Here is a 72,089-nt window from a genome sequence, read left to right as displayed (position 1 = left end):
AGCTGTCATCACGAGACCACACAGAGAGCAACACAGCTGTCATCATGAGAGAGAGCAACACAGCTGTCATCATGAGACCACACAGAGAGCAACACAGCTGTCATCACGAGACCACACAGAGAGCAACACAGCTGTCATCACGAGACCACACAGAGAGCAACACAGCTGTCATCATGAGACCACACAGAGAGCAACACAGCTGTCATCACGAGAGAGAGCAACACAGCTGTCATCACGAGACCACACAGAGAGCAACACATCTGTCATCACGAGACCACACAGAGAGAGTCATCACGAGATAACACAGAGAGCAACACATCTGTCATCACGAGACCACAAAGAGAGCAACACAGCAGTCATCATGAGACACAGAGAGCAACACAGCTGTCATCACGAGACCACACAGAGAGCAACACAGCTGTCATCATGAGACCACACAGAGAGCAACACAGCTGTCATCATGAGACCACACAGAGAGCAACACAGCTGTCATCATGAGACCACACAGAGAGCAACACAGCTGTCATCACAGACACACAGAGAGCAACACAGCTGTCATCACGAGACCACACAGAGAGCAACACATCTGTCATCACGAGACCACACAGAGAGCAACACAGCAGTCATCATGAGACAACACAGAGAGCAACACAGCTGTCATCATGAGACCACACAGAGAGCAACACAGCTGTCATCACGAGACCACACAGAGAGCAACACAGCTGTCATCACGAGACAACACAGAGAGCAACACAGCTGTCATCACGAGACCACACAGAGAGCAACACAGCTGTCATCATGAGACCACACAGAGAGCAACACAGCTGTCATCACGAGACCACACAGAGAGCAACACAGCTGTCATCACGAGACCACACAGAGAGCAACACAGCTGTCATCATGAGACCACACAGAGAGCAACACAGCTGTTATCACGAGACCACACAGAGAGCTGAGCACAGAGAGGCATCGAAACCAGGGAATTAAACCTCCCCACCGGTGGTAACATATAAAATGCAGAGGCGCTGTGTTGCATTTATGGATGAACTGAAAAAACATAAACTTACCTTTATTATTCTATGGACAAATAATGATAAACACTATAATACAATGTACCGTTTTGGTTTCATTGTGGTAAAAATAAGGACATTATAATAAGGGGGTAATGGCAATTGAACCATGTTCAAGTTACAGTAAATCATTTTTTTTTTTAAATCTGAAAGAAAAACAATTGTAAATAAGTGTCTTAAACATTCCTAAACTACTGACCTGACATTATTTTTGCAGATTGTGCAAGGCCTACTTTTTTCTTTTCTATTGCACACAGTAGAAATCCACAGGTCAATTGCAGCGTACCAGTGATTTAGTCCACATGAAGTGGACTACAATGCAGACTAGAAAATCCTGCATATCTGTACTAACTTAGTGTAAAAACTGGTGTATAAGTCACATCAGTGTGTAAGTCGCAATTTTAGGAAAAAGCTTATAGTCACACTGGTGTATAAGTCAGTCCCCCCTTTTTAGGACGCCTAAAAAACCTAGAAAATAGACTTATACAAACTTTTTTTTACAGTAATCGTGATTGCAGTGTTCCAAACAGATGATGCTGGTAATTGGTTTAACTCAGTGGTTCCCAACCTTTTTCAATGTAGGGACCACCTTGGTGTTTGGATTTTCCCATGGACCACTTGCCACGCATTTTTTCACAACAGCATTTTGAAACTAATTTGTATGTGTATACGTATAAGCAGGGGTGAAATTCAAACCTATTGTATGCAAATTCCCAATCTGAGCATTCCTTAAACTGGCTTTGGATGATGCTTCCAGAGTCTTTGCATTAACTCCGCTGAGAGCCTTTATTGTTTTCTTACCGCCTTTAATCTGAATTAGTTTTCTTTTTAAAAAAATCAAGCGGTTTCTCTCTTAGAGCACCGTTCTTTGTATGCAGGTGGCACTGTAGAAGGGAAGATTTTATGCAATGGTTTGAACTTGTTCACTTTTTTCCCCACTCCATGAGAATCCACATGCTAAATAGGCTGGATCGTATCTTCATGTAACCTTGCGTTTACATGTACTTGAAGTTGCAGGTTGAATGTCATAACTGCCACAGGCATCTTGGCTTTCTTCACTTAATCAGAGGTATTAGCATTAGCAGGCCAATCAGCGGCTTTTCATTGAGGTCTGATTCAGCAGATTTTTTAGTAGGCCGCTCCTCCGTTTCTGTATGTTTTCTCTTAAGTGTACCAAATTTTAACCACCTTTCCATTGTAGACAATTCCAGATAATATCTTCTGAATTCAACACGAACACCGACAAGTGCCAACGTACAAGACGTGAGAGTGCCTCAAAAATGGATTAGTTCCACTCGATATATGGGGGTGTCTGCTGTGTGAATACCCTTGCTCTGTGACTTTACTGTTATAGCAAACTGATCTTGCTCGTTTGGTTGTTAGTAGCTTATTGATCCCATATCTCATCAAGCAGCTTCTTGAAGGATCCCAGGGTGTCAGCTTCAACAACATTACTGGGGAGTTGATTCCAGACCCTCACATTCTCTGTGTAAATGTCTCCTATTTTCTGTTCTGAATGCCCCTTTTTCTAAATCCATTTGTGACCCCTGGTCCTTGTTTCTTTTTTCATTGAAAAAGTCCCTTGTCGACACTGTCATACGGAATTTTGAATGCTTGAATTAGGTCGCCACTTCTTCTTTGTTCAAGACTGAACAGATTCAATTCTTTTAGCCTTCTGCATATGACATGCCTTTTAAACCAGGAATAATTCTGGTCGCTCTTCTTTGCACTCTAGAGCAGCAATATCTTTTTTTATAGCGAGGTGCCAGAACTGCACACAATATTCAATATGAGGTCTTACAAGTGCATTGTACAGTTTTAACATTACTTCAGTTGATTTAAATTCAACACTTTTCACAATGTTTCTTGTTAGCCTTTTTTATAGCTTCCCCACATTGTCTAGATGAAGACATTTCTGAGTCAACAAAAACTCCTAGGTCTTTTTCATAGATTCCTTCTCCAATTTCAATATCTCCCATATGATAATTGTACATTTTTATTTCAAGTACCTTACACTTTTCTCTATTAATTAATGTCAGTTTGCCATGTCTTTCTGCAGTTCTGAATCTTGTCCAGATCATTTTGAATGACCTTTGCTGCTGCAACAGTGTTTGCCACTCCTCCTACTTTTGTGTCGTCTGCAAATTTAACAAGTTTGCTTACTATACCAGAATCTAAATCATTAATGTAGATTAGGAATAGCAGAGGACCTAATACTGATCCCTGTGGTAGCCTGGTTACCATACTCCATTCTGAGGTTTTTCCTCTAATCAGTACTTTCTGTTTTCTACATGTTAACCACTCCCTAATCCATGTACATGTGTTTCCTTGAATCCCAACTGCGTTCAGTTTGAGAATTAATCTTTTGTGCGGGACTTTGTCAAAAGCTTTCTGGAAATCTAAATAAACCATGTCATATGCTTTGCAATTATCCATTATCGATGTTGCATCCTCAAAAAAATCAAGCAAGTTAGTTAGACACGATCTCCCTTTCCTAAAACCATGTTGACTGTCTCCCAGGACCCTGTTACCATATAGGTAATTTTCCATTTTGGATCTTATTATAGTTTCCATAAGTTTGCATATAATAGAAGTCAGGCTTACTGGTCTGTAGTTACCTGGTTCAGTTTTGTTTCCCTTTTTGTGGATCGGTATTACGTTTGCAATTTTCCAGTCTGTCAATACACAAGAGACTGTTGCATGATCTTGGTTAGCGGTTTGTAAATTACTTCTTTCATTTCTTTGAGTACTACTGGGAGGATCTCATCCGGCCCAGGGGATTTGTTTATTTTAAGAGCTCCTAGTCCCTTTAACACTTCTGCCTCAGTTATGCTAAAGTTATTTAAAACTGGATAGGAACTGGATGATGTGGGGCATGTTGTCAGTATCTTCCTTTGTAAAAACTTGTGAAAAGTAATCATTTAACATATTTGCTATTTTTTTTCTTCCTCTACGATTTTGCCATTTGTATCTCTTAAACATTTAATCTCCTCTTTGAATGTTCTCTTGCTGTTAACTGAGATTTGTATATATGTTTGCATATTCAGGAACATTGTTTAGTCACATTAAATACATAGTAAATATTCACTTTGTTCTGATTATATGTTGCACACGGTTACAACCCCCTTTTTTTAAAATTGATTTGTCTATTACATTTCTGCGCAGGGCTATGTTTTATGTAATTATTTAAAAGGTGCAGAAGCTGCATATAAAGAAATTAACAAATTACTGAATGGGCACAAAATATAGATTAATTAATTAGTTTGGCATGTCTTTAGCAGGCTGATAGCGTACCACAAGTATTTTTTTCACGTACCACCAGTGATGCAAAACTTTTGGCCATATAGCTGTATAAACCCTTCTTGACTAATCCAATATGCGAAAGTCAGTGTCAGATAAATATATAAAGTAGGGGTGGGCACCAGTATCGATATTGTGATACCGATATTGATAATAATTTTCATATATATCGAAATCGTGGGATTAAAAAAAAAATCACGTACGCTCACAGAGACTTACTTTTTATTGCTAGAACTGCTAAAAATACAAACTACCTTGTTAGTCTTGTAGGCAAACACCACACATTCACATTTAACCATTTTATTCCACTGATTGGCGTTTTTCTTTTTCCTCAAACCCAATTTCACAAATATATTTCAAACATTCAATAGCTATAAATCAAGATACTTGTATTTCTTCAATAGCTATAAATCAAGATACTCTTCTATACTTGACCAAAAGTCAGGCAGGGTCTTTGGTCGGAAATTGTAGTCGAATCTGAAGTCATGTCTATGTACTGTTCTTCTTCAAGAGTATTAGTCATCATCATCAGGAGTCCTTGTTCTGAATGGGTTTCTAATATTTTCCAATGTCGGTGTCCAAAAAGTATTTCTGAAAGTGATTTCTCAATGATGAAAGTATTTCTGAAAGTGATTTCTCAATGATGAAAGTATTTCTGAAAGTGATTTCTCAATGATGAAAGTATTTCTGAAAGTGATTTTTCAATGATGAAAGTATTTCTGAAAGTGATTTTTCAATGATGAAAGTATTTCTGAAAGTGATTTTTCAATGATGAAAGTATTTCTGAAAGTGATTTCTCAATGATGAAAGTATTTCTGAAGGTGATTTCTCAATGATGAAAGGTGTTTTTTATGCACCGCAGTACCGAAATTCTGCGACTCGTTATTTTCGATGAATATTTTGGGATTCAGGAACGTGTCCATGTTATCCTCCACATTTCCAGTTTCCTAAAGAACAAATGTATCATATCTGCAAGCTGCAGAATGTGTGAGTGCCTTGTAACTGTGTGTTCAAAACATTCCGTTTATCAAAAAATATCACTTAGATACACCGATTTCATTACAAAGTCTTCATCATGGAATTGCTCTGCATGTGTGTGCTTTTCTTCTTCCAGAAAGATGCCTACCTCATCTCTGAGCTCAAATATGTGTGTCATAACTTTTTCACGTGATAGCCATCAAGAGTCACAATAAAACAACAGCGCTTTGTGATCTGCTCCCATTTCTTCACAAATAGCAGTAAAAAATCTGGGTTTAAGGTCTTGTTTTTATGTAGTTCACAATGATGATGACAGTTGACAGCACCCCATGTAGCTCAGAACTTAAATCCCTTGAAGCCAGCACCTATTATATATATATATATCTATGTGTGTAAGTCATTTGTGCACAGCAGTGTTTATGGTGAGGTGCTTACTACAAAGAGAAAAGCAATTGGAACTAATTGTGTCTGATACAGCAGGTAATAAGCTCTTATGTTTAGTAGTAGTAGGCGGTATAGCTGCACTCTCATGATCCAAATGATGACGAACAGTTAAAAAAAGGTGAAGAGACAGGTATCCCATCAAAGTTTATTCATTAACATAAAAATTGTATAGAACAACACGTCCGTCAGGTTACAAGTCAATTTTGATGTATAGATATGTGGCAGGCTGGTGAGTGGATAGAGTCCCAGAGACAGACTGCAGTTCAAAAAATCCTAATTTTATTATAAATAAACACAAAAATAAAGTGCACAAGGGCAAAATAAAGATCTTTAAACACAAATAGAAAGATAACAAAACTTACAAAAATAAGGTTTCCAGGCTGAGCAATGCCTTCACTGTATTTAACAAAATTTCAACCACAAAAACCCACCAACCAGCTTCCTCAGCTCCCTCCTCCAAATGAGAAGCAGAGGCTTCCTTTTATGTCAGGTGGCTGGGTGCTGATTGATCGTTAATTAACCTAATCAACTAATCAACCCCAGCCACCTGAACATAATAAACCCAGGCAGGTAGGGGAAATTAACCCCATCCCTGCCATATATAAAATATCTTTCTTTTTTAAAAAAAAAAAACATTTTCCCCTAACCTCTTTGCACCCCCATTTAGAAACCTTCCTAACAATACCTTATTTTTCTATATGGATATTGTGAAACAAAGCACCACAAAGTTAGTGAGGGGCGTTCCCAGCTGACCGTGGTGACAGTTTTTAAATGTATTTATTGTTTAAATTTTATTTACAATAGTCACAAATTCAAAACATGACAAGACAACAAAGGTGACCGTTCCGTGTCACTGGTGATGAGGTAAAGCCAAAGCGCTGTGCATATCACTTTTCTCGAAGTTAAAGGCCGGGGAAGGGACTCTGCTGGTGCCGAGTGCTGCCTACCAGTGCACAACACACATGACTATTAGGGGAAAGAAATTACATTACCAATACTGACAGCCAGGTGACCTGACAAGACTATTACACAAAAGCAAGGGGGACATGCTGGAGATTGTAAATGTGTTTAAGGTTAACAAATACAAGTAGTAGGGAGTACAGCAAGTAGCCAACACTGAAATGTAAGTTGTGGTGTAGCAGTTTCATAATCTACAAATAAAAAACAACCTACAGAAACAAACACAAACTATGCACAATAATTACAAAAAATATCTTAATGTTACGAAAAAAATGTAAGCAGAAATTTAAAAAACTCCACAAACTACACAAAACAGGCAATAACAGAGCCTACTACCCTGCTGTCTTCAAGCCAAAACTAAAAAGTTACTACTGTAGGCCCAGGGTTACAAACAAAATGGATAACTGCAACAAAACACAAGGCAAATGACATTTAATAGAGAAAAGTGTAAGGACTTGCCTCAGACAATACAAATGTGCATTATAAATATCATATAATGGTAGGTGACTTTTGACAGTGTCGGATCAGGCAAGGCTGGTTCAGGTAAGGGTTCTGACACAGGGATCGAGTGGGTTTACGCACCACAAATGCCCGTGGAGTCACTGCACGTGTACCGTACTGATGGCACCATTCCAAGGGTACATACACATGCGGGCAAGGAAGAAACCTGTTACCCGTTCTGAACAGGGATCGAGGTTTACGCACCGGTACCGGTACCGAAACTGAAGAAGGAATCTATGAAAAAGACCCAGTCCGTTCCCGACCTGTTACCCGTTCTGAACAGGGATCGAGGTTTACGCACCGGTACCGTACCGACCCGGTGCGAGTCACTGCACGTGTACCGTACTGAGGGCACCATTCCAAGGGTACCATACTGACCCGGTGCAAGTCACTGCACATGTACCGTACTGAGGGCACCATTCCAAGGGTACCGTACCGACCCGGTGCGAGTCACTGCACGTGTACCATATTGAGAGCACCGGACCAAGGGTACCGTATCGACCCGATGCAAGTCACTGTACGTGTACCGTACTGAGGGTACTGTACCAAGGGTATCGTACTGACCCGGTGCGAGTCACTGCACGTGTACCATACTGAGGGTACCGTACCAAGGGTATCGTACTGACCCGGTGCGAGTCACTGCACGTGTACCATACTGAGGGTACCGTACCAAGGGTATCGTACTGACCCGGTGCGAGTCACTGCTCGTGTACCATACTGAGGGTACTGTACCCCAGTGCGAGTCACTGCACATGTACCATACTGAGGGTACCGTACCAAGGGTATCGTACTGACCCGGTGCGAGTCACTGCTCGTGTACCATACTGAGGGTACTGTACCGAGCCGGTGCGAGTCACTGCACGTGTACCATACTGAGGGTACCGTACCAAGGGTATCGTACTGACCCGGTGCGAGTCACTGCACATGTACCGTACTGAGGGCACCGTACCAAGGGTACCGTATCGACCCGATGCAAGTCACTGTACGTGTACCGTACTGAGGGTACTGTACCAAGGGTATCGTACTGACCCGGCGCGAGTCACTGTACGTGTACCGTACTGAGGGTACTGTACCAAGGGTATCGTACTGACCCAGTGCGAGTCACTGCACGTGTACCATACTGAGGGTACCGTACCAAGGGTATCGTACTGACCTGGTGCTAGTCACTGCACGTGTACTGTACTGAGGATACCGTACCGTACCAACCAAATGCTAAGGCACCAAACCGAACCGGTACTGCCCGGTTCCATCTCGGTTCCATACCATTTCGCAAAATCACCAACCTGGTTCCCACCGTGGTACTATCCCTGGCCCGAATTGTGGCCCAGTACCAGAGGTCTTGTTTCGGGTCTTGACCCACCCTGTTATAGTTTTTACAGTACTGTTACATTACTGTACATAAGAACATAAGAAAGGTTACAAACGAGAGGAGGCCACTCGGCCCATCTTGCTCGTTTGGTTGCTAGTAGCTTATTGATCCCAGAATCTCATCAAGCAGTTTCTCAAAGGATCCCAGGGTGTCAGCTTCAACAACATTACTGGGAAGTTGGTTCCAGACCCCCACAATTCTCGGTGTAAAAAAGTACCTCATATTTTCTGTTTTGCCCCTTTATCTAATCTCCATTTGTGAACCCTGGTCCTTGTTTCTTTTTTCAGGTCGAAAAAGTTCTCTCGTCAACATTGTCAATACATAAGAACATAAGAACATAAGAAAGTTTACAAACGAGAGGAGGCCATTCGGCCCATCTTGCTCCTTTGGTTGTTAGTAGCTTATTGATCCCAGAATCTCATCAAGCAGTTTCTCGAAGGATCCCAGGGTGTCAGCTTCAACAACATTACTGGGGAGTTGATTCCAGACCCTCACAATTCTCTGTGTAAAAAAGTGCCTCCTATTTTCTGTTCTGAATGCCCCTTTGTCTAATCTCCATTTGTGACCCCTGGTCCTTGGTTTTTTTTTTCAGGCTTAAAAAGTCCCTTGGGTCGACACTGTCAATACCTTTTAGAATTTTGAATGCTTGAATTAGGTCGCCACGTAGTCTTCTTTGTTCAAGACTGAACAGATTCAATTCTTTTAGCCTGTCTGCATATGATATGCCTTTTAAGCCCGGAATAATTCTGGTCGCTCTTCTTTGCACTGTTTCTAGAACAGCAATATCTTTTTTATAGCGAGGTGACCAGAACTGCACACAATATTCAAGATGAGGTCTTACTAGTGCATTGTATAGTTTTAACATTACTTCCCTTGATTTAAATTCAACACTTTTCACAATGTATCCGAGCATCTTGTTAGCCTTTTTTATAGCTTCCCCACATTGTCTAGATGAAGACATTTCTGAGTCAACAAAAACTCCTAGGTCTTTTTCATAGATTCCTTCTCCAATTTCAGTATCTCCCATATGATATTTATAATGTACATTTTTATTTCCTGCATGCAGTACCTTACACTTTTCTCTATTAAATGTCATTTGCCATGTGTCTGCCCAGTTCTGAATCTTGTCTAGATCATTTTGGAATTTTGAATGCTTGAATGAGATCGCCATGTAGTCTTCTTTGTTCAAGACTGAATAGATTCAATTATTTGGTCCCTCTTCTGTTTTGTCTTTCCTATACAGTGTATACCCACTAATATTATATTCATCTCCATCACTCTTGGATAACCAATTTTCTGTAACACCTATCGCATTGTAGTTACTTGTTAGTGCCTTAGCTTCTAACATTTTGTTTTTGAGACTTGCATTTAGATAAATACATTTAATGGCTATCTTACCTGAGTTGTTGCCCTTGTTTTGATTTCCCTTCTGTTTTTTTTGTTGAGTTCTCCCCCTTTCCTTTCTAGTTTAAATGCTTCTGAACCTCCTCAAGGATTCTTTCTCTGAGTGATTGGTTCCCTTTTTATTTAAGTGCAGTCCGTCCCGCCTATATACAGTGGTTTGCAGAAGTATTCATCCCCTACCAATAATGTCACATTTTGTTGAATTACAAATAATTTATGCAGTTTTTCAAACTTTTTTAATTCAAAGCTGTAGTGGTTAAACTGAACACTGTTATATGAGGAGGTTAACCCTTTGCGGTCCATTTATTCAGCCCTTGTCAGGCGTGTCAGGTCCAATTTATTTTCACATGCACTGTTTATTTTATACGCACTGTTTCATTTTTTTTTTTTTTATAAAGTAAAACAATTTTAAAAGGCATTGATTTGCAAAAGGACACTCAAGGGACTTTAATTTTGGGATCAATAAGCTACAACAACCAAAGTTCGCTTTGTAAACTTTCTTATGTTCTTATGTTCTTAAAAGGACACCCAGTACTGTGTCTCCAGCCAAGCCCCACCCCTTGTTCGCTGTATTTTTAACATACCTCTTTATAGACGTGCATATTGATAAATCTCCTGTCAACCATTTTATCACCAAACTCCTCAATAATGCGATCCAAGTCATTATTTTATTACTGTAACATCTCAGAAAGCTCTGCAAATGTCCATGATATTCTTTGAGCGCTGGATGCGGAAGCGGCTAGCTTCATTCAGCTCCTATCAGTCACAGTTGGCCATTGAAAGGTTTTGTCTGCTTTTTCCAGAAAAAAAAAAAAAAAAAAAAAAACGACTAGAGACATGTGCTTTACGTCTTTTTGATGGACCTGGTCCGACATAGGACCGCAAAGGGTTAAATGTCAGCAAAACAAAGACATTTACAAAATGAAATGTACTGGTTGCATAAGTATTTAGCCCCTTAAGTCAGTACTTGGTAGAAGCATCTTTTGCAGCAATTACTGCTATGAGTTTTTTTGGATAGGTCTCTACTAGCTTTGCATAGTAGGATGGTGAAATTTTTGCCCATTCTTCACGGAAAAATTGCTCCAATTCTGATAAGTTTGTTGGGGATCGTTGATGGACTACAATCTTCAAGTCAGGACCTAATGGGCCACTCAAGAACATTAACCCTTTGCGGTACAGTTTTCCCTTTCCAGTCCGATGTTGGACTCTGTCCGTCATCATCAAAAAGACGTAAAGCACAGGTCTCTAGTCAATTTATTTATTTTTTCCAGAAAGGCAGAGAAAACTTTCAATGACCGTCTGTGCCGATAGGAGCCAAATGAAGCTAGCTGCTTCCGCATCCAGCACTCAAAGAATATTATGGTCATGTATAGAGCTTTTTGAGATGTTATAGTAATAAAATACTGACTCATGTTCTCAGTGATGTGCGTGACAAAGGCTCCTGGAAGGCAGCACACTGTTGTAGTATCTCCCAGTGGCTTTCAATCTGTTAGGGGTGCAAACTTCAGGGAATTGAGGGTGTGCCAGCTCCTCAAGATCCTGTTGCTGTCTTTTCCTGCAGCTCCATTACTCGTTGAAGCAAGTCCTGGATCGTGCAGCACTTTACACACACTTGGTTTAGCTCTGCTGGGTTTTCTCAGATTTCCCACATCATGCAGGTGTCACAGACTACTGGCTTGAAGGAGGCCATGTTATTATTATTATTATTATTATTATTATTATTATTATTATTATTATTACACTGTGTAACACAATTTTTGTTCCTGGGTAGTAAGTGTTATTTCCTAATTGCTTATGCCTCAAAAGTATAGAAAATGGCTATTATTCCCCACAGACTTTGCTTTTGTGACCAGGACAGTGATATTTTGAAATTTACCTATTTCCAATGAGAAAACGGGCAAATTTGTGTCTTTTCGTTCACATAAAGTCAGAAAGAAACAACATATGAATCCAAATTAACATGTATTTATACTAAAGTAATACAAAAATGACTACAAAAGATTTAGAAGTGAGTAGTTTTTCGAGATTTACGATTATACTGTAAAGAGTGGAGGGGGGGGTAGTCTGCCAGAGGTGGAGGAGCGGAGGGGCTGAGAGCTGGTGTAGGGAGATAGTCTGAAGATAGGGAGCAGAAAGGTCAAAAGAACGATAGGCGAGTACAAGAGTTTTGAATTGGATGCAAGCAGCGATAGGGAGCCAGTGCAGAGAACGGAGAAGTGGTGCAGCATGGGAGAAACGAGGAAGGGGAAAGACAAGGCAAGCAGCGATAGGGAGCCAGTGCAGAGAACGGAGAAGCGGTGCAGCATGGGAGAAACGAGGAAGGGGAAAGACAAGGCAAGCAGCGATAGGGAGCCAGTGCAGAGAACGGAGAAGCCGGAGAAGCAAGGTGCAGCATGTGAGAAACGAGGAAGGGGAAAGACAAGGCAAGCAGCGATAGGGAGCCAGTGCAGAGAACGGAGAAGTGGTGCAGCATGGGAGAAACGAGGAAGGGGAAAGACAAGGCAAGCAGCGAGAAACGAGGAAGGGGAAAGACAAGGCAAGCAGCGATAGGGAGCCAGTGCAGAGAACGGAGAAGTGGTGCAGCATGGGAGAAACGAGGAAGGGGAAAGACAAGGCAAGCAGCAGAATTTTGGATGAGCTGGAGCAGACGGGTAGCAGAGGCAGGAAGGCCGGCCAGGAGAGAGTTGCACTAGTCAAGGCGGGACAGTGGCAGGACCTGCCGTGAATAAACCATTGCTGTGGATACCCTTCTCATATATATATATAGTATTATTATTAAATCAGTTATAAATGGCTGTGTTAATCAAAGCACAATGGGAACTAACTTAAAAGGCTAACTTGGCTGGTCCAGGAAGTTAAACAGAGTATTAATTATTAAAACACATAATCAGAATTATAAGCAAGTAATCTATAAGATTAATTATTTTATTTTTAAATAATAAATTACTGTGCTGTTAACTTGCTGATCACACTCCTATGGTATTGTACTTATAAAAAATGCAAATACAAAATAGCAAAACGGGGACGATTTAACAATTTTATTGTTTCTGACTGGGACAAAAAATTAAGGCTGAAAACTGGGACAATCACAGTTTTCCTGGGGCATCTGATAACCTTACTCCTGCTTTGGTTTGTTTAATCGTTGACTCGGAGACTGACTATATTATCAGATATTGTGATTATTACATACAAATCTACACCATTAACCGTGTAAATTAATGACCGATTGTGGCATAGTGGTTAACAGTGTGCAGGTACAGGAATGCTGTGGTGATCAATAAACAGACAGACAACGATAATCCAGGTGCAATGGTGTTTTATTTTGTATTTTCCAGAAGTCTGATGACAAACTGCAGTAAATAATAACAATGAGAACAGGCAATACAGCGGCATGTATTGCTGTGTTTTAATCCATGGGTTGGTCCCGAAATAATAATAGTCCTGATCCTTAACACCCACATGTAAGACAAACACAAGTCCAGAGTGAGTGATTTAGTGCTCGTGGTGCATTTACAGTTTATCGTGAACAAAGGGTGGAGTGCAGTCTGGTTAAGTGCTGGCCCTTCGCGACAGCTCCAGATTGTGTTCAGCCGTCTAATAACAACAAACAGTATTTTTAGAGATGACAAAAACAAACAAAACACTCATGATAACCACACAGATTTTCCTTCCGGTTCAGCATAACCATACAAAGGAACAGATCACTTCGCTACGCACCCTTTTATACCGTCAATCAGGCCCCCTTGGTTAACTAGTGCAACCGCTCCTCCAATCTGTGGCTGCCATGTCGTTTCCCTTCCAGGTTGATGATTTAATGTTGTTGAAGCTGACACCCTGGGATCCTTCAAGAAGCTGCTTGATGAGATTTTGGGATCAATAAGCTACTAACAACCAAACGAGCAAGATGGGCCGAATGGCCTCCTCTCGTTTGTAAACTTTCTTATGTTCTTATGTTCTTATTTAGTGTACCATAGCTCCGCCCCCTTTCTAGATGACCGACTTCCATCAAACTGAATTGTCTGGCCGTCCAGTCTAGGGCACTGTTCCCTTTACACAGTGCCCTCACAGGTCAGGAGGGAGATTTATCACCGAATCATTCTGTCTCTGTCACACTGGTGTATAGATAAATTGTATGAATTCAGCAAAGCAGTAAACAAATGGCTTTATAGAGTTTTTGATTTTTTACCACATATTTGAAAGAGGTGTTAATCAGGTGCTAAGTATGCTAATTGTTTTTTTGTATGTTTTTCTTTAGCAGCATATTTACAAAATAACACAGTGCTATATCTAGATATGCTAAAACAAGTATATGCATTTCATACAAGTGCTGCAAATATTTAGCACATGGTTAAAATTGTATAAATCAGGTACAATTTCTTCAAATTATCTTTAGCATTATTTTTTCAGTTCCATGCCAAAAAAGTAGCCAAGTGCTATTTCCAAGTTGCACCATGCTAAAACACATATATGAATCTTATTAAAGTTTTATGCATCCAGCCTTGTGTGTCTGTCTCAGTGTCTCACTGCTCTCTCTTCCCACTCCAGGAGCATCTGGTGTGTCTCAATGTCTCACTGCTCTCTCCCCTCTCCAGGAGCATGTCTGGTGTGTGTGTGTCTCTCACTGCTATCTCCCCTCTCCAGGAGGATGTCTGGTCTGTGTGTGTGTCTCACTGTTCTATCTCCCCTCTCCAGGAGGATGTCTGGTGTGTGTGTATGTGTCTCACTGCTCTCTCTTCCCTCTGCAGGAGGACGTCCGGTGTGTGTATGTGTCTCACTACTCTCTCTCCCCTGTCAGTGTCTCACTACTCTCTCTCTCTCCCCTCTCCAGGGGGATGTCTGATGTGTGTGTCTCACTGGACTCTCCCCTTCTTACTGTCTCACTGGCCTCTCTCCCCTCTCCAGGAGGATGTCTGATGTGTGTGTTTCAGTGTCTTACTTCTCTCTCTCCCCTCTCCAGGAGGATATCTGATGTGTGTGTCTCAGTGTCTTACTGCTCTCTCTCCCCTCTCAAGAGGATGTCTGATGTGTGTTTGTTTCAGTGTCTGTCTGCTTTCTCCACTCTCCAGGAATGTATCTCACTGCTCTCCCCCTTCTCTCTCCTCTCCAGGAGCAGGCCTCCTGGGTTTGTCGCTGCAATGATGGGGTAGTGCAGAGGCTGGAGCAGGATTTCAAGCTCACCCTGCAGCAGCAGAACTCCCTGGAGCAATGGGCAGCCTGGCTGGACAGTGTTGTCACACAGGTCCTCAAGCCCTACCAGGGGAGCACAGCTTTCCCCAAGGCAGCTAAGCTTTTCCTGCTCAAGTGGTCCTTCTACAGGTCAGTAAAATATACAATACAATACACAACTATGCAGAAACATACACACTGAGCCATAACAATTACTGCTATGCAACACACACTGAGCCAAACCAAACCAGATAGAGACCATAGGAGGCACTTTCCCAAGGCAGATAATCTCATTCTGCTCAAGTGGTGCTTTCACGGGTCAGTGCAATATTATATATACTGGATAAACAACGTTAAGAGTTGAATTGGTAAAAAATAATTCACTGTTTTGAGTGCCATCAGGCACGAGAAACCTGATTATTTTCTTATTGATTCAACACTTTGAGTTGTTTATCCCGAATGTAAAAGCACCACTTGAGTAGTAAGAGATTAAGAACAGACCTCTACTCTGGTGTTTCTCAGTTGCTGGGCGCTGCCTGTGTGTTGATGGCTCTGGTGGTTCTCAGTTGCTGGATGCTGCCTGTGAGTCGATGGCCCTGGTGTCTCTCAGTTGATTTGCAATATGTCTCTCACATTGCAAATCTGTGTTATGTGTTCCTCTGAGTTTGACTTTGAAATCCCACTTAAACAGACAAGCGTGTATGTTGTAAGTGAAGATAGCAGCAAGGACTTTGTTTTAGATGTAGAACATGAAAGTGGCTTTATAACAATAAAAATGCAAAACTCAAAGGAATGTGAACCAGGAATTGAGAGTAAAGTTATGGTCGTTTTGCCGACTCTAAAACAGTGGGGGGTGTTTATGTGGAAATTAATTTGTAATTAAGAAAAGTTTTTTGTTAAGTTATGTTAATGTGTAATTGAGTTACTTTTAGCAAACAATATGAAATGCAAGCCCTTTTCGCCAGGTGACAGAACAGTCAGCTTTACAGTGGAATGATCTGCCTCGATTTGTAGGGGAGGCACCATCTCTTGCTGCTTTTAAATTGAGATTGTAAACACATTTTTATAATTTGGCATGTGTATTTTGAAGGAAAACATTTTATTTGATACTACTTTTTTATACAACTAGGTAATAATTAAAATGACTTTAACTACTTTCTGATTTTTGTGTCCGTGTCAGTGGGGGAAGTGGCGTGTGTGTCAGGGGAGGTGGGGGGTGTGAGGGCTGTGCTATGTGTGGTAGTGTGGGGGGGGAGTGAGGGCTGTGCTATGTGTGGTAGTGTGGGGGGGGTGTGAGGGCTGTGCTATGTGTGGTAGTGTGGGGGGGTGTGAGGGCTGTGCTATGTGTGGTAGTGTGGGTGGGGGAGAAGGGCTGTGCTATGTGTGGTAGTGTGGTGGGGGAGGAGGGCTGTGTATGTCTGGTAGTGTGGGGGGGTGTGTGAGGGCTGTGCTATGTGTGGTAGTGTGGGGGGGAGGGCTGTGCTAGGGCTGTGCTATGTGTGGTAGTGTGGGGGGGTGTGTGAGGGCTGTGCTATGTGTGGTAGTGTGGGGGGGGAGGAGGGCTGTGTATGTGTGGTAGTGTGGGGGGGGTGTGTGAGAGCTGTGCTATGTGTGGTAGTGTGGGGGGGGTGTGAGGGCTGTGCTATGTGTGGTAGTGTGGGGGGGGTGTGAGGGCTGTGCTATGTGTGGTAGTGTGGGGGGGTGTGTGAGGGCTGTGCTGTGTGTGGTAGTGTGGGGGGGGGTGTGTGAGGGCTGTGCTATGTGTGGTAGTGTGGGGGGGGGAGGAGGGCTGTGCTATGTGTGGTAGTGTGGGGGGGGTGTGAGGGCTGTGCTATGTGTGGTAGTGTGGGGGGGTGTGAAGGGCTGTGCTATGTGTGGTAGTGTGGGGGGGGAGGAGGGCTGTGTATGTGTGGTAGTGTGGAGGGGGTGTGAGGGCTGTGCTATGTGTGGTAGTGTGGGGGGGTGTGAGGGCTGTTCTATGTGTGGTAGTGTGGGGGGGGGGTGTGAAGGCTGTGCTATGTGTGGTAGTGTGGGGGGTGTACAGGACACTCGCATAGTGTAGAAATTATTAGGAAATTTAAATGGAAATCAAATGTTAGTGACCCAGCAAAATACCACCTTTGCTATCTCAAATATCTTCTTATGAACCAATTTAAATCTTGAATTGAGATTGACTGATTAAAATAGGCTACAATGAAACACTTCACAATGTTCAGCACACCAAGAACAGCCAGTTTCTACACTCGCGCCAGTGTCCTAGGACACCGCAGGCCACTCAGACACTTCCGGCTTTAGTCTCCCGGCACTCGGCACTCAAATTGTTTCAACCGCTACTGTTAAAGTTGCAATTTCAAACAGTCACTTCCAACTGCCTCTGCTTTTTTGAAAGTGAACAATTATAACCATATACTTTTTAGGATAACTACACTTGAACTTTTAGTTTATATTATGAGTTGTTGTATTTTTTAAATTATTATTATTATTATTATTATTATTTTTAACTGTAGTAGCTGGAAGAGGCTTACCTTTCACCTCTATTTTCTTCTTTCTTTTCTTTCTTCCTTTCCTTTTTCTTTCTTAATTTTCTTCTCTCTCCTATTCTTCTTTCCTCTCTCTCTTTGTTAATGTTTATTTCCTTAGCTCTGTGGATCCTGGGTGGGTTTGCTGTTTGTGTAAATTATTTTCATTTTCTATTTTAGTTCAATATGTGTTTCCATATCTTTGTGTTAATAATTTAGCATTCAGTTTCACTAAGAAATAGTAGAATTATAAATTCTCCAGGAGCACATCTTTTTGGTGACTGCTCACAGCACTCTCTGTCTCTCTGTGTCTCTTTTCAGCTCGATGGTGATTCGAGACCTCACCCTGCGCAGCGCAGCCAGTTTCGGATCCTTCCACCTCATCAGACTGCTCTACGACGAGTACATGTACTACCTGATAGAGCACAGAGTGGCACAGGCTAAAGGAGAGACTCCCATAGCTGTGATGGGAGAGGTGAGCCTAACAGTGCACCCTACACACTGCACCCTACACACTGCACAATATACCTTACACACCCTACAGACTGCACAATACACCCTACACCTGCACAATACACCCTACACACTGCACAATATACCCTACACACCCTTCAGACTGCACAATACACCCTACACACTGCACAATATACCCTACACACCCTTCAGACTGCACAATACACCCTACACACTGCACAATATACCCTACACACCCTTCAGACTGCACAATACACCCTACACTCTGCACAATATACCCTACACACCCTTCAGACTGCACAATACACCCTACACACCATACTCACTGCACAGTACATCCTACACACTGCACCATACACTATGCAATTAGTGCTGCTAACTACACAATGCACACTGCTACACTAAAACACTGCACCATACACACTACACCACACACTGCACCCTACACACTATATCATACACACCACCTACTTCACCCTACACACTGCGCAATATACCATACACACTGCACCCTACACAAACCACTCTGCACCCTACACACTATACCATACACACTGTTGCCTACCCACTGCACAATACACCAAACCCTGCACCCTACACAATACAGTGCGCACTCGAATATCTGTTACCCAGTACACGTCAGTCGCGTTTTACTGCCCTTGTATTAAAAATAAAATCAGTCCCTATTATATATATATGTAGGCTTGTTACTATTAGATTTTTATTTTTTTTGCCAAATCGACATTTTTTTTTTTTAAATGTATTGTTTTTTCAATCTTTATTTTTGTATTCAAGCAGAGCATGGGTGAAATCGACATTTATGCTTAAATAAAACCCCAGACTTTTTATGCCATTGAGAAATGTCTCATTTAGAGAAAGCCCTTTATCATATTCAACGTGTAACAAAATGTTACGTTATTATCATAACCCTGGTTACCTGAAATAGAAATGTAACCATTACCTCATGGGTCTTAATCCTTTGATACCGTCTAACCCGAATAGATATTCCAAATTTGCACGTAGTGCCAGTGACACAGTTGCGCCTCGACCCCAAGGGCATAAAAGAGACTGCTGACACTCGAAACGTCATAATTTTTCCCTCAAGTCTGCTGCAATTAGATGCAGCGACCTTGAAGCTTAATGGTTACATTTCGTACTTGAAAGAGAACGTTAGGTTATTATCATAATCCTGGTTTCCTGAAATAGAAATGTAACCATTACCTCATGGGTAGACATACCAAAGCTGTCGAAAGGAATTTGCAAACCAATTGAAAGCTACAAGGCACGACAAAGGCCACCTTGCGCATTGCCATGAGGAACCCAGTACAAGAAACAAGGCTAAAAACATTGAGGGGGAACTTACCTCCAATTTCATGCTGTAAGGGTTGAGCTCGAGGCCGCCCTTAACACTCTTGTTCCAAACCAAGGGTTTTGTGGATCTATGACATTCAGCCAGTTGAACCGTGGAAAAGTGTGGGGTGTAGCCCACACCGCTGCATCGCAAATGTCTCTGACAGTTGCGCCCTGGAATAAAGCTCATGAAGTTGCCATGCCACTGAGCAGTGAGCTTCTCTGGAGGGGGGAAGGTGGCTCATCATATGCGGTCTGAACCGTATCTGTGGTCCATCTTGATAGCCTCTGTTTAGACAGAGCTTTCCCGTGATAAATAGATAAATAATTACTCAGACTACCTCCAACTTTTGGTTTTCTCCACATAATATGGCAGTGCCCACACCGGGCAAAGCATATGAGGCTGCCGCTCGCTATCAGACTGTAAAGGAGGTGGATGAAAAGCCTCAACCTCGACCGCCTGGTTCATGTGGAATGCCGAGATGTTTCTTGGCAAAAAAGCATGACTAGTGCTAAGTGTGACTTTCGCCCTGGCTTCTGCAAAAATGAAATACGCATCCTAAATAGGAGGCTGTCTGTGAAGGTGCAAGCTGGCTCTTTGCATAGTTCACTGACCCACCTAACCGAAGCAGGTGGTCTGTAATGAGTTTCGTGTGAGCCCTTGCCTGCGCTGGAGATTGAGCACAAATGATCCAATCGCCCAGGTAAGCACTCTGATGCCCTTGAGTGTCAGTGGGGCCAGAATAGCTTATATGCATTTTGAAAAGGGTACTAAAGAGAAGCTGAATGACAACACCTGAAACCCGTACACTATCCCAAGCAAAAGCGAACATGACATACTTCCAGTGCCTTGCTCTTATGGGGATGTGGAAATAGGTGTATTTTAAATCCACGTAGTGAACCAATCGCCTGGCCTTATTGACTGCAACAGCTGCTGCATGGTTAACATTTTGAATCTCTTTCGACTCAGATATGGATTGACCTGTCTGAGATCAAGGATTGGTCTGAAGCCACCATCCCTTTGGGGCACCAAGAAGTACCTGGAGTAAAAACCTTCTAAGAGGATGAACTGTGCAAATAGCCCGCTACTGCAGCAGGGCTGTCACCTCCTGAGACAACACCAATGCGTCTCTTGGATCCGTGACTAACATGTCTGAATTGCAGAGAATAGCCGGTCTGTACAGTATGAAGCACCCAGGTGTCCAAGGTGCATTGATGCCAGTACTCCAGGTGACTCCCTGAAAAGGGGCCCTCGGCCTGAGGCAGTAAATTGCTAGGGATGCTGCTCATCAGTTCCTAATAGAGTCACACACCCGTTGAGAGCACCGCAGCATGTCCTCTACTGCAGGACCAATAGTGTGTCCTGGAGTACTGGGAGCATCCAGCAATGGTGCCCTGTCACCATCCGCTATGCCCGCCTGAGACAGCCAGAGATGAGGTCTTGCAGCTACTAGTGCAGCCAGGTTCCTACCCACTGCCTGTCTTTTGAATTTAGATATACAGAGCAGGTTTTTATTGACCAGTCCATGAAACAGAAATAATGATAATTTGCAGTAGTGTTATCTATTATAATGTACGTGTGTATATCCAAGAAATACTAGGCAAAAAACAAGCAAGCATAATGTTGTCTTGTGGCAAAGTGCCCACCCCTGTGTGTATTTTATTTTGTGTTTAATGTTGGTGTATAGTCATTGGTACATGGGATATAAACAGGTCTGTGTAACAAAAGTGTTTAAGATGTATATTTGTATTTAGGCATGAGGATTGCACAGCACTTCACGTACAAATAAAAACTAATAATATATGAGCACTTGGAATTGCACTTTATTAATTCACGTGCAGTTGTACAGAGACTCTAATTGAATGACTGATTAGCAATCGCGTCTCAGTACAGCTGCATAAAAGCTGCATGTTTTCACCCACTCGGGGTTGGGTGTTCGGTGAGTGGAGAACGGGTTTGGAGACAGAGGTAATAATACTAATAGTAATAATAAATCAAATAGAAGCTCACCATGTTTGTCTGTGTAGTCCGTTTTGTTTGTCTTTTTGTTTTAGCGACGAGTACCGTGTCCTGTGTTTTTGTTTGTTACAGCCTTTTATGCTGAGGGAGACCATTCGCTCAGCTCCACCAAACTCCACCTCTCTGTCGTTTATTTCCTGGTTCCTGTTTCTGGTTGATGTCCCCCACTCCGGCCGTCTTTGTGACATGTCTACAGATGTATAAATGTGATACCTAAAAAATATGTAAATGTCAAGTCATCCCATTATCATGCAAAATACAGTATTAACATAATAATTTATTCTATGATTATTCAAACATGAATATTATCATGGTTACCCTGGATAATCATAAGCTCTTCAAATTTCACATCACTTAGATTACATCCTTCATGTCTGAATACCTTGCCTGCCACACTAAAAAGTCTCTCTATGGGTGCTGATGAGGCAGGTACAGCGAAATACATGCAGGCAAGCTGGGCTGAGAGGGAACTTGATGTGGCTTTCCTTCCAGTATGCAAGAGGATCAGCATCCTCTGATAGGCATGGTTGACTCAAGTAATCAGTGAGTTTGGCAGAAGCAGTAGTGGTTGATATGGAGTGGCTGGTCATGTATGAAAAGAGTTTTGTGCACCTCTTTGGTGGGAGTGATGTGGAATCCCTTGCCATGGCAGCTACTCTTGGAGACAGAGAGGTGACCTTGTTTGTCAACAGTTCCCTGATACTGAGCACCTCTTCACCTTGCACCATCCAATTTGAAATCACCGACTTGCCGTTGTAGGTTTCCCTGATATGTGCCACAGCGTGATAGACCCCGGACACATACAATGACATAACTGGCAGTGACTACCTGATCTCCCTGGCACTTGTCAATGGCATCTGCAAATGGCTCCAGTATTTCACATAGCTCCCCATTAGGCGTTAGCTTTCATGAGGCATAAGCTCAGACAGGACTTCCTGCAGGACTCGCATAATGGACCTAAGCTTCTTCAACTGGATATTCCACTTGGTGGCATTCGCAAGCTGTAGCTTGAAATGTCCCTCTAGGATTTCGGTGGCTTTGGTGAATTTGTGGCAATATGATACTAGTCTGGAAACCTTTGCTACCACTGCCTTTATAGGGCATCACGGACAACGAGTGCTCAGGTGGCAAATAATCCAGCTCGTCACTTACACTGACCAATTCGTTATCATCAATTGTCACATTCTGATCTGTGTCACTGTCCTGGACATCCGATTGTGGGAACAGTTACTATGCCTGATACCTTGTTAGTTATGTTGTAGCATGCCATCATCTCCTCATACATTCTAAAAATGTTTTCTGGAGTGTGTTTGCACTTAAAAGGCCAATATGACACTTTGTAGTGTATAATCCAGGATGAAATGGCCCTTAGGAAAGGGAGATCGTGTCTAACTAACTTGCTTGATTTTTTTGAGGATGCAACATCGATAATGGATAATTGCAAAGCATATGACATGGTTTATTTAGATTTCCAGAAAGCTTTTGACAAAGTCCCGCACAAAAGATTAATTCTCAAACTGAACGCATTTGGGATTCAAGGAAACACGTACATGGATTAGGGAGTGGTTAACATGTAGAAAACAGAAAGTACTGATTAGAGGATAAACCTCAGAATGGAGTGTGGTAACCAGCGGTGTACCACAGGGATCAGTATTAGGTCCTCTGCTATTCCTAATCTACATTAATGATTTAGATTCTGGTATAGTAAGCAAACTTGTTAAATTTGCAGACGACACAAAAGTAGGAGGAGTGGCAAACACTGTTGCAGCAGCAAAGGTCATTCAAAATGATCTAGACAAGATTCAGAACTGGGCAGACACATGGCAAATGACATTTAATAGAGAAAAGTGTAAGGTACTGCACGCAGGAAATAAAAATGTACATTATAAATATCATATGGGAGATACTGAAATTGGAGAAGGAATCTATGAAAAAGACCTAGGAATTTTTGTTGACTCAGAAATGTCTTCATCTAGGCAATGTGGGGAAGCTATAAAAAAGGCTAACAAGATGCTCGGATACATTGTGAAAAGTGTTGAATTTAAATCAAGGGAAGTAATGTTAAAACTGTACAATGCACTGGTAAGACCTCATCTTGAATATTGTGTGCAGTTCTGGTCACCTCGCTATAAAAAAGATATTGCTGCTCTAGAAAGAGTGCAAAGAAGAGCGACCAGAATTATTCCGGGCTTAAAAGGCATGTCATGTGCAGACAGGCTAAAAGAATTGAATCTGTTCAGTCTTGAACAAAGAAGACTACGTGGCGACCTAATTCAAGCATTCAAAATTCTAAAAGGTATTGACAGTGTCGACCCAAGGGACTTTTTCAGCCTGAAAAAAGAAACAAGGACCAGGGGTCACAAATGGAGTTTAGAAAAAGAGGCATTCAGAACAGAAAATAGGAGACACTTTTTTACACAGTGAATTGTGAGGGTCTGGAATCAACTCCCCAGTAATGTTGTTGAAGCTGACACCCTGGGATCCTTCAAGAAGCTGCTTGATGAGATTTTGGGATCAATAAGCTACTAACAACCAAACGAGCAAGATGGGCCGAATGGCCTCCTCTCGTTTGTAAACTTTCTTATGTTCTTATGTAATGCTAATAAATTACCTCATATCTCTGCTTGACCACAGATCTGTGCTGTCTTGAGCTTGCTGCATTTGACGCCTCAATTGATCTCGGACACTGGCAGTGTGCTGAGGAATAAGTTTCTGGCTGATATGTTTCCTGCTGGGCATGGTGAAGCATGGTTGAGCCATGCCTATGATGCGAAAGTTTATGCTGTCTACGATAGACAGGGCAGGAGATCATTAGCTATGAAGCTTCACTTGGGGAGAATCTGTGACCTTCCAGTTCTTGGGTTGAGGGTCAGGCATGAAGCTGTCCGCTGTGCTCTATCAGATTGGATAGGCATGATTGGTGGCCTCAAGCTCCTTCAGGACCTCAGGTTGCTTCCTCTGAAAATGCAAAATAGAAAACTTTTTATTAACACTGACCATTCTTTATTAATTTAATTAATGGATCTGTCTCAAAACATGACTGATTTGAATTATGACACTGTATATTTACTTGAAGGTGCCTTCTGAAGTTGGAGGTTGCCTTGGTTGAACCAGAGACAGATGTATGGCAATGCTTACATGCAGCACAGCGATTCCCCACTGTACCACTTGCACTTGGCTCATCAAAGTGATTGAAGACTGAAGTCTTCCTAGACATTGTGACACTTTGTCTAGACAATATTATACCAGTGAAATTACTGATAATATGATTTAACTCAGAATTACTTTCAAGCAGTTGTCACATTGTCAGCTAATGAAGCTATGGGCCAAAATGCCTTGAGCAAGGACGGGTTATATAGTGCCATACTAACTGACTCACCTATCAAGAGGCCAATGAGCAGTTCATCAGTAGAAGTTGCTATAAGTAATCCATCCATCTGAGCTCATGTTAGTGGCAACAGAAGCTGAAATCTGCTTATCAGTCATGACACCTTTGTTTCGGGGCATTGTGTTAACTACATGAAGATGTGTTAACTTGATACTATTAAGCCAGGCTTCAACAGGAATACCATGACACTTAAAACTTGTCATAATCAAAATACACAAAGCGTTTCAAATGTAACTGCTTTAGTACTTTTATGATGAATATGTAGACTATAAATTAAATATAAATGTATCCAATTCAGCACAATTAATGTTGATATACAAATGGATGAAACCGATTCAATGAAACTTATTTGTACAAAAATGGGTGGAATTGAATGGAATTGAAATGGCATTTATAAATTCCATTCCTTTCAAAATGTCAATTCCAATTCCAAAATTAAATTGGTATTGACCAATCAATTCCTGTTCCATTTGGAATTGACTCCAACTCTGCTGGAAGGGCTTTCACCATGCCACATACCTCACCTTATGTGCACAGCACACCTGGCCACAATCGGCCACCTCTCCCCTTAAAACACCAACCCCCTCCCCTCATGTTCACCTTTCCTCCTGTGGATTCTTGTGAGGAGTAGGTCCCGACCCTGGTGTCTCTGCTCGGAGACCTAGAACCGGTGATAGGGGACCCAGGAGACAGGGGCAGCAACCGGCAGACGTGCGTACCTCTGCGGCTGTGGAGCGACGTCTGAGCCACCAGGGGGAGTGAAGGCACTAGGCAACCAACCGCCCCGGGAGCTAGGCCCAGCGGCCAAATGTTCAGACACAAGTACTGGGTGTCTGGGGACCCGGTTCAAGGGCCCAGCACCAGCCCGGGACATAGGGGTGATGGTCGGGACTGTGGTGGATGTCTCTCTGCCTCCTTCTTCGGTGGTGGGCACTCCAGTAGTGGCAATGCTGGCGCAGCGCAAGGCACTCCAGCAGCAATGCTGGCAGTGGTGTGGGGAACTGCGGCAGGGCGAGGCCGGCAGCGGCAATGCTGGCAGCAGTGTTGGCTCCTCCTGACGTGCAGCTGGCAGCAGTGCGGGCCACTTCGGCAGTGTCAAAGTAGGCCTCCTTGAAGAGGGGCTCTGCCCATGGGCACTCCTTGTACGCATGTCCCCACATTCCTCACATATAGAAGCCCTTGCTGCTTCCAACTGCCGCAGCTTCTCGTCCACCCTTTCCTTCCTGTCCATTTTATTTTTTTTATTTTTTTAATAAACCTGCAGTTCTTCTCTGAGTCTCTAGGGGCGCTATCCTACTTTTTGACACCATGTATGGTAAGGACAACATCACTGGCAAGGCATGTTACTCCCAGGAAGCAGGTCCAGAGACAGAAGCTGCAGTTCAAGTGCTAGTGCGATGTGTTTGTTTACAAAAACTAGACAAACAAAACAAATAACAAACAAATGAACAGACACAATGTCCAAAATAAAAGTTTTAAACAAAAATGTCAGAACAACTGTACATATGCCCTTCAATCTCAACAAAGCACAACTCAGCGCACATCAAAACACCACCAGTAACCTTCACCAACATGAACTCTAATATTAACACCTGTGACTGCAGCCTAATTAACCAGTTATTCAATTTATGGCCCGACCCACATTCCCACATGTTTCTGGCAGGGAGGATTTTAACCCCCTCCCTGCCAATCCAATATTCCCCACACACCCCACAGATTACACTCGAGGGCTTTCACTCTGCCACACATACACACTACACAATGCACACAGCTACACTAACACATTGCAACACTAACACACTGCGCAATGAGCACTGTACACTACACAATGCTACATTAGCGCATTGCACCCTACACACTATACAATACACCAATACACTGCACCATACACACTACACAATGCTACATTAACGCATTGCACCCTGCACACTACACTATACACACTGCACTCTACACAATGTATTTGATTTTTCTTTTTGCTTTTGTGTTTCAGTTTGCTAACCTCGGACGTAGCTTGAATGCACTGGATCCTGACAAGGGTAAGAAAGCTCTGTTCAATGTTGTCTGCAAGTAAGTGGGGAGGGGAGGGGAGGGAGGGTTTTTGACAATACAGCCCTAATAATAATAAGAAGAAGAAAGTGAAGAAGAGACCCTGTACACCTGACATATTAACTATTAGAGCTGTGTTAAGGAAAGCTGGGTGGTGGAGAGCTGTACCTACACTGCCTGCATTTGTGTTTCACAGAGGAAGAGGAGGAGGAGGAGGAGGAGAGTGATGAGGAGAGCCAGCAGGAGATCTCCCTGCACTCCAGTGAGGTCCCAGGGCTGAGCGTGGAGCAGTTAGGGGAGCCACCGAGCAAGCTGGCACGCACTGACGCCATCTACACACAGGCAGCGCAAATCAACTGAGAGATACCTGAGCTATCGACACATAGGCAGTGCAAATCAACTGAGAGATACCAGAGCCATCAACACACAGGCAGCATCCAGCAACTAAGAGACGCCAGAGCCATTAATACACAGGCAGTGCAAATCAATTGAGAGATACCAGAGCCATCAACACACAGGCAGCATCCAGCAACTGAGAGACGCCAGAGCCGTCAACACATAGGCAGTGCAAATCAACTGAGAGATACCAGAGCCATCAACACACAGGCAGCATCCAGCAACTAAGAGACGCCAGAGCCATTAATACACAGGCAGTGCAAATCAATTGAGAGATACCAGAGCCATCAACACACAGGCAGCATCCAGCAACTAAGAGACGCCAGAGCCGTCAACGCACAGGCAGTGCAAATCAATTGAGAGACACCAGAGCCATCGACACACAGGCAGCATCCAGAAACTGAGAGACGCCAGAGCCATCAACACACAGGCAGGGTTTCTGGAGTTGCGGATGTCGGTGTAGAAGTGTCTGTCTCTGTGTGGGATTGAAATCTCAAAGCCCAGTTCGGTTGGATTTGTCAAATCTCTACAGTGCAGTTTGCACAATTTGTTATTTTAATTTATTGTGTTATGTAGTTTATCATAGTAAAAGCCTAGGAAAGTGTAATAACGCACAGTGGTATGGTAAAGCGTATTATTAAACCAGGGTAAACTATGGTAAAGGCATTTAATGGAGGGGACTGTTAATACTGTGCTATAATAAGTGTTAAACTTTTATAAGGGTGTCAGCATATGTGAGCGCAAGTTGGTTTGGCTTCTTTGTTGGGCAAACACCGTGCAAGATTGTTATTCATTAAAAACTAATAACATTAGTAAATCTGACCATGTGCGTCTGTGTAAATCTCATATTGAAACACACCACAGCACTCAGCTGCACACTGTTCATTTACTCTCCCGAGAGTAGGTTATAATGAAAACAAACAGGTTAAATCCTAACCCTTCACTGGAAAGGGGATGAGGAATGGTCTCCTCTCTCAGATCTAGATTTTGTTTGCACCTGGTTCACGGTCTGCAAGTCCATGATCTCCCCACAAGAGGGAGCCATCCAGTTCTCTGTAGAACTTGACTGGAAGGAAATGCGTTTTAGTGTGCAAATTTAAGCTAAGTTTGTACAGTATTCTGTCTGCAAAGACTCTGACTGCCAATCCCCTTTTCAAATTGCCTGTGTGTGTATATATATATATATATATATATATATATATATATATATATATATATATATATATATATATAAGACAAGTATCCTTCCCTTAGTTAAAGGTAACCCCTCTCTGGGGTTTACACAAGCCTAACTGAACTAGAAGTCTCTCTCGGTGTTGTTGAATTTAATGCGACTGCAGGATTTCTTGCAGCACTATTTAGTGTCTAATAGATACAGATGAATCTAAAACATGTGAGGCTTAATGCAAGGGTGTTACTGATTAATACATTTATAAACAAACAAATAAAATAAGAAATGTAGCTGCAACTTTGGTAAACAAATTGGTTAGTAATTTATATTTACAGTAAATAAATGAACAAACTTTCATTTATATATATATAAAATTGCACCCCCCCCCCCCCCCCCCCCTGTATATGCTTTATTACACTTTGCCCCCCCCCCACCCCCCACCCCCCCCCCTCCCCCCCCCCCCCCACACCCCCTGCTTTTAGTCAGTAAACTTGTATAAAGCTGACTTTCAAAACTTGGTTATGAACCATTAACTGGAAATAATAGCACCTCTGCGTGGTGATGTTAAGTGATTGACTTTCACTTGTCAATGAGTCTTGTTTTTAAAATATGTTTTGTGCGTTTGCACCGTGCCTGTTGGAATAACATTTCAGCACTTTCATTTCCCACAGCAGCTGTGTTTTAAGTATTTATACATGACTGGAAATATTCAGTTTGCTTGTTTATTCAGATGAAATGGGTTGTTTAGGCATGTAATGCTTTTTCTTTGTTTTTTTTTTCTCGCTTGTTCTTTACAGATCTAATGTCCAGTTGCCAGCACAGCTCTCTGTATCCTAACAGTTGTTTTAATTATTTCTGCCAAACGCTAAATTGAGTGCAGTGCCTGCGATAAGGAAAGTGTTTATGTAAAAATATAATTAAAAAAAGGAATCTGGATACTTTGACACAGGCAGTTTAAGAGCTTGATTGTTCTTGTTATTATTATTGTTCTTTTACCATCTCGGTCTCAAGACCCAGACACAAAAAATATAATACTCTGAATAGCTATTTTTTGTAACAGCTAGTCCACATTGTGTGAGCTTGTGAAAATCAGCCTCACCTTTCCAAGTCTCGCTCCTGGATACACAACAGAACAGAATCCATAAAACAAGTGAGGTGTGGCGTATCTTCTCACCGGCTCTCCTAATTCATTAAAACATTTGAAAGCAGGATTGGATTTTAAAGCAATAGCCATACTGTAGGCAGCATAAGATACACTGCATAGGTCTAAATGATGTGGTCTGTTGATGTTTTTAAAAATTGAAACTTTTTTGTTTTCCAAAAGTGGTCTGTTGGGTTTGTAAATCATAGGTCAGTACCGTGCTCTTTATGTCAGCACAGGACTCTGTAAAGCCGAGTACAATTAATAAGTGCTCCTGCCTGCAATTCCTCAGACTCTCATCTTCTATCCAGTCCCATCACAGTAGTAACTGGTTTGTTAATTGTAGGTATTCTAGTTTTTGGAAAGGGCAAAACAAAACAATGTAACAAAATATGTGAGTTTTATTTTTTGTTTAATGTTTGTATGTATGTGTATGTATGTAAGTAATTAGTAACCTATACAAATAGACTGTGTTGATATTGATGTGGGGGAAATGGACTACCTTTAACCATCATGGCCTTACTCTTCACACTTGTTGGGTGTTCTCAGTTCTGCGTTACAAAAAAATCTATCTCTCTATATATAAGAGAACACCATTGTTGCTGATAAGTTGTTCATTTTGTATAAATTCTTATTCTCTGGTTTGATTGCTTGTTTATTTAGTTTTTATTTCTTGGTATGACTGTTCTGTGCAGCAAAGCATAATGAGAGATTAACAAGTGAGTGATTAATTGAGTGGGTGGGTGTTTGAGTGATTGATTAATTGAGTGGGTGGGTGTTTGAGTGATTGGTTAATTGAGTGAGTGGCACTGTTGCCAGCTGAGGGGATTTTCGTTTTGCAGGAAAAAGTGATGCTAGACTCTCCATTTCTGGCCTTTTTTTTTTTTTAAATAAAGAAACCGTGTTTCATACCAGTCAAGTCTCCCATTTTTACCAGCACCCTCCCGTTTTCAAGACCAATCACCTGCCCCGGACCAGTTTAATCTAGGGAACTCCTGGTCTTTACATATACTATACTGTTTTCTTTTTCCTCACACACCTTCTGTTCCCTGTTCAATGTGTGTGTGTGTCTCAGTCACTTCAAGTCATACAAGCATTTCAAGTGGAGTGATAACGTGGAAGCAAGCAATCAAAAAAAGGCGCTAGAAGTATGTAGCTAGAAGCAACTGAGATGAATGCTGGAGCTCCTGATTTAAAACAGACAAACTGTTTATTTGAAGCATTGTAATATTTAACTTGGTGCAGTGGTAACTGTTTAGTGAATGGGACCCCGAGTTGACATTAAAACACAATTTTAAAAGACACAGGAACCAGTCGAAACATATCAACGTAAATCCTTTTTATTGCAGAAGACCACCCTCATCCTCCTCCTTGGCACAGAACCAATAAAAAAACCCAGCAACAATCAACCAGAAAGCAGACAACTAAAATACAAATAAAAAAAATAATAAATCAAACAAAACAAAAACAGCAACACAAACGAAAGCACAAATTAAAAAAAAAATCTTAACAGAAAAGTAATATTCTATCCTTTATAAGACGATCATGTATGAAGTCTGGGAGATCATCTCTCTTGTCACACCTGTGGCTTACAGCTTCTGCCCAAAGCATTCAACCCTACGCAGTGGAACTTGTGTATTAACCAGCAGCCTTAGAATCAGGACCAAACTTACTGGCTGCTCATTTCAAGACAAGGTCGCTCCAGATGTTTTAAAAAATAAAATTAATGTTTATTATGAAATGAGTTTCTTTCAAAACTGCACATTCAAGATCTGCGATTTAGGAAATTTGATACAATCACAATACAAACTTTCCTGGCCCCAGGGCCGCACTGTGCCCAGACACACACTGAAGAGGGCCCTCCACTCCCCAATTCAATTCCTTCTTGCTGAATTAGTCTCCTTATTGTCAGCACTTGAACCCTGGACTCTGAACAGATATGTGCTCTGCAGCTGAGAGCAGATACGATACAAGATAACCAGGTTACGATAAGATATGCATCACGAAACTTGTTCAGTCCTGATGATGGGCTACTTGCATGATACATGCTAAAGATGGAGCATTACGACAAGGAGAGAATGTACAGTTGCAGACAAAAGTACTGGCACCCTATACTTAATATAATTCAAGAAAACATTAAATTCAAGCATTTAGTGAACATTAGCCACTAATTAATGACCAAAGTACACAATTTCTGGTAGTTTAACAAAGTCAATAGCTGGAAAATGAGGTAATTATTTCCAACATCTCTTGAGAAGAACATTTTGGCAAAGATGATGGTCAAGATAAAGAAGTTCACTCACGTTTGAGAAAAGCAATCGTAGCAAAACTACAACAAAGGACATGGCTGCTTAACAGTATCAAAAGAAATACAGAATAACAAAATCCACAATCAGAGCAATTTGTACCACCACAGAACAAATTCAACCAAAACATTTGAAAGAAGTGGCCATCCAAAGAAAATTACAGGTACAGCAGGTAGGAGAATTGTCCGAGCAGGTAAAAAAAAAAAAAAAATCCAAGATTACCAGCCAAGGATTTAAAGAAAGATTTGAAGCATCAGCAATAACAGTGCATGAAAGAACTGTACAGAGGCACCTGACCACAGAAGACTTCACTGCAAACCATTTTTAAAGAAAATTCATAAAACAGCTAAAATTTGCCAAAAATATGAACAGGAATCTGAAGCAATCAAAAAAAGTTCTCTGGTCCAATGAGAATAAAATAGCACCCCCCCCCCCCCCCCCCCCAATATGGACTACAGCGTGTTAGGAGAAAAAAGAGAAAGCCTACAATGAAGAAAACCTTGTACATACAGTTAGCCATGGAGGTGGTTCGATTATGATATGGGGGTGTTTCAGCAGTTCAGGGACTGCAGACATTCATGTGATTGAAGATATTATGAATGCAGCCATTTATCAAAACATTCTACAAACTACAACCATCCGCTCATACGCCGATTGGCAGACAGTTAATCCTCCAACACAATAACGACCCAAAGAATATGGCTAAGTCAACTCTGGAATTCTTGAAGAAAGCAAAAGATAAAAGTTCTGGAATGGCTTTTGCCATCACCAGATCTCAATCCAATAGAAATGCTCTGAAATGATTTCACCAACAAGATGCAGCATACTGGTTAAGAATTCTCAGAAACGTCTGAGAAATGTAATAAAAGCAAAACACATAAAATCCTAAAGCAGGGGCACCAATACTGTTGTCATGCACGAATACTTTATAAAAAAAACAAAAAAACAAATCATACTTATTTAATTTAAAGATTTGTTAAATTACTAAAAAACTGTTTTTTACTTCTTGTTGTGTTATTAAAAAGTGGTTAAAGTTTGCTAAATGCTTGTTCTTAATCTGTTACCTTGAATTATGATATAATAAGTGTAGGGTGCCAGCACTATTGTTTGTGACTATTCACACCAACTACAAGAGTTAGGGAGAAGATGATTTGTACCAACTACAAAACACTATGCGGTTGTGCTTTTGGTCTTGTACAGCACTCAGCCCCCAGTGTTCTCTGCAAGGCTTCCTTCAAATCAGACAGAAATGTAACAAAACAGGCATAACCTGGACAGTAACAGCATTTCCAATTCCTTTTATGAGGCAGAAGGGTTGAGTGGGATTTTCAAGCACTGAAATAGTAAAATATGGACCAGCTTTAGTCTAAACCCCCACTCCCAGCCCCTCCTACTTCAGACAGATAAATGTTTCGATCCAGTAAAGCACAACAGTACTAATGATTGTGACAATAAAAATAATAATAGTAATAATAATTCGTTAAAATTTGGAATGCAGAGACAATATTCAAGAGGTAGTTTTCTGACTCTTTCTTCTTCCTGCTCTTGTTTGCATTAATATTGTTGTTAATAGTTGTGTTCCGTGTTGTTTAACCAGTATCTTCCAGAGGCGAGCCTGCCTATCTCTCTCTCCCTCCGTCCGTCTGTCTGTCTGTCTTCACAGCACTATCCAGGTGTATCGGTCGCCATCAGCCAGCACTTTCAGAGACGACCCTGCAGAGAGATGCAATGGAGACACTGTCAGACTCCTGTACTGTGCAGGGATGCTGATGAGATTCTACTGCTTAATTACAAGGCATGTTCCCATGGAACCTATTAGCAGCAAGTACACTTCCACTCACTGAGAGTGTAGATAGCCACTAAGATGTTCAGGATCTTCTGTTCTTGACATTCTAAGTCACAACAGGGTCTACATAAACAGACTGAATATGTTAATATCAGCTTTCCGTCTGTTTGTTTTTATTTTTATTTAAAGAGTGACAATGCGTTTCGGTGGTTACCAAGAATTATGAAACCACTTTTTTTCTTTTTAACAGCAGAACACAATTAAAATATTGACTTTAAAAGTTTATGCTAGCAGCAACCAGCAAACACAGAAAAGCATTCATATGTTGCCGCTACTGATTTAAAACAGAAGCGTGAGATTAGTTGACTGAAAGCTTTTGAGGTCGTCTGTCACTTTTCTAGACACTGTTTAGTGTTAGCCCAAGTTCAGAGTGTCCAGCTGTAAGCCGTGTGCAGCGCTGCGATACCATACCTTTGTGCAGAGCCTCATTAGTCATGCGGTTGATGTATCGGGTGCTGTTCTCTGGGACCAGCCACTTCATCACAGTGTTCACACAGCTCTTTCGATAGGAGGTCCACACGCTGCCACTAGAGGGGGCCAGAGCAGCAGCACCATTATTATTAATATTAGTAAGGACACGATTATATCTAGGCTTGCTACTTTTCGATTTTAAAACGGTAAAGTTTGTTAAATGTCGAATTCCCAAAAAATAGGAGTTCGACTGAAATAAATTCATATTGGATAAATGTCGGCAAAATCATGCACTATTTATTTTCTTACCAAAAATAATTTAGAAATCATCTTTAGTTTATGTAGTTTTTATACTTGCGGTCTGTCCCGTCTCTGTTCCACTCTGAATGGCTAGGGTTCGGGGTCTGTCAACTTGGTGGTCCCTTAACAGGCTATTGTAGGTTCACTGTCAGTTATTTCATCCTGTTCTGACAGATCTTGTTGACTCAAGCAGCGCTACAAAACTCAGATTCGTTTAAATGACTGTCAATCATTAAGAGATTTCAGCACAGCTACAGAGCTTGTCATTCAAAGTGCCTACTTTGAAATTAGTGGGTTAAGGCGTAGGTAAGCTTTTGCTATAGGCATACGATGACAGTTACTAATTTGAATTGAAAATGGGGTGCAAGAGGAAAACACTTAATGAGTATTGTGCACAATACCCTGACTGACAGCTGAAGTCTCCGTGGCAGGACGAAGCAGGCCCATCTGCCTTGCCTTCAGTGACTCCGAGTCCAGCTGTGCTGAAGCAGGAGAGGGGTGGAGCTCAGACTTTAGTTTAGTTCTGTTCAGCTAAATGGTAGGTTCTGTGCATATTATTTTTACTTGTAAATTTATGCTATAAAAGTCAGAGTAATACACTGTGACCAAACGTCATTTAAATTACAATGTTGGTAACCATGGTTTGTTGCATGTTGAATATAAAGGGGTTTTGTTAATGGGACATTTCTTTTATTTATTTATTTTTTTAAGCATAAAGGTCGATTTCACCCATTCTCTGCTTGAATTTAAAAAATAAACATTGATATTAAATCGTCAAACTGGTAAAAAAAAATCGAATAGTAGCAAGCCTAATTATAGTGGCAACGACTTCCATGAAACCCAGTAATTTAGCTTTTTGTTTCCACTCACTGTGAATAGAAACCGAGTACATGTCTCCTTGACATCAAAACCAGCTGAACTGACCTAGACTGTACTTTGACCTCAGTGAGGACCCCCACTCCCACAGTCCTGAACTGACCTGGACTGCACCTTGACCTCAGTGAGGTCCCCCACTCCCACAGTCCTGAAGGCACCAGTACTGAGGTCCCAGGACACCTTCAGACTGGTGTGGTATGTGTTGGGTCTTGGAGAGAGAGATAGAGAAAGAGGGAAAGATTAACCTTCTCAAAAACAGAAAAAGACAATGCAAGAAAAATAAAACTGTACATGAATTTAACAAAAACCAAATGAGGATGTTTCTGAATGAGAGAATATTTGTGTTTCAGTGTGTATGTGTGTGTCAGTGTGTCAATATGCTTCAGTGTCAGTGTGTGTACACTTGCTCACCTGATCTGCCCTTCCTCTGGTGTAGGGAATGCTAAGAGTAGCAGCCCAATATTAATCACCACCTGGTTCATTTCAGGACACACCTAGGAAAAGAAGGAAGAGGCAGAGTGCTGCATTAACACTTGACAGAAATACAATGAACCTTGATTGTAAATCTCCCTCCTAACCTGTGAGGGCACCAAGCGAGGACAGAGTTTTTTGGACAGGCTGGCTTGACAGTTCTTTCCCTGGGTCAGGAAGTCGGTCAGTCTGGAAAAAGGCGAGACTGTTGCAAGAACGTATTGACCTGGCGGGGTCATGCGTGACAGCATATAAGGGAGAAGGAGAATCGTAATCTGTTCCTTTGCATTAGTTTGTAGTGAGTAAAAGCCAGAAGGACAGTAAAAGTGAATTGTTGCCAATAATTGTGAGTGTTGTATTTTTGTTTGGAGTCACGGTACAACCACATGTGAATTAATAAAGTGCAATTCCCTGTGCTCACATATTATTACTTTTTACTTGCAAGTGAATTGTTGTGCAATCCTCGTGCCTAAATATAAATATACATTTTAAACACTTGTGTTACACAGACCTGTTTATATTCCGTGTACCAATGACTACACACCAACATTAACACACAACATATAACAGAGAATACACACAGGAGTGGGCACTTTGCCACAATTACTTACTTCCATTATTATTTACTGTTTGTTTTGCCGTCAGGCACTGGACTTAAACATAAATAAAACAAACCTTTTCATCTGGATTACAATTGTCTGTCTTTTTAAAATATGGTGCACCTGCACACAATCAACCACTGCCACACATGGTGTTAGGACTAACAGTACCAGGGCTGTATTAACGCAAGGGCTTTAGGGGATACAGCCCAGGGCCTCAGATTCTGAGTGGCCCATATAGTTTTGTTTTTTTCCATTTATCTACACATCCTACCCTACAATTTCCAAGTGAAAAAAATATTCTAGAAATTTGTAGAAAATTAATTAAAAATAAAAACTGAAATAGCTTGGTTGGATAAGTGTCCACCCCCCTTGTAATAGCAATCCTAAATTAGCTCAGGTGTAACCAAAATCACACACCAAGTTCAGTGGCCCCCACCTGTGTTAAATTTAGTGATTCACATGATTTCAACACAAATTTAGCAGTTCCTGTAGGTTCCGTCTGCTGGGTAGTGCATTTCAAAGCAAAGACTCAACCATGAGCACCAAGGCACTTTCAAAAGAACTCTGGGACAAAGTTTTGAAAGGCACAGATCAGGGGATGGGTATAAAAAAAAATATCAAAAGGCCCTGAATATCCCTTGGAGCACGGTCAAGACGATTATTAAGAAGTGGAAGGTATATAAGAACATAAGAAAGTTTACAAACGAGAGGAGGCTATTCGGCCCATCTTGCTCGTTTGGTTGTTAGTAGCTTATTGATCCCAAAATCTCATCAAGCAGCTTCTTGAAGGATCCCAGGGTGTCAGCTTCAACAACATTACTGGGGAGTTGATTCCAGACCCTCACAATTCTCTGTGTAAAAAAGTGCCTCCTATTTTCTGTTCTGAATGCCCCTTTTTCTAAACTCCATTTGTGACCCCTGGTCCTTGTTTCTTTTTTCAGGCTGAAAAAGTCCCTTGGGTCGACACTGTCAATACCTTTTAGAATTTTGAATGCTTGAATTAGGTCGCCACGTAGTCTTCTTTGTTCAAGACTGAACAGATTCAATTCTTTTAGCCTGTCTGCATATGACATGCCCTTTAAGCCCGGAATAATTCTGGTCCCTCTTCTTTGCATTCTTTCTAGAGCAGCAATATCTTTTTTATAGCGAGGTGACCAGAACTGCACACAATATTCAAGATGAGGTCTTACTAGTGCATTGTACAGTTTTAACATTACTTCCCTTGATTTAAATTCAACACTTTTCACAATGTATCCGAGCATCTTGTTAGCCTTTTTTATAGCTTCCCCACATTGTCTAGATGAAGACATTTCTGAGTCAACAAAAACTCCTAGGTCTTTTTCAGAGATTCCTTCTCCAATTTCAGTATCTCCCATATGATATTTATAATGTACATTTTTATTTCCTGCGTGCAGTACCTTACACTTTTCTCTATTAAATGTCATTTGCCATGTGTCTGCCCAGTTCTGAATCTTGTCTAGATCATTTTGAATGACCTTTGCTGCTGCAACAGTGTTTGCCACTCCTCCTACTTTTGTGTCGTCTGCAAATTTAACAAGTTTGCTTACTATACCAGAATCTAAATCATTAATGTAGATTAGGAATAGCAGAAGACCTAATACTGATCCCTGTGGTACACCGCTGGTTACCACACTCCATTCTGAGGTTTTTCCTCTAATCAGTACTTTCTGTTTTCTACATGTTAACCACTCCCTAATCCATGTACATGTGTTTCCTTGAATCCCAACTGCGTTCAGTTTGAGAATTAATCTTTTGTGCGGGACTTTGTCAAAAGCTTTCTGGAAATCTAAATAAACCATGTCATATGCTTTGCAATTATCCATTATCGATGTTGCATCCTCAAAAAAAAATCAAGCAAGTTAGTTAGACACGATCTCCCTTTCCTAAAACCATGTTGACTGTCTCCCAGGACCCTGTTATCATATAGGTAATTTTTCATTTTGGATCTTATTATAGTTTCCATAAGTTTGCATATAATAGAAGTCAGGCTTACTGGTCTGTAGTTACCTGGTTCAGTTTTGTTTCCCTTTTTGTGGATCGGTATTACGTTTGCAATTTTCCAGTCTGTCGGTACCACCCCTGTGTCAAGAGACTGCTGCATGATCTTGGTTAGCGGTTTGTAAATTACTTCTTTCATTTCTTTGAGTACTACTGGGAGGATCTCATCCGGCCCAGGGGATTTGTTTATTTTAAGAGCTCCTAGTCCCTTTAACACTTCTGCCTCAGTTATACTAAAGTTATTTAAAACTGGATAGGAACTGGATGACATGTGGGGCATGTTGTCAGTATCTTCCTTTGTAAAAACTTGTGAAAAGTAATCATTTAATATATTTGCTATTCTTTTTTCTTCATCTACGATTTTGCAATTTGTATCTCAAACATTTAATCTCCTCTTTGAATGTTCGCTTGCTGTTGTAATATTGGAAAAACATTTTGGAATTGGTTTTAGCTCCCTTAGCAATGTTCATTTCTATTTCTCTCTTGGCCTTTCTAACTTCCTTTTTGACTTGCGTTTGCAGTTCTGTGTACTCTTTCTGCGTACTTTCTTTTTGGTCCTTTTTTAATGCTCTGTAAAGTGCCTTTTTTCGCTGAATATTTTTTTTAATTGATCTATTAAACCATTTTGGAAATTTAGTTTTACATTTACTTTAAATTTAGTATTTTACATACTTTAGGGATATAATTGTTTTGCGCCTCTAGTACTACATTTTTGAAGAACAACCATCCTTCTTCTGTGGGTGTTTTCTCTATTTTACTCCAATCTACTTCTGTTAGTCTCTGTTTCATACCTTCATAGTTTGCTTTTCTAAAATTGTAAACCTTAGCTTTAGTCATTACTTTTGGGGATTTAAAAAACACTTCAAATGAGACCATGTTGTGGTCTGAGTTTGCCAGTGGTTCTGACCTCTGTTTTAGTTATTCCATCTTCGTTATTTGAAAAGACTAAATCAAGGCATGCCTCCCCTCTAGTCGGTGCCTTGACAACTTGTGTTAGGAAGCAGCCATTTGTCATTTCCACCATTTCTATTTCATCCTTCGCGCTACCCACCGGGTTTTCCCATTTTATTTGGGGGAAGTTGAAATCCCCCATTAGTATGGCTTCTCCTTTGCTACACGCATTTCTAATGTCATTGTATAACAGATTATTGTGCTCACCGTCTGAATCTGGCGGTCTATAGCATGCTCCTATTATTATGCCCTTTGAATTTTTGAGCTACAGGCTTTTATGGCCAAGACTGGTCAAAGTGTGTATGTGACAACAATATCCCAAGCACTCCAAAAATCTGGCCTGTATGGTAGGGTGGCAAGAAGGAAGCAATTACTCAAAAAAGCCCACCTTGAATCCCACTTGAAGTATGCAAAAAAACACTCAGGAGATTCTGTAGCCATGTGACAAAAAGTTTTGTGATCCACAAAACTGAAATGGAACTTTTTGGCCTAAATGCAAAGCGTTATGTTTGGCGCAAACCCAACACAGCGCATCACCCAAAGAACACCATCCCTATTGTGAAGCATGGTGGTGGCAGCATCATGTTATGGGGAGGTTTCTCATCGACAGGGACTGGGGCACTTGTCAGGATAGAAGGGAAAATGAATGGAGCAAAGTACAAATACGTTTGAGGAAAACCTGCTGCCCTCTGCAGGAAAGCTGAAACTGGGACAGAAGTTAACCGTTCAGCATGATAACGACCCAAAGCACACAACCAAAGTTACACTGGAGTAGCTAAGGAACAAAAAGATAAATGTCCTTGAGTGGCCCAGTCAGAGCCCCAACCTAAATTCAATCAAAAATTTGTGGCATGACTTGAAGATTGCTGTCCATCAACACTCCAAGGAACTTGACATAGCTTGAACAGTTTTGTAAAGAAGAATGGTCAAATATTGCCAAATCTAGGTGTGCAAAGTTGGTAGAGACCTATCCCAACAGACTCACAGCTGTAATTGCTGCCAAAGGTGCTTCCACCAAGTATTAACTCAGAGGGGTGGAGACTTATCCAGTTGTGATCTTTCAGTTTTGTACTTTTGATATATAATTTTTTTATTTCTCAATAAACCCTTTTTTTCTCCTTAACAGCATGGAGTATGGTGTGTAGATAAGTGAAAAAAAAAAATCCTCATTTAAATGCATGAAACTCTGAGGCACTGACACAACAAAATGTGAAAAAAGTTCAAGAGGGTGCACATCTTCTATAGGCTATCTATCTATCTATCTATCTATCTATCCACACATATACAGCTCTGGAAAAAATTGAGAGACCACTGCAAAATTATCAGTTTCTCTGGTTTTACTAGGTATGTGTTTGGGTAAAATGAACATTTGTGTTTTATTCTATAAACTACTGACAACATTTCTCCCAAATTCCAAATTAAAATATTGCCATTTAGAGCATTTATTTGCAGAAAATGACAACTGGTCAAAATAACAAAAAAGATGCAGTGTTGTCAGACCTCAAATAATGCAAAGAAAATAAGTTCATATTCATTTTTAAACAACACAAAACTAATGTTTTAACTTAGGAAGAGTTCAGAAATCAATATTTGTTGGAATAACCCTGATTTTCAAGCACAGCTTTCATGCGTCTTGGCATGCTCTCCACCAGTCTTTCACATTGATGTTGGGTGACTTTATGCCACTCCTGACGCAAATATTCAAGCAGCTCTGCTTTGTTTGAAACCAGAGGTTTTCAATGGGGTTCAGGTCTGGAGATTGGGCTGGCTATGACAGGGTCTTGAGCTGGTGGTCTTCCATCCACACCTTGATTGACCTGGCTGTGTGGCATGGAGCATTGTCCTGCTGGAAAAACCAATCCTCAGAGTTGGGGAACATTGTCAGAGCAAAAGGAAGCAAGTTTTCTTCCAGGACAACCTTGTACTTGGCTTGATTCATGCGTCCTTCACAAAGACAAATCTGCCCGATTCCAGCCTTGCTGAAGCACCCCCAGATCATCACCGCTCCTCCACCACATTTCACAGTGGGTGCGAGACACTGTGGCTTGTAGGCCTCTCCAGGTCTCCGTCTAACCATTAGACGACCAGGTGTTGGGCAAAGCTGAAAATTGGACTCAGAGAAGATGACCTTACTCCAGTCCTCTACGGTCCAATCCTTATGGTCTTTTGCAAACCTCAGCCTGGCTCTTCTTTGCTTCTCATTGATGAAGGGCTTTTTTCTAGCTTTGCACGACTTCAGCCCTGCCCCTAGGAGCCTGGTTCGAACCGTCCTCGCCGTGCACTTCACCCCAGCTGCCGTTTGCCATTCTTTTTGTAGGTCACTTGATGTCATCCTACGGTTGCTGAGTGACATTCGAATGAGTTGGCGGTCATCCCAGTCAGTGGAGAGTCGTTTTCGTCCTCTGCCAGTCTGTAGCTTTGTTGTCCCCAATGTGTGCTGCTTGACCTTGTTCTTATGAACCGCCGTCTTTGAAATTTTAAGGATGGAAGCAAACCGACGCTCACTGTATCCCTCTGCCAGTAAAGCCAGACCTGAACCCTTCTTTCCCTCACTCAAAACTTTCCTTTTCAACTCTTTGGCCATGGTCAATAGTTACTCTTTGATTACAATTACTTTTGAGGTACTACTAGCACTGTTTTGCCATCCAGCTGGTCCTATTGCAAGAGGCAAGTGATGACCACAGGAGTGTTTTTTATACTTTTCCTCGTTAAATAAGATTTGGTTCAGGTGATCCCCTAATCAGTACCTCATTCAGTAGAATGAGGTGTGCCTGTGTTAGAATTCAACAGACACTGGAATAGAATGGCTGCCATACATGTAGAGATGCTGATTTAAGAAAAATTTGCAGTGGTCTCAATTTTTTCCAGAGCTCTGTGTGTGTGTGTGTGTGTGTGTATATATAATCATTTAGAATACAACATGTAAAAAATGAATAAGTAGCATGTGACTGTATGGATCGGAACAGGTCTCTTTTACCAAGCTGTATTGCATTGGAGCCCTTATCCTATGACTGGACCTGCGATGAAGTCACATGCCGCTTTTATCAGGTGTGCTGTGGAGCGAACGTGACACACATCACACCTGTAAATGTCTGACAAAGCAGCACCTAGGAAGTACAAGAGTGACACTGAAAAGCAGAAACACAACAAGTACAGCGCATCGTGAGAAAGACTGTGAAACACAACACCAACGCCGACACGCTATTTTAATACAATACCAACAAATGCATGTAACGGTACCACTACTTTGGAAAATACACTGGAGAGAAATCAACAGGAGGAAATGACCTAGGTTTATATGGATTACAGTGGGGCACTCTCCATGGAAAAATAAGTCGCACCTTTTTCTCACTATGTGTTTCCATGTAGTTTTCTTTTAGATTGAGAAATTCTTGTTCCAAATGCAAATAAACCAATTCATATTAAAATAAGGGAGGTTATGTTTGTTCTTGAGTTTCAATTTGGCCTTGCACGATTTACTATATCGTACAGCTTTCTTAAACTGAGTTTCCATGAAGTTTTTAGGTTGTCTTAAAACACAGCCTGCCTCATTTGACACCCCCCAAAAAAAAAGGCAAGCTGTAGCATTACACAAATAATAATAAAAACATTCCACAAGAAAGTGCTGTGTGCTGTCCTATTTGCTAAACATTTTTTGACTGCATATATACTACAAACCTATTATACACATACACATTCGTAAGAGATAAGACAACATTTCTAGATAACTTGCTTTTACGACAAGAGCTGGCAGTTTGCACTTTCCATTTTGTATCTGAAACTGCCAGTAACTAGCGCTGTAGGCAATGCTAATTCAAACATCGAATCAGGTAAAATATGGATCAGTTAAGACTGAATAACTTGACATTAATTTTAGTCAAGCATGGTGGTAGTAAAACAGTAAAGGGAAGCAAATGAATATGAAGAGGGGCCCCCGAAACGAGAAGAGCCCCAGGGCCCCATTAAACGCAATCCAGCCCTGGACAGCACCATACATCATCACTGCATTAACTCAGCCTAAGAAAATGAAGCACCTCCTCCCAGCTTCCCCCTCACCTCCAGGATCACAATGTCATAGTCACTGAAGGAGCAGAACTGTTTGGACCAGGCGGCATCGTTCCGAATGACCTCATTGATGACGTACTCGAAATCCAGAGTCAGCTGCTCCACCATCACATACTGACCCTGCAGAGACGAGTGGGAGGGTGAGGGACTGACACACAGACAGAGACACACACAGATACTAACCCTGCAGAGGACAGGGAAACACACACACACACACGCACACATATATACTGGCCCTGCACAGACGAAAGGGACTGAGGCACACAGAGTGAGATACTGAGGGAAACACACACATAGATGAGAGAGAGAGAAAGAGAGAGGGACACACACAGGCAGAAAGAGATACAAACACACATGCTGCCTGTACATAAACTAGCCAGCAGCGAGAGTGAGGGACACACACACACACACACACACGCACTCTAACGTTTCATAAATTGGTTTCTGTCTCCACTGGTATGGAATCTCGAATCTTTCACTAACCCCCTGCCCACCCCCACCCCCACCCCCACTCCCACCCCACTCCCACTCCCCGCCACTCTCCCCTCTGCTCCCCTCACCTGACTCTGCACCTCCCCTCTTAGTGCTTGCAGGCTCCGTCCCTTTAGGTCAGTCATAGTAAAGGGCAGCAGGATCTTCTCATCTTCATACTCTGCACAGAACAGGGATCAGAGAAACAACAAATAAAAAAAACATGCTTGTATTGTTCATGTAACAATTTCTAAATGACTGTACAAAAGGATATCAATGGGCAAATGAGGCCTGAAATCAATAACACCAAATTACTCTACCACGCAGTATTTAACTCTCCTTTCTCCAATAGATGACGGGGTTACTAGGGATAGGCATTTACATACATTTTAATAATCGAATACAAGTAATTTACAAACAATTAAACAATTTCACTATTAAAACTATAAATCAGCATTCATGGTACTATTTGACAATACTTCAATAAGTAGCTCTTTTTATTAACAGGAAGTGTAATACAAGCACAGTATATGCAGAAAGCCCATCTTATGCACGATTTCCATTTTATGTATATCACCTTGTCCTTCAACAGTGCGGATACCCAATGTCTCTTGAGTAATCATTTCAACCATTAGGTTTGTTATTCTCTCCTCTGTGGAGTGCAATTGGTGGAGCAAGCTGTAACGGTTCGTTGTGATTTACCGCTGTCACAGGAAATTGGTAGACCATGAAGAAAGTTGTTATCACCTTTACTGACCATGTGCGAATTTCAGAAACTAAGCCTACATAGAGGAGGGGAGTAGTGAAGAACAGTCAGTACCAGGTAGGGACTGGGTTTCAGTAGGAATGAATAGAAGGAAAAGGAGTGCATCCTCTGACAAAACAGCGCATTTCGAACAGGTCTGCTCCCCTCGAGGAAGATAACGTCACCAAGCACTGCAAGCATAGTGAAGGGTGTGGTGCAGAGCCAGTGCACCAAGGTGCCACAACCCCCCAGGGCAGCAACAGTCATAGGGATCTCAATCATTACGAACACAGATAGAAATACATGCAGCCGTGATCAGGAGTCGTGACTGATGTGTTGTCTACCCGGTGCCCGGGTGCACAATATCAAGACCTGGGTGGACAGGCCAATGGCCTGGGCCAGGGAGGACCCATTTGTCACAGTTCAGCGTGGTAACAAATGACATAGGTAAACAGAGTCAGGAGGCTGACTTCAACCTTTTTTGGAAACTGTACCCCTTCTGTCGGGAGGTTTCAACTAAAGTACCCTTTACACTCAATGAATGGTACCATAGTTGCAATAAAAGGCAGAATAATCTCCTTGACACTTATTTTTTCTCCCATTTGTTTAATATACAATTTTACACAACAGTCTGGGAGTGATAAATTGCTTGGATGCAAAGAATTAAAGTAGAATTAGGAACCTTTCGCTTTCAACTGGGAAAAGTCATTAGAAACAATACAACATAGTCTGCACTTACTTCCCACCTCAGTATAATTGTGTGCCATTTAAAATGTACAGTATTAAAAACATTAATCGCAAGATAAAACTATAATGAATTAAAATAACTAAACAATCACTAACTAAAAATGATCCAAAGGGGCTCTGTATAACTTTGTCACTTTGCACTTTCTGACTTGTTTTCCGTCGTTTTTTCTGTTGCAAGTAAGAAATGTATCAAACACCGAACACAGCTGTTATTGCTGTTAAATGCACCTGCGGTAATAAACAAAAACTGTCAAAGTATGATGCATACTATGCATGTTTACCAGAGCATTTATACTTCTAAAAAACGCAGAAACACTGCGCTTCACTGACACAAGTTGAAAACAGCAAAAGATCATGAGCAGCACAGACCCTCTCCAGGCACAATCGCCAGACACCTGTTTCACCTAAATCCACACAATCAAAATTGCGCATGCGTACAGGTGGAAAATGTTGACGTGATACATTCTGGTTTTTTTCTCCCATTAGCCGTTCACTTTGAGCTGCTAAACAAAGATTAAATAAGTATACATCGTGGTTTAGAGAATATATAATACCGTTAAAAAAATTCAAGATCATTATTTTCTCTTACTTTCATTTTTATTTGTGCATTTCTGAGTCATCCTGCGTATCCCCTATGACTCTTATATCCCCAGGCGTATGCATACCCCCTAACAGGATGCCGTCCAAACTGATAAAGATGAAGAGGGTATTCAGTTGCAGTGGTCACATCCATACCACCTCTCGTTTCATCCATTTAGGTAGTGCCTGATAGAACTGTGGTACCTGTGTGTTTTATTTGTTTTAAAACTTTAAATTAAAAAAGGTATTTTTCTTCTTAAATTATCTGACTATTTCTTAAATGGCCATTTAAAAAGATTTTAAAAAAATGACATTATACCGCGGTACGACGATAACCGTGGTATATCTTTTGACGGTTATCATACAGCTTGTTCAGAATACCACTGCTAGAATTTGAACTAAAACCAACAAAAAAAAAATGAGCACATCACCCATTTTAGCATCCTTGCTAAATCTTATTATTGCCCTATAAAAGCTAGGTGCTGATCCATTCAAGTTATTTGCAGGAGCTACTGATCGCTTATCTCCCAAATTACACTCTTAGATCAAAGGAGGCGGGGCGTAGTTCAGGGTTAGTTGCCCCCACCGTCACTGCCCCTCCCGCCACTAACCTCAGTAAGGTGGACGTTTTCCATGGAACCCACTGTATCTCAGCACACCAGTCTCCTACTACCACCTCTATTTTGAGTAATACTGCTTGTGTGTGTTGGTGTTTGCCTGTGTCTCTCTCTGTCCTTTCAGTACTCACCAGTCTCCTGCTCTCCCCCACCTTGTGGTTGCAGGCAGTAGCGCAACTTGGTGTAGTTCACATAACCAGCATCTGCCCCGGGTCCCCCTTGCTGTAGTGGGGAGGAGGAAGAGGAAGCTGATACTGAAGCTGTGTCGCATTGAAAAGCTTCCTCCACTTGGCCTGTGCTGACACAGGTGGTACTGCTCGCCCCTCCCCTCTCTTCCCTCTTCTCTTCTCCTGCTGCTCTCCCCTGGGCCATCCTGAAGATGTCCGCTGCAAATTCCCGAGCCTTAGAGGCAGCCAGTGATTGGTCGGGGCAGGAAGTGGAGGGGCGGGGCTTGGAGGGGTCCTCACAAGAAGGCGGGGGTGGTTTCTGATCATGCAAACTGCAGGGGCTACCAAGCGCTGAGGACGAGGAGGAGGCAGGCATTGCGTCAGGCAGCCCTGAGTGAGGGGGGTCCTTCCTGCAGTACAGCACCTGGTCACTCTCACACTCCCCTGACATGGGTGAGAGGGGCAAAGGTTACACGTGCACTACTACGGAAACAACAAAGCTAACACCTATATTCAGTCTGCATATTTTGACAACATTTAAACTGGCAAACATTTACATTTTGATCTGTCAAAACTCAAGTTATCTTATTATTCTGTAGATGTCATCCTGTGCATTAAAAACATACAAAAGAATGGCTTCTTGATTTAAATTCAGCACTTTTTAAAATTTATATTGAGAAGTAATGTTAAAAATAGAGCAACCAGAATTATTCCAGGTTTAAAAAGGCATGTCATGCGCAGACAGGCTTAAAGAATTGAATCTATTCAGTCTTGAACAAAGAAGACTACGCGGCGATCTGATTCAAGAATTAAATTCTAAAAGATAATGACCACGTCAACCCAAGGGACTTTTTCGACCTGAAAAAAGAAACAAGGACCAGGGGTCACAAATGGAGAGTAGATAAACGGGCATTCAGAACAGAAAATAGGAGCCACTTTTTTACCAACTCCCCAGTAGACCAAGCTGTCACCCTGGGATCCTTCAAGAAACTGCTTGATGAGATTCTGGGATCAATAAGCTACTAACAACCAAGATGGGCTGAATGGCCTCCTCTCGTTTGTAAACTATGTTCTTAGGTTTAACAGTTAATAGTAGCCAAAAACAACTTGGTTACTATTAACTGTTATCAATTGCTATTAAAACATTAAAAAAACAACACTGTTTAATGACTGATAACACCTTTTTAAAAGACTATGAGCAGTTTGAGTAGCCAGAACTGTGCAGGGCCGCATCTCTTGCTTGTATTGAGGTGTACAATATTGTGAGTAAGTGGAGATCCCGTACCTGCAGCATGCACAGACACCGCACATGCCACCAAGGAGTAGCTGGTGTTGAGCAGCACCACCTGGTCCCTCTTGAGCTGGAAGGCTGGCTGGAAGGTGGGGAACGGGTACACGACCTGGTACTTGGTGTTCAGCATGAAGCCGTGCTGCAGGCACTGGGCACTGCCACCTGGGAGAGACAAAGAGCATGACGACTGAGACCCTGGCAAACAAAAGCAGAGACACACAAACACAGACAGACAGACAGAGACACTCACACAAAGAAACAGGACACACACACAAATACAGAAAGAGAAAAATAGACAGAAACACACAAACAGAGATTGTAACTTAGAGAGAAACACAGCGAGAGAGAGAGAGAGAGACACACATACACACTTCCCATACTGGTCAGGTGTCCATACTGCCACGAAAGGTTCTGGGCTCCATTAAACATTTCTGCAGTAAATCTGCGATGGGAGAGAGTGGTGTTTCAAAGGGGGGGGTTTGGTGGTTTGGAGGAGGTGGGGTACCTGGTCTGGTGGTGGCCGCGAGCTCGTTGCAAACCTTGCAGGACTGAAAGGGGGGCATGGTCACCACAGTGATGTAGATGTCGCGGTTGTTCTCGTCACTCATCATCATGTTCATAAGCATGCTGCTGGAGCTGCGTGTGCTAGAAGGATGGAGTTGGGCAGACAGACACAACAAAATACAACTATTAATTATAAAAATAATTTATAAAAACTAAGAATTTGGGAAGCAATCACATTGGCTGACAAGTATTCCAACCTGTGCTGGTATATCACCATGCCAGCACAGCTTGGAACTTTCATAGCCACAGTGTGGTCCATATGGTCCAGAATCTGCAGGCCTAGCTGTTTAACAAACAGCACACCCCTAGACATGCCGAACATCCTGGTGTGTGTTACTGCCTTCTATATTTCAATTATAAACCAGTGAATTAGAATGATATATGGAACAAACCTGTATTGTGCGTCTATTTTTTTATCTGACTCCAAGGATGGAAATGACTCCCATTGCACAGCAGTTTGATCCATTCCTGGTTTAATACAGCACACCTGAGCTTGTTACCTACACACTGTGGTAAAACCTGGAATGGGTGAAACTGCTATGCAATAGGACTATTATTACTATCCCTGGACTAAAACAAAAACAACAAAAAAAACACATGAAATATTGAAAACAGTGAATCAGCACTTAAGAGCACTTAATACAGTAAAATATAGGACTTTTACAATTTACTGTCCACATGCTTGCCTAACAGTGGATTAAACATATCCGTGAATTATAAAAATATAGAAAAACAGCACTGTGCAAACTTCATTCGACATCCCTTTCAAAAGCTGGTTTCTTTATAACAACCATTTTGCCTGTATGCAAATACGTATGCACGACTGTCTGTATGTATGTAAGCAAGTGCATGCATACTTTTACGGTGTGTGCGCTTTCTTACTTGAACCCAAAGATGATGATTTTGGAGTGGTCGCTGGGCCACTCGCACACCGTGAGGTACAGGTCACTGTAGATCTCCTCCCCCGTGAACAAGCGAACATGACGCACCTGAGCAACACAGAGAGAGCAGGGTGTACGATACGTATCACGATAGATGTGATGATCCTAATGGGCTATTTGTATGATGCATAATAACATCAAATGATGTTATTATAAGATACATAATTTTAAAAGGAAGGATTAAGATGAATCACTAACCCCATGCCTAACACACACACACACACATCCCTGGGAAGCTCTACCTGTCTGAGCTTGCTGTGGATGTTGAACTCCCACCAGTATAGGTGGTAGATGTAGAAAGAGAAGTCATCGTCCCCACAGTCACTTGTGTAGGAGAGCACGTAGCGACCACACTTCGTGAACCCCAGGAAGATGTGCCTGAAAGACACAGCACAGGTCACACAGGGGCTGGGTTAAAAAAAAAAATGGATCCAAATGTACGAGTACAACTCAAAAATACGAGTACAACTTCCTCTCGAATTTTTGACAGTTATTTCACACTCACAAAAAACTTGTGACAGCCACAGACGAATATTTAAAAGCATACACGGGTTGCCGCTTGCAGTCTCGTGTAAGTGTAGGGAGAGCTGCATTTCAGTTGCACTGCACACTCTCTTTCCCTATTAAAGTGGCCTTGCTGCAGTATCAGTGGACTAGCCACTAGAGAGAGTTAATGTATGGGTTTGGCTCAGGATACATGTGAACAAGGAAACTGGTAATTAGCCAGGTAATTATTGGAACAGGTGCCAATGGTTACCTGGTTAAGAAAAGGTATATAAATTCTGTTCACCTGCTCAGAGGGGGTTGAGTGTTCAGAAGGAGGTGAACAGGTCTGTGTGAAGGCTAGGACTGTGTGCAAACTCTGTCACAAAACCTAAAAGAAAGGTATTTGATACTGGTATCGCGTTTTTTAGAACCAGTAAATGGCTTAGCCGTCCGAGTTTATAGTCTAGGATTTATTATAAATGTTTAGCTAATACTCTGTGTTTTTAAAGGGCCAATGGCTTGACTGTGTATTTGTGTGTGTGTGTGTGTGTGTGTATATATATATATATATATATATATATATATATATATATATATATATATATATATATATATAGATATATAGAGATATATATATAGAGAGAGAGAGAGAGAGAGAGAGAGAGAGAGAGAGAGAGAGAGAGAGAGAGAGAGAGACACTCACACACACCAACAACGTTACCTTGTGTAAATAAATAGACATCAATAAAAACTAAAACACCAAATTAAAATCACAATTTATTTCTTATTTAAAATTAACCTGGGTGTTTAAACGCACCAAATACTCTCGTATCTATATTTCATTACTGAAAGTTTATCAATTTTTCAAAAACTTTAGATCATGTTTTTATTTTTAAAACTTAGTAAACAACTGAAAAACAAACATTTTTTGTAATATGACACCTAAAACATAAGAACACAATATATTCCAATCAAGCTGTGTTCTTACCGAGAAGCTTGGTGTTTACATTATTAGAACATAAGAAAGTTTACAAACGAGAGGAGGCCATTTGGCCCATCTTGCTCGTTTGGTTGTTAGTAGCTGATTTATCCCAAAATCTCATCAAGCAGCTTCTTGAAGGATCCCAGGGTGTCAGCTTCAACAACATTACTGGGGAGTTGATTCCAGACCCTCACAATTCTCTGTGTAAAAAAGTGCCTCCTATTTTCTGTTCTGAATGCCCCTTTGTCTCATTTGTGACCCCTGGTCCTTGTTTCTTTTTTCAAGTTGAAAAAGTCCCTTGGGTCGACACTGTCAATACCTTTTAGAATTTGGAATGCTTGAATTAGGTCGCCACGTAGTCTTCTTTGTTCAAGACTGAACAGATTCAATTCTTTTAGCCTGTCTGCATATGACATGCCTTTTAAACCCGGAATAATTCTGGTCGCTCTTCTTTGCACTCTTTCTAGAGCAGCAATATCTTTTTTATAGCGAGGTGACCAGAACTGCACACAATATTCAAGATGAGGTCTTACTAGTGCATTGTACAGTTTTAACATTACTTCCCTTGATTTAAATTCAACACTTTTCACAATGTATCCGAGCATCTTGTTAGCCTTTTTTATAGCTTCCCCACATTGTCTAGATGAAGACATTTCTGAGTCAACAAAAACTCCTAGGTCTTTTTGTCTGTACACTGAAGCTACACCTACCTCTTTAAATGGATGGAAGCTGAAAGTATTTAAAAAAAATTAAAAAAAATTAAAATTGTGGGGAAACCTCAACATTTCTAGAAATATATATTTAAGAGCAATTCTCATACTCTCATTAAATCTGCATTATCGCTGTAGCATTCACAGATAAAGAGCACATTTAAAATTGAAAGGTCTCAAACGTCTGCCGGTAAATGTTTGGGATGAAATTGCTGTAGCGCTTCTTCACATGTACACTAATTGACAGATAAATCTAAAAATCATTCTAAAAGTAAACAATTAGCCATTTGTTAAAACCAGTAATAGGATAACGTAATTTGTTAACACATACTGTGATATGTACCAGTTAGTAATTGTTATGCACATCTCTGTGACTTAGTTGTGTGTTACGGGCAACTAAATGAAATAATTCCAGTATATATTTTTGCTGACGAGGTGGGTGGGGGAGGATACATAAAATACAGCAAGCTTTAAAAAGGAGACAGTTATTTCTTTAGAATTGTTACATATTTTGACACGTAGACATTTGGCTCATTTAGCAATGTGGTTTTAAACTGCAATCTGCAACAGGACGTGATGCAAACATAAAAGCAGTAAACTTGATTTTGTTGATCATGAAACACATGCTCTCGTCTTCATCTACAAATAATGCCTCCATTTAAAACATCAAGCTCTGATCCTGCTCTGAAGCAAGAACAAAATAGGATCAGATTTTGAGCCGAAACAGAGTTCAGGATTAGCGCTGATCCTTACAGTACAACCCAATACATCACAGGAGCAAGTCCGGAGTCTGGATCCAGGATCGGATCACTTTAGTACAACCAGCCCCAGGGTCAAGCTAATATCTAAAAAAAAAAGTCATTTTGAAGGACTAGTTTTATTTGTGATTGTTGTCAAATTATAATTCCTTCTCTGTTTTTCTGACTGACCAACCGATTAATAAATGCTAAAATAATCTAAAATTAGACGAATGTAAATTCAGCAGTATTAAGAGTTTAACAGTTATGGATGATTGATTGATTGTTGATGTCTTTTTGTTCCTGCGATTGTGTTATTAAAGATCCAACCCAATCTAGTTAGTTTAAACTGACCATTTCAGTTTCTCATGCGAACACAAACTCAGTCCTTACCCTGCCCGCAAGAACTCATCATTCACAATGGTCTTCAGGGAGACACAGACACGAGGAGGGAGCTTCTTAAAGAGACGGTGCGATAGCTGGCCTGATATCTGCAGAGAGAGAGAGAGAGAGAACATGACTATTACAGGGATGGAAATAAGAGCAGTTTCACACAGTCCACAATTTACTAGGAGCTTGGTTAGGCACAGTGTATAAGTAACCATCTCCTTAGGTGTGTGTGTCTTATTAAACTCATAGTAAAACCAGAAATGGGTCAAACTGTTATGCGATGGAAGTCTTTCTTCCATCCCTGCTGTTACTAAAACAACTAAATATATTTTAGCCCTGTAGGTGGTTCAAGTATTTTATGGAGCTGACAATTATGTCTTCAGAGCTGTGTGCTTGTGTACACTTGTGCCCGCTAGAGCAGCTAAAATAATCTGCTACATCACAATACTGATGTATTAGGAGAGGAACTGAAGTCATTACAATCTACAACTCTACTACTATGTGCCCTCAGTCTCTGCTGCTATGCCCTCTGATAACCCTGTACTTTAATGTAATTTTATTTCATATTTTGACTTCGTATTTAGTTAAAACACTCAATAGTGGTACATTTATAAATGCTAAAAGAAACTCAACACAAATTGAATAACAAAGGGTTCTGACAGACACTGTAAGAGCTGAAACATTTGTCATTGAATAAGAAATACACAAACATGCCTGTGGCCAAAAAACTGAAGACCACTGATCTCTATAGACAGATCTCTGAAAGCACATTTGTACCACTAATCTGCGTGTTGTAGAATCTTTTCATGAATCAGAAGACCAAGAGAAAAGCAGAAGCTCATTACAGTCAAACTTAAACAGAAATAAGACCGTAAAGTTACTGGTCCTAATTTAAAAGCAGCAATAACCTAACATCATCATCTAGAATAAAATGTCAACGTCTTAACAATATACATATATACACTGCTGTGCAAAAGTCTTAGACATGTTGCATTTTTCTACTCTGATGCATTATGAGCAGCAATAATTTACTCAAAGCCTCCACTAGTGTTTTCTACTATTATAACAACCTTGACTTGCATAAAGAAGGAAAAACAGTGAGTGAAGTAGCTCGCATCACTCGATTTTCAAGGTGTAGTATCCAAAGCACAATCAACAAGTACAGAGAAACATCATCTGTAATTGACAAACTCAGGACTGGAAGACCCCAAAAGCGGTCTTAAACAGACAACAGAACTGGCAGAAGGCACAGGTGTCGTTGTAAATCAAATCAACAGTACGAAGGTCACTTTTAAAATCAGGACTTAAAGGATGTGTTGCAGTAAGAATACCTCAAAAATACACAAAAAAAGTCAATTATGAACAAAAGTGAAAAATGAATTCTACAAATTGTTCTAAATTAATTACAAATATAAAACAGAAAATAATTGATTGCATAAGTATTCACCCCCTTTGCTATGACACACCTAAATAAGCTCTGGTGCAACCAATTGTCTTTAGAAGTCACATAATTACTTGAACGGAGTCCAAGTGTGTGCAATGAAGGTGTTTCACATGATCTCAGGTTAAAACAGTTGGTTAGTACATTTCCAAACAAAAACTACATCATGAAGACGAAGGAACATTCAAAGCAAATCCAGAATAAGGTTCTTTGAAAGCACCAATCAGGGGTAGGATATAAGAACATTTCCAAGGCACTGAGTATCCACTGGAGCACAGTAAATTCCATTATTAAGAAATGGAGAGAATATGGCACAACTGTGAATCTGTCTAGAACAGGCCGTCCTCAAAAACGGGCGAGAAGGGCACTAGTCAGGGAGGCCACCAAGAGGCCTATGGCAACTCTAAATGAGCTGGGAGACACTGTGTATACGACAACAATAGCCCGGGTGCTTCACAAAACTGGCCTTTATGGGAGACTGGCAAAAAGAAAGCCATTGTTGAAAAAAACTCACATCAAATCTCGGCTAGAGTTTGCCAGAAGGCATTTGGGAGACTCTGAGACCAAGTGGAAGAATATTCTATGGTCTGATGAGACCAAAATAGAGCTTTTTGGCCTCAATGCTAAGTGCTATGTTTGGCGCAAGCCTAACACCGCACATCATCTTAAGAACACCATCCCTACCGTGAAGCATGGCGGTGGCAGCATCATGCTATGGGGATGCTTCTCTGTATCAGGGCCTGGAAAGTTCGTGAAAATAGAGGGCTAAATGGATGCAGCAAAGTACAGAGAAATTCTGGAGGAAAACCTGCTGAAGTCTGCAAGAGACCTGGGACTTGGGAGAAGATTCATCTTCCAGCAGGACAATGACCCCAAACATACAGCCAAAGCCACATTGGAGTGGTTTAAAAACAAAAAGGTCAATGTCCTGGAGGGGCCCAGTCAAAGCCTGGACCTCAATCCAATTGAAATATGTGGAAAGAGTTGAAAATAGCTGTAATTGCTGCTAAAGGTGCCTCTACCAAATATTGAGTCAAGGGGGTGAATACTTATGCAATCAATTGTTTTCTGTTTTGTATCTGTAATTAATTTAGAACAATCTGTAGATTTCATTTTTCACTTTGACATTATGGACATGTTTTGTGTTGATCAGTGGCAAAAACTCCTAATTAAATCCATTTTGATTCCATGTTGTAACACAATAAAATGTGGAAAAGTCCAAGGGGAGGTGAATACTTTTGAGAGCCACTGTATGTATGTATGTATATACACACACATACATATATACATACACATACATATATATCGGAACGACAACAAAAGCAAAACTCCACAATCACATCACAGTAAAGTCTATTACAATATTTAAAATGTGAGATGATGCACATTATTAGTATAGCTGTTTTTTAGTAATCAATAAGTAGCCTATATTATTTTAAATACAAGTAATACAACTCACATGCATAAACTACTACTATGCAGTAGGCTACAACTGAAAAAAAAAGTCATGAATTAAGAATAAAACGTTTAGAAAATCTAATATTTATGATATTTTTGAAAGAAGAATAAAAACAGCACCAATTAATAATCGTAGGCCAATCTTAATGTTTTGAAAGGTAAAAACAGGTTTCTCAGTCGGACAGAAACGATAACACTATGGCAAAAATCTAGTTTCCCCTCCGTGGAATGGCGTTGGTGCATTGCTAGGGTCCTATGATGTAGACTCTGCATCTACCTACTGACAACCATAGACATAGAAAATTATATATACTGACAACTACTTCCACAAAGCGTACGCATGCGCTTGACTTTGTCAAAGATACTCTATTTAACATTTGCCCTGAACAACCTGACTATTCCAAATGGCAAACCCTTGTAGATCATAACGTTAGCACCAGCAGCCCTCTAACGTGGTTGCCGAGTCAGACACTCCAGATGGCGGAACTGCCGTTAATTCCAACGTATTGGTAACCTTAGTGACCAGTGACAGTGAAAGCGTTGACAACACTGAGCATGTCACCGACAGGGTCATCACTGTTGCTAAACACAAAGCAGTCACTGTCCCAGGCAATACAAAAACAAAAAAACAAAAAAACGTAAACTAGGTGTGGATCCCATTTGGAAATCAGATTTTCCCTGGCTGCTTGTGACTGATGATTAGTGTAGTAAGTCTGGTAGATCTAACAGTAAATTACGAACACCTAGTGATCTAGATATACTATTTCTTTGGAAAAAAAAACATTAGAGACTTCAACAATTAAAATGCTACCTTTTGATCTAGTCTAGGCCTATAAATTGTAAATTTAGTTTTCAATTTAATTGCACCATATTGTGGACAGTGGTTTAAGGCCTAAATGAACTAAAGGCCTTACTGTACATGTGCCATGTACCACCTTTATCAGGCAGTCTGAACAGGCATGCAAAATCAGACCAGCACCAACAGGACTTGGCTATGATTGCTGCTCCCACAGCAGCAGATAAGAGCGGTGGTGTAATGCAGTCTTTCAAGCACTACATGAGCTTGGACAGGATGGCATATCTCACAGCTCTGCAAGGAATGTATTGGGTGAGAAAGAATGACGTGGCCTCCTATGTATGATGCAGGGTCTGGGCCTGTCATACCGCAGCCACCTAAACAAGGTAGAGTTTTCAGAAAATTACATAATTTGATCTCATTCTAATTAGGCAATCTGGAATTTCTAAAATATTAAAATGTATTAAGTGAATGAACAACAAATTATTTGTAAAGTTGTGCCCTATTACTTGCTGGGAGGAAATGCCAACTACACCTCAGAAAAGAGCATGCGGGAGATGGAGAAGGTCTGATGTGCCACGCCATCACATCCCGCACACTTTGAGCAGCAGCCCACACGTTAGAATTCTGGTATGTGAGACGGCAGACGTGGCTGTGGCCAGCAGCTCATCATTTTTGGTCAGTATCTGACTGACAACAATGAGGTAAGTTTAGCAAAAAGCTGATTTACTGGATAGACTAGAAAATTCAGTTTATTTGCAATAATGAGTTATTTGAATTTTTTTCTAGGTGAAAACTTCCTTCTTGGGCATACGCAACATCCCAAATGGCACAGCAGATACCATTGTTCCATTGTTCAGGCTACTGAAGTGTACTTTACTGATGTGGACAATGGAAAGATAGCTGGGTTTAGCTCTGATGGAGCATCAGTAATGGTTGTCCAAATTAACAGGGTGATTACTTCTGTGTCAGGGTAACTTCATAACTAAAACAAACTGCCTGTCTATTAATTAATAAACTAAAATAATTAAGAGTCAAATAGGATTGTACAATCCGTAGATGGCAGAAGTCTGTAGAAATCACCATCTTGCAAAGTCACATGACCGATTAACTCACGCTTACAGTCTCTCCTGATTGACCAAAGGCAAAATGTTTCCTAAAATTGTTTCTCAAAGTAGAACCCAGGTCTACTCCAGGAAACATGTTTCCTGGTTTCTAGACACACGGAAACAGTCAGCATGTACAAGGAAACATTGCGCCTGGAAACATGTTTCCTTGTGTATGCTGGGCTTAATGAAGCACCAAGTGTCACTGCTTTTAAAACAAGATTAAAAACACACTTTTATAATGTAGCATTTTTCTGCTAAAATTCCGTTTTTTTTTTTAATCTGCCTTGTTTTATTGTTCTGTGTGTTTCTTTTGTTTTTGTTGGTTTTTCTTGTATTCTTTTACTAATATTTGTCAAGATTTTTATTCATGTGAAGGGTTTTGCTGCAATTTCTATTGTGAAAGGCGCTATATTAAATAAATGCTATTATAATATACTACTGCAAAGCAAGCTTAATTCTAACAACATACTTTAACCAATTAGCCATTTAGCAGTACGTATTTTTCATTTATTGTTATTTTATTAACAGTAATACTTACTGATAATGTTTCATTAAATTTTTAATACTTTCAAGTTTTGTTAGGTCTTGAAAGCTTGTGAATAATTATTTAGTTAGTCCAATAAAAGGTATCACATCTCCTTCTTTGTCTATAATACTCAGACCCTTTCTTACTAATCATATCCTCATTTATATATATATATATATATATATATATATATATATATATATATATATATATATATATATATATATATATATATATATATATATGTGTGTGTGTGTGTGTGTTAATGAGCAAGACATCACACAAACAGTATGGTACCACAAAATGTTCTCCTGTTTTAGAAAGCAGTAACTGGGGATAGGGAGTTTGTTGCCTTCACTCAGATTACTTGCTCACTAAATCTTAGTATCCCTCAATAGATAATTGTCTCATCTTTAAAAATACGATAAGGACTTTAATGAGCAATCTGTCCTACATGTTTATACATGAACAAATAGTTGCTGTATTCTAACAATAGTTTAACATAAGCACAATAAATACAAAAATGTCCTTTTAACACTCGTGAGGCTAATTTTTTTGAAGATTTACACGTTGTCCATACACACACACATATATATATATACACACACACACACACATATACACATATAAAAGTTATTACTTTAATGAAAACAATTGTTTGCTAATACGTGTACCCTGTCAATAGCAACTTAACATAGCCTACGTATGACTCAAATGGGGAAAGGGGGCCAACTGTACTGATTAACTTAATTCGTATGTCACCTTCACAATGTTAGAAAGCGTAAATCATCACTGAATAAACAGGCTAACAGCACCGAACTAGACAGTTTAGTAATCGCTCCAAATTCACATGGACATATTTTGTTTAGTTACAAAATCAAAAGAATGTAAGTAAATGTAATAATATCACGGTACGTTACATTATCATCACCCTCATAAGTATATTTAGACGTTGTCGTGTTAATAAAACTGTCACAATAACAAATACAGAAACGTTTGCTTTAGTAGTAAATTTGCTCTTTAATGTTTTTAAATTGTATTTAATATTTTAAGATGTGCCATCCCGATTTCTATTATTATTTAGGTTATATTTATCCGTTTCTAAAAAATAATCACCTATAAAATGTAATGTTTACACAGTAATCTCCTTACAGACATTGCAATAGCATAGCAAGGAGCAGCACACTATATAGTCTTGTGCCGTTTATCGCCACGTCAGATTTAAAGGCCCTGAGCCCCTATTTCTCGTCTTGTGGGCCCTGCCCGGCCGCATTCCTCGTTACCTGCCCCTTGGTGAGTAGTTTTATGAGGTGCTGCCTTGGTTTTTTCGCCTGCTTTTGTTTATTTGCTTCTCGGTCAGCGTTCGAGCTGGGCGCCATTTTCCGCAGCTCAGCACTGCCCCCGCTCATCCACCAGCCGCCCGGAGCCGCGCTACCATTGGATATTTGGCGGAGTCTGCGCCTCCTCATTGGTTGCCACTTTGGCCAGTCATTGAAACTGCAGAAATTGTCCAAAAACTTTCAGATTAAACCGTAAATCTAACCAAACACTCGAACTGATTGGACAAAACCGGGAGATCAATCACTTACATACAGGCCGCCCTTAGTTAAACCTGATTGGTCATAATATATTAACCACGCCCCTCTGAACGTAAATAAGAACATAAGAAAGTTTACAAACGAGAGGAGGCCATTCGGCCCATCTTGCTGGTTTGGTTGTTAGTAGCTTATTGATCCCAAAATCTCATCAAGCAGCTTCTTGAAGGATCCCAGGGTGTCAGCTTCAACAACATTACTGGGGAGTTGATTCCAGACCCTCACAATTCTCTGTGTAAAAAAGTGTCTCCTATTTTCTGTTCTGAATGCCCCTTTTTCTAAACTCCATTTGTGACCCCTGGTCCTTGTTTCTTTTTTCAGGCTGAAAAAGTCCCTTGGGTCGACACTGTCAATACCTTTTAGAATTTTGAATGCTTGAATTAGGTCGCCACGTAGTCTTCTTTGTTCAAGACTGAACAGATTCAATTCTTTTAGCCTGTCTGCATATGACATGCCTTTTAAGCCCGGAATAATTCTGGTCCCTCTTCTTTGCACTCTTTCTAGAGCAGCAATATCTTTTTTATAGCGAGGTGACCAGAACTGAACACAATATTCAAGATGAGGTCTTACTAGTGCATTGTACAGTTTTAACATTACTTCCCTTGATTTAAATTCAACACTTTTCACAATGTATCCGAGCATCTTGTATCTGGTCTTCTGAAGGTAAGGGGCAAGGTGCTGGAGATGAGTGCTCCAGTGATGGTATGTTATCACTGGAGGAGCAGATGGCAGGTTGTTTATGCTGCAACAGGGTTCTCCAGAATCACAGAGAATTAAGTTTCTCATAAACCTCCATTTAGAGATATATACATCATCAGCTCCAGCTCCAGATTTTTTTCCCCAGCAACAGCTTTTTTGTTCCGTTTCGCTGGAAAGTTGTACGCAGGTTCTTCCAGCGTGTCTTTATATCATCTGTAAAAAAAAAAAAAAAAAAAAAAAAAAGCAATAATAATATTATTACAAAAATAAGAAAAAAAACATGAATAGTTTCTTTATTTTCTTTATATGGTTCTTGCATAATTATCTAAACGTGGTGCATTTACATACCTGTAAACTTAACGCCACGCTGCTCAGAAATATCAGTTTTTTTGACCGTTTGTCTCTTCATCTGTAATCCACATGCCTTGGGTCCCATAAAAAATTGTTTTCTGTTTAACAAGAGAATTAAATAGTTTAAGTGGTAGTAAAAAATATAAATACATGTATTAAAACTAATAATGTCAATATACAAATATATAATTTACCATCATATTACTACTTTACTTTATTAATGACATATATACTGTGTGTGTGTGTGCCATAAATAGAGCAGTCATTTTAAGCAGCATATGGACACATCAGTAACAGTTCCTTTCTTAAACTGACGGTGTTTAGTGTTCAGTCTTGTGCTCGTAATTTGCAGTTGTAATCTCTACCTTGATTTCTGTTGTTGTTGGTAGATTTACGTAGTACACTTTAATTTTAAATTCCAATCGCATATTTTTCATTTAATCTTACGCAGTGCTTAATTTGTGCCGGGGCTTGCCAGGGCTCAGCCCCAAAACCTCTGGGCATGTAGAGTCATGTTCCCGTTATCTAGTTAAAAATCTCATAAAACGCTTTCTTTTTAAATTCTCAGCACAGTTCTATCAAGTCTGCAAGTTTTTTGCGTGCGCACGAGAGAGAGACAGTCCGCTGCCACATTTGTAGCCTACTTTACAATTTTAGCTTGAATGCCTTAGTAAAATGACACTGCAGGCTTCAACTCAATTGTTGTTTTTTATACACAAATAAACGGATTTGATTTGAAACACGTCATGAACGATACAAACAACTTCTTACACTACTTTGTTTGATTAAATGAGTAATACACAACAAAATATGAAAGCTGAACATTAATTTAACCAAAGAAAAACGACTTTTTAATGATAATAAAAAATGTAGCCTACTTCAACAGGAACATTAGCCTGCTGTATTACATAAACCAAAACAACACAAAATAATAACGATCTGGTTCTCTCTTGCCTTTTTCAATTTAATTCAAGGAGAAGGGTGGGATGCTTCATCTCCAGCTTCTGTTCCCCTTCATTTCCACTTCCCTGGTGAGAAAAAAACTAATTGTAAAATGAGCATTTGTATACACCCAATTATTGTTGTTACGATCGCTATTATTATTATATGAAGATTTGCTTTAATCAAAATTGTCACTAATATGCTACAAGATTATACAAAAAAAAAAAAAAAAAAAAAAAACATTTTACAAAAATGTATTGGAACCTGCCTTAACTTGTTATATATTTTTTATCTTATAGTAGGAATATTTCAATTATTTCAAAATATAATTTGACCAAAAATATATACTGGTATATATACAGTTGCAGACTGAAGTCTTGGCACCCTTCATTTGAAAGCATTATTTACTGACTAATTTAGTTTCATATGCATTGTTAATTAAACTATACTTATTTATCAATTATGTATTTTCAGAGTTTATTAAAAATTGATTCAGCCTAGAGAGAACTAGTAAAGATTTCAGCTGATTGAACTGAGTTAAGATATAGATACCTATAGGGTTGCAGATATTTGCAACCCCTGTCTAAACTCAAATAATTCACCTGCTATCTTTACTAGTACTCACTAGGACGAATAAGGCCCCCAAGAGCAAGGTATTTCAGGGAGAAAGATTGGATCTGCAGCTCCTGTTTCACTTTATTTCCACTTTCCTGCGAGAAAACATTATACAGAGAACAAAAAAATAAACGCAACATGTAAAGTGTTGGTCCCATGTTTCATGAGCTAAAATAAAACATCCCAGAAATTTTCCATACGCACAAAATGCTTATTTCTCTCAAATTTTGTGCATAAATTTGTTTATATCCCTGTGTCACAAAGACAGCCAGTGGGTGGCGTCAGACCAGAGGCAGGAAATAAATAAACAAAAAGAGAGGTGGAGTTTGGTGGAGCTGAGCGAATGTTTTCACTCAGCATTTAATAAAAAAACAGAACAGAAAATAAAAAGGTTGTAAGACAAAAAAACACACAGGACACGGCACTCGTTGCCAAAACAAAATAACAAACAAAACGAACTATACAGACAAAGCACGGTGAGCAGATTTAACTACTTATTACTTTTACAATTATTACCTCCGTCTCCTATCCTGTTCTCCACTCACCGAACACACAACCCAGAGTATGTAAAAACATGCTGCTTTTATGCAGCTGTACCGAGACTCGACTGCTAATCAGTCATTCAATTGGAGTCGAGGTATAACTGCACGTGAATTAATAAAGTGCAATTCCCCGTGCTCACATATTACATTTTACTTGCAACATTTAACACACCCCCCGCAAAGCACACATGGCCTCAATGGCCACCTCCCCCCGTAAAATCCCTAAAGTCTCGCTCAAAGTCCTGGGCCAAGAACCTGGCTGCTACTGGCCATGCTGTCAGCTGATGTGCAGACAGTGGGGCGAATCTCTTCTCCTGCTGTACCACTGGCAGCCGAAATGCTGCCAATGGAGCGGCTGTCAGCCTACGTGCTGACAGCTCCCAGACTGACTCCTTCAGCCAGGGCAAGTCCAGCAGCGGAAAAGCTGTTGGGGTTGGTGGTCTGCAGACCTCCCCCAAGATCTCCGGCAACGAAACTGCTGGGGGGGAAGGTGGTCTGACCTCTGCCCCCTTTATAGCTAGCAGCTCCCTCTGGGGGGACTCCAGCCCCCAGAACTACTTGCTGCAGAGAAGGGTGGTCTCCTGACCTCTCCCCCCTTTTTCATAGCCGGCAGCTCCCTCTGGTGGGGCTCCAGCCACACTGACCCCTGCGGCCAAGCAGAGCTGACTGCAACCCCTAGCGAAGCAGTTCCAGAGACCCCAGGCAATGCAGAGTGGCTGGCAACCCCAGCCGATGCGGAGTGACAGGCAGCCCCAAGCGATGCGGAGCGACAGGCAGCCCCAGGCGATGCGTGGCAGGCATCCTTGGGCGAAGCTAGACAGGGAGTCAGGACAAGCTGGGGTATAGGTGTTGGCCCTCTTCCCCGTGCTTCCCTCAGCAGCCTATACAAGAGCTGCTGAGGACCCCCAGCATCTAGTCCTGGTCGTTCTGGTGAAGGGAGAGGCAGCTCCTGCTCCTCTCCCCCTGATGGTGATGGAGACAGAGGCAGCTCCAGCTCCTCTCCTCGTGATGGTGGCGGAAGTGATACCAGCAGGCATTCATCCTCTGCTGGTGGGGGAAGTGATACCAGTAGGCATTATTTCTCTGCTGGTGGGGGAAGTGATACCAGCAGGTATTCACCCTCTGCTGGTGGACAGGGACCCAGCAGGCATTCATCCTCTGCTGGTGGACAGGGACCCAGCAGGCATTCATGGGAGTGAAAGCGAGTGGGAGAAGTACAGCGTGGAAAAGTACAGAGCAGTTTCGAAGCAGAAAGGAGAAATTGCATCTTGAATTGCTTTAATCAGAAAACAGAGGACATTGGGGAAACACAGCAGCAGCCGCGTGTGTTTTTGTGATAACAAACAAGCTGAAACTCGGAGCAGCTGATTCAAATTCAGCGCCGTTTTGAGACACGGGCGAGGGGAGGAGCCGACAGCACAGCAGAACAACGCAGTTAAACGAGGCAGTCTTCCCAGCGACAGCGAGTGGAAGCGACAGCGAGTGGGAGAAGTACAGGCGTGGAAAAGTACAGAGCAGTTTCGAAGCAGGTTGAAAGCAGGTTGACGGCTGCAGAAGAAACTAAACTTAAAAAAAAAAAAAAAAAACACCTCAACATGGTCTTCAAGCCAGTAATCTGTGATACCTGCTTGATGTGGGAAATCCGAGAAAACCCAGCGGAGCTAAACCAAGTGTGCGTAAAGTGCCGCGCGATCCAGGATTTGCATAAACTAGTAAGCATGCTAGAAATGGAGCTGGAAGAAGTGAGACAGCAACAAGATCTTGAGGAACTGGCACACCCACAATTCATGGAAGTCTGCATCACCCCTAACAGACTGAAAGCCACCAGGGAGATAGAAGGTCAGAACAGCTGGGTTCAGGTAGGCAGAAGCAGGGAAAAAAAGAAACTTCGTCAAACACAACCACCAGAAATCAAAACAACCAACAGATTTGAGTCACTTCAGAATTGTGATGAGCAGAACCAACAACAAGAGAATGAAAGGAACAACATCCAGGACCCTATTGACAGTGGTGACCAGACAGCAAAAAGAAGGGAGGTCATGATTGTTGGGGACTCCATATTGAGAAACACAGCAAGTTCAGTTCGCAGTTTGGACCCCCTTACTACAACAGTGTGCTGCCTTCCGGGAGCCTCGGTCAAGCACATCACTGAAAACGTGGACAGGCTCCTAGAACGAACAGGAGACGACCCGGTAGTAGTCGTCCACATCGGTACAAACAACATTGGAAGAGACAGACCAAAATCCCTGCAAAACAAATTCAGAGAGCTAGGAAGGAAATTAAAAGATTAAACCAAAACTGTGGTATTTTCTGGTATACTACCCGCACCTTGCAAAGGACCATATGGACAGCTGGAAATAATAAATCAAAACCAATGGTTGAAGACGTGGTGCACACGGGAAGGCTTCACCTATCTTGATCATTGGACCACATTCTACAACGAGGACTATCTGTATAGACGGGATGGACTGCATTTAAATAACAAGGGAACTAGTCTACTTGGAGAAAAGATCCTCGAGCAGGTTCGGAAGCATTTAAACTAGAAAGGAAGGGGGGAGAAATCAACAAAAAAACAGAAGGGAGACCGCATCAAAACAAGAACAACAACTCAGGTAAGACAACCATTAAATGTATTTATCTAAATGCTAGAAGTATCAGAAACAAAATTCTAGAACTTGAAGCTACTGCACTAACAGGTAACTATGATGTGATAGGTGTTACAGAAACGTGGTTATCTGAGAGTGATGGGGACGAATATAATATTTGTGGGTATACACTGTATAGGAAAGACAGGCAGGACAGAAGAGGAGGAGGGGTAGCGCTATACATAAGAAACAGTCTTGAAGCCCAGGTGTTAAACCTGGACAAAGAAAATAAAACCGAATCAATATGGGTCAGAATAACAGACAAAAATTCAAAAGGCATAATAATAGGAGCATGCTATAGACCGCCAGATTCAGACGGTGAGCACAATAATCTGTTATACAATGACATTAGAAATGTGTGTAGCAAAGGAGAAGCCATACTAATGGGGGATTTCAACTTCCCCCAAATAAAATGGGAAAACCCGGTGGGTAGCGCGAAGGATGAAATAGAAATGGTGGAAATGACAAATGACTGCTTCCTAACACAATTTGTGAAGGCACCAACTAGAGGGGAGGCATGCCTTGATTTAGTCTTTTCAAATAACGAAGATAGAATAACTAAAACAGAGGTCAGAGAACCACTGGCAAACTCAGACCACAACATGGTCTCATTTGAAGTGTTTTTTAAATCCCCAAAAGTAAAGACTAAAGCTAAGGTTTACAATTTTAGAAAAGCAAACTATGAAGGTATGAAACAGAGACTAACAGAAGTAGATTGGAGTAAAATAGAGAAAACACCCACAGAAGAAGGATGGTTGTTCTTCAAAAACGTAGTACTAGAGGCGCAAAACAATTATATCCCTAAAGTAGACAAATCTAAATGTAAAACTAAATTGCCAAAATGGTTTAATAGATCAATTAAAAAAATATTCAGCGAAAAAAGGCACTTTACAGAGCATTAAAAAAGGACCAAAAAGAAAGTACACAGAAAGAGTACACAGAACTGCAAATGCAAGTCAAAAAGGAAGTTAGAAAGGCCAAGAGAGAAATAGAAATGAACATTGCTAAGGGAGCTAAAACCAATTCCAAAAAGTTTTTCCAATATTACAACAGCAAGAGAACATTCAAAGAGGAGATTAAATGTTTAAGAGATACAAATGGCAAAATCGTAGAGGAAGAAAAAAAAATAGCAAATATGTTAAATGATTACTTTTCACAAGTTTTTACAAAGGAAGATACTGACAACATGCCCCACATGTCATCCAGTTCCTATCCAGTTTTAAATAACTTTAGCATAACTGAGGCAGAAGTGTTAAAGGGACTAGGAGCTCTTAAAATAAACAAATCCCCTGGGCCGGATGAGATCCTCCCAATAGTACTCAAAGAAATGAAAGAAGTAATTTACAAACCGCTAACCAAGATCATGCAGCAGTCTCTTGACACAGGGGTGGTACCGACAGACTGGAAAATTGCAAACGTAATACCGATCCACAAAAAGGGAAACAAAACTGAACCAGGTAACTACAGACCAGTAAGCCTGACTTCTATTATATGCAAACTTATGGAAACTATAATAAGAGCCAAAATGGAAAATTACCTATATGGTAACAGGGTACTGGGAGACAGTCAACATGGTTTTAGGAAAGGGAGATCGTGTCTAACTAACTTGCTTGATTTTTTTGAGGATGCAACATCGATAATGGATAATTGCAAAGCATATGACATGGTTTATTTAGATTTCCAGAAAGCTTTTGACAAAGTCCCGCACAAAAGATTAATTCTCAAACTGAACGCAGTTGGGATTCAAGGAAGCACATGTACATGGATTAGGGAGTGGTTAACATGTAGAAAACAGAAAGTACTGATTAGAGGAAAAACCTCAGAATGGAGTGTGGTAACCAGCGGTGTACCACAGGGATCAGTATTAGGTCCTCTGCTATTCCTAATCTACATTAATGATTTAGATTCTGGTATAGTAAGCAAACTTGTTAAATTTGCAGACGACACAAAAGTAGGAGGAGTGGCAAACACTGTTGCAGCAGCAAAGGTCATTCAAAATGATCTAGACAAGATTCAGAACTGGGCAGATACATGGCAAATGACATTTAATAGAGAAAAGTGTAAGGTACTGCACGCAGGAAATAAAAATGTACATTATAAATATCATATGGGAGATATTGAAATTGGAGAAGGAATCTATGAAAAAGACCTAGGAGTTTTTGTTGACTCAGAAATGTCTTCATCTAGACAATATGGGGAAGCTATAAAAAAGGCTAACAAGATGCTCGGATACATTGTGAAAAGTGTTGAATTTAAATCAAGGGAAGTAATGTTAAAACTGTACAATGCACTAGTAAGACCTCATCTTGAATATTGTGTGCAGTTCTGGTCACCTCGCTATAAAAAAGATATTGCTGCTCTAGAAAGAGTGCAAAGAAGAGCGACCAGAATTATTCCGGGCTTTAAAAGGCATGTCATATGCAGACAGGCTAAAAGAATTGAATCTGTTCAGTCTTGAACAAAGAAGACTACGTGGCGACCTAATTCAAGCATTCAAAATTCTAAAAGGTATTGACAGTGTCGACCCAAGGGACTTTTTCAACCTGAAAAAAGAAAAAAGAAACAAGGACCAGGGGTCACAAATGGAGTTTAGAAAAAGGGGCATTCAGAACAGAAAATAGGAGACACTTTTTTACACAGAGAATTGTGAGGGTCTGGAATCAACTCCCCAGTAATGTTGTTTGCTGATGTGGAGGAGGCAGAGGCAGTTCCCGCTGCTCTCCTTGTGATGGTGGGGGAAGTGATACCAGCAGGCATTCATCCTCTGCTGGATGGGGAAGTGATACCAGCAGGTATTCACCCTCTGCTGGTGGACAGGGACCCAGCAGGCATTCACCCTCTATTGGTGGCGGAGGCAGAGGCAGCTCCTGCTGCTCTGCTCCTGACAATTGAGGGAACGGAGGCAGAGGCAGCTCCTTCTACTCTGCTTCTGCCAGTGGCGGTGGCGGTGGCGGTGGCGGTGGCGGAGGCAGAGGCAGCTCCTTCTGCTCTGCTTCTGCCAGTGGAGGTGGCGGAGGCAGAGGCAGCTCCTGCTGCTCTGATCCTGCCGATGGAGGTGGTGGAGGCAGAGGCAGCTCCTGCTGCTCTGCTCTTGCCGGTGGCGGAGGCGTGTAGTCTCTTGGTGGCAGAGGTGGGAGCAGCGTGTAGTCTACCCTTGTTACAGGGGACTGGTGCGGCTCCTCCTCACTTGCAGGGGACTGGTGTGGCTCTCCCTCCTGTCCTGCTCCTGCCAATGGAGGTGTTGTAGGCTTGTAGTCTCCTGGCGGCGGAGGTGGGAGCAACGTGTAGTCTACCCTTGTTACAGGGGACTGGTGCAGCTCTCTCTCCTGCTCTGGAGACAGCGGTGAGACCTCTCCCTCTGGCACTGGAGACAGCAGCAATGGCTCCTCTCCCTCTGGCTCTGGAGGCAAAACCAGCAGGCATTCTTCCTCTGCTGGTGGAGACTTGGGCGGTGGATGTTCTGCCTTCCTCCTCCCCTTTCCATCCTCTCTGCCTGCTCCTCCCCTTCCACTCCTGGGCCAGTTCCTCCTCTCCCTCTTGGTAGGAGCAGCGCACCACTGGGTGCCCGAACTCGGCATCGTAACCGACTTCCGTGGGCAAATGCTTTGATGGACACTGGCACGCTGGAGAAGTGTGCCCTTCACGGATGAATCCCGGTTTCAACTGTCCTGCACAGAACGTTGTGAACAGAGTGCCCCATGGTGGCGGTGGGGTTATGGTATGGGCAGGCATAAGCTATGGATAACGAACACAATTACATGTTATTGATGGCAATTTGAATTTGATACCGTGATGAGATCCTGAGGCCCATTGTCGTGCCATTCATCCGCCGCCATCACCTCATGTTTCAGCATGATAATGCACGGCCCCATGTCGCAAGGATCTGTACACAATTCCTGGAAGCTGAAAATGTCTCAGTTCTTCCATGGCCTGCATACTCACCAGACATGTCACTCATCGAGCATGTTTGGGATGCTCTGGGTCGACGTGTACAACAGCATGTTCCAGTTCCCGCCAATATCCAGCAACTTCACACATCCATTAAGAGGAGTGGGACAACATTCCACAGGCCACAATCCACAGCCTGATCAACTCTATGTGAAGGAGATGTGTCACACTGCAGGAGGGAAATGGTGTTCACACCAGATACTGGCTGGTTTTCTGATCCACGCCCCTACCTTTTTTTTAAGGTATCTGTGACTAACAGATGCATGTTTGAATTACCAGTCATGTGAAATCCATAGATTAGGGCCTAGTGAATTTACTTCAATTGACTGATTTCCTTATATGAACTGTAACTCAGTAAAAGCTTTGAAATTGTTGCATGTTGCGTTTATATTTTTGTTCAGTGTAATAAGATAAGCATTTGTATACATCATATTATTAGGTTTCCCAGCCAAAGACTGGGAAGCCTATTGTTATTGTTAAAGTCTTTATTTATTTTTTTATTAATAGGCTTCCAAGGCAAAGGCTGGGAAGCCTATTGGTTCTGACTTGGCAGTTGACAAGCTGGATACATTGGCTGTCAGATGCTGAAAAAATTTTGCTGCTGCGTCCTTGCAATTGGCGCCATGACGCATTTTTCGATAAAACCTTTCGAAATCTTCTTCTTGGGAACCAGTGAAGTGATTGATCTGAAATTTGGTATATATCATCAGCATCCAAACCCACATCAAGTTTGTGAACCAGAAGTTGCTGTGATAAATTTTCATGTCAAAATGGTTGCTACAAATCTTATCGGAATGCGCCTCTAACAACAAACTGCTGCTATTTGAACACCATTTGACCAACCAACTCCAGACTTGGTAGTTATTGTCCCAGTAACAATGGGATACAAATATGCCAGGTGTACGTTTACATCTGAAATTTAAAACTGCCTCAGTTGACAAACGGTTTACTTGACTAACTTGAAATTTCACAAGCATCATCCTTGAAACTGTAACAATACAACTGACTTTTGAGAAACTGTTGTTAAACAGAAATGGCCATGTGACAGATTTCTTCTAGAAACCTCCCGAAATGTTCTTCTTTGGCACCGTTGTAGTGATTGATCTGACACTTCACTTTACATTTGAAATTTAAACCTGTGTCAGTTGACAAACGATTTATTAGACTAACAAACTTTACAAGCATCTTCCCTGATACTGTATCAATACAACTGACTTTTTAAAAAATGGTGTTGACCTAAACAAAAATGGCTGTTTGATGCATTTTTTAGAAACCTTTTGAAATCTTTTTCTTGGGAACCAGCGAAGCGATTGATCTGACACTTGACAAATACCATCAGCATCCAAACCTGCATCAAACTTGCGAAGCAGAAGTTTCTGCAATAAATTTAAAGTCAAAATGGCTGCCACAAACTTTAACGAAATGCGTCCTTAACACTCCTACATTTTCTTCTTATATTTAAAACTACTTCAGTTTAAAAATGGCTCATTTGATTAACTCCAAACTTGAAAACCATTTGTCTGTGTCGGTAAAACTTACATTTTCAAAAATGCCTTTGTGCGTTAAACAAGATGGCCGCCTGTTGCATTTTAGAAAAAAAGAAGTTCACTCATTTGTTATTACATTTGTTTCCCGATATCCTCCCATCTTGGTCCGACAAAAAATACAATAAATTAATTTCATACTGACAGAAAATAACAGAAAATTGATATTAATGTAAATGAAAAAGAACATCTCTATATCAATGTTTATGTTGCACACTCGGAAATAATTAAACTCCTGAGATTGAAGCAAACGTATTTGTTTATTTAGTCTGAAAATAATTAAAAGAAAACACTTCTCAGTACAGTAGATTCATAAACTTTCTCGGTACAGCTGCCCTGTCATGTGTCCGTCTGCTGCTTTGACTGGCACACTGTTGGTGTCAAGCTGACAAGTTACTAAAACATATTGTTTTATAAGAAGACCCAATTCTAACTAAGGCTGATTATACAGCTGCTGTAATATATGTAATCACAATACAATGCATTACAATGACCATGTGGATCTCTCTTAGTAACATTAAACTTTGTAATAACATATTTTATATATGTAAGAAAATGTTTTTAAAACCAATAATATTCCAGGTGTTATTATCGCTACAACAGTATAAAATAATGTAGGTATTTTCTACATATCCCACATTTATCGTGTGAGGGCGTAAATATTGACATTTTGCAAAAGGCACTTTAAATTACAAAACATGAATGTTAATTCAATCTACTTATCAAATATATAGTGTCCTTACCTTAATTTGATGTAGGAATCTTTGAAAGGATCTTTGATGTAGGGTTAGGGTTGGGGTTGGGGTTGTGGCTGGGGATATGGCTTTGGGGTCTTGGTATTGACGGCCGTAGTATGGGGTGTGTTGCAGTCTGGATTTTGACAGTTACTGCCGGTCCCGGGCTA

The 72,089-nt window shown here is 41.1% G+C and overlaps 2 protein-coding genes across 7 annotated transcripts in view; one reads left to right on the top strand and one right to left on the bottom strand.

Moving 5' to 3' along the window:
* LOC121304548 (MHC class II regulatory factor RFX1-like) overlaps positions 1-27,545 on the top strand; it is a 175,286-nt gene extending 147,741 nt beyond the window's left edge. For 5 of the 6 annotated variants that reach the window (XM_041235728.1, XM_041235729.1, XM_041235727.1 and 2 more), the window contains 4 exons: positions 15,134-15,342; positions 18,033-18,186; positions 26,937-26,982; positions 27,189-27,545. In XM_041235728.1, coding sequence (XP_041091662.1) covers positions 15,134-15,342; positions 18,033-18,186; positions 26,937-26,982; positions 27,189-27,352 — 573 coding nt within the window. In that variant the 3' untranslated portion in view covers positions 27,353-27,545. Of the gene's footprint in view, positions 1-15,133; positions 15,343-18,032; positions 18,187-20,505; positions 21,191-26,936; positions 26,983-27,188 lie in introns of those variants that run through there. The other variant, XM_041235733.1, reaches the window with a different exon arrangement.
* Positions 27,546-33,026: 5,481 nt separating this feature from the next.
* dcaf15 (DDB1 and CUL4 associated factor 15) lies at positions 33,027-59,788 on the bottom strand. The gene is made up of 13 exons (XM_041235741.1): positions 59,588-59,788; positions 52,978-53,075; positions 49,912-50,047; positions 49,611-49,717; positions 48,670-48,809; positions 48,159-48,326; positions 46,838-47,317; positions 44,108-44,199; positions 43,539-43,667; positions 35,851-35,933; positions 35,543-35,647; positions 34,264-34,379; positions 33,027-33,719 (listed from the first exon to the last, which is right to left on the bottom strand). The coding sequence occupies exons 1-13, from the start codon at positions 59,771-59,773 to the stop codon at positions 33,664-33,666; spliced, it is 1,896 nt and encodes a 631-aa protein (XP_041091675.1). The 5' UTR covers positions 59,774-59,788; the 3' UTR covers positions 33,027-33,663.
* Positions 59,789-72,089: the final 12,301 nt, after the last annotated feature.

Source organism: Polyodon spathula, chromosome 38 (assembly GCF_017654505.1).
Source record: "Polyodon spathula isolate WHYD16114869_AA chromosome 38, ASM1765450v1, whole genome shotgun sequence".
NCBI lineage: Eukaryota > Metazoa > Chordata > Actinopteri > Acipenseriformes > Polyodontidae > Polyodon > Polyodon spathula.
Note: the sequence above shows the minus strand (reverse complement) of the source record. Positions and strands in the feature narration are given on the sequence as shown.

Bases quoted from the DNA above. Each gene is read 5' to 3' on its own strand.
- dcaf15 (XM_041235741.1), bottom strand. From the start codon at position 59,773: ATGAGGAGGCGCAGACTCCGCCAAATATCCAATGGTAGCGCGGCTCCG. The intron at 53,076-59,587 runs GTAACGAGGAAT...CTCTCTCTGCAG, and splicing joins AACTACTCACCAAGGGGCAG to ATATCAGGCCAGCTATCGCA. The intron at 43,668-44,107 runs GTGAGGGGAGCA...TCGTCTCTGCAG, and splicing joins GAGGGGAGGTGCAGAGTCAG to GGTCAGTATGTGATGGTGGA.